We start from the raw sequence: 72,089 nt of genomic DNA on the forward strand, positions 1-72,089 counted from the left end.
ATAGAAGGGAAAAATGACCAGCATGTCATAAAACATAAGAAAATAGGATAAAGTTTAATTTCCAAACCTTGGGGAAAAAGTGCAAATATGCAAAAGTTTAGGGGTCAAAATGAAAATTTTCAAAAATATGATTTTTGGACCCGTATGAATAGTGTGACTAATTATTAGGCTAAATGTGATATTATAGATGAAGGAAATCGAGATTCGGGCTTAAATCGGGAAAATACAAGGTTATAGACTAAAATGGTAAATTACTATTTCTGGATCGAGGTAAGTTCGTGTGTTAATAATAATGCAATACCATGCATGAATTGTAATTCTCTATTAATATGGCATAAATTGTATGATTTAATATGTTTAAGAGAAGTTGATGGATGGTATGTATGATATGGAAAAAAAAATATATGAAATGCCAGTTGTATCATGTGAAATTGAATGGAAAATTTTTGTTATGTGAATTGAGTGTTAAATTACTATTATCTTGGGTTGTATGAATTGCTGCACGGTTGTACCTGATGAGATTTCGACAAGTTTGTACGTAAATAATTTTTCGATTCTTTTTATTTTATTATATTAAGTTATCATATGAAATGAGGTTACCTATAGATTGACTATTTGTTGTAAATTAAAAATTGAAAAAAAAAGACTATGAATAAATTTGTAACATATTGGAAAGTGAGGAATTTCCTGGTTGAGCCTTCGGAATAAAAACGATATGAATGACCTATTGTGAGGTCGCATGTGTAGTACTATGTGCAGGCTACTATGCGTACCTGATAACTTCGATCACGTGTGTAGTACTAAGTGCAGGCTACTACGTGTATCAGATGGTTAGGTCACGTGTGTAGTACTAAGTTCAGGCTACTACATGTACCGGATAATTGGTCGCATGTATAGTACTATGTGCAGGCTACTATGCGTACCAGATAGCTTTGGCTACAAGTGTGAAAATATGTGCAGGCAATTGAGTATCAATTATTATTCCGAAGAGTTCAACGGGAAAATTGGTTAAGTAAAAATACATATGAACATGATTATATGACGAATAAGTGCAGGTATATGTTTATGAAAATTATGAGCAATGTGCTCGATAGTTGGGTGAACTCCGATAAGACAAAACGGATTAAGTGGAATTATGTAAGGATGAATTTTAGTAGTAAAATAGTGTTGGACAACAGTAGTTGCGTGACTTTGAGAATTCACTAAAAATTGTGAAAATTGAATAAAAATGCAAATGATACATGAAAATAAATCTTAATGAGTCTATTTTCACATGAAAGAAACAGGGGAATCAAAAGAATTCTATATTGTGTGATATTTTATTTCTTGTGAAACAGGGTTTGAATGATTTCGAGATCCCCTATTCTGACTTTAGAAATTCGCCATAAATTGTGAAAAAATTATTAAGAGTCATACCTTACATTCATGGATTTCTTATTGAGTCTATTTTTAAGGGAAACAAACATCATGGTCGTTGGAATTCTGTACAGGGATAAATTTGGTTCGTAGTGCACAGAGGTCAGAGTAGTCGTACTCTGAAACAGGGGAGACTTTAACTAATAAACTGTTCTAATTGGCCCAACAAAAAATTCTGGAAATTTTATGGGAGAAAGATATATGAATCTAGTTTCAGGAAAAATTAATGAAACTAAATTTGGATTTTTTTAGCTTCAGATATGAATGATTTAGTAACTGTAACTCGATAACACAACTTAATCTGAACATGTGTAATTGTACAATTATAGTGTTTATCTTAAAAAGCGTGGTAGTAATTGCTTATTATTTTCATATGAACTTACTAAGCGTAAAGCTTACCTATCCTCTCCATTTCTTTAGTATTGGCAGGTCTGCTCGGGGTTGGAGATCTCGGAGGCAAAATCACACTAGCAAACTATCATTTTTGGGAGAATTAATTCAAATATTAGAAATGTCAAGTGAGTGGCATGTATAGGAAGTTGGTTTGTAATATGTATTTTTATTATGACTTTGACCATACGTATCAGTCTGCATTGAGTTATCGTATAAAATCATGAGATGTGGTCCTTATCCATTATGGTTTATAAGTTTAATTAATCGTGCCATGTCCTATGTTTTGATGTGATGATATAGTTAGCTTTGTTTGTTATGCATGTGTTCGAAAAGTTTTGAATTAAATGAAATTTTATGGCCCGATTTTCGTCTATGTGTATTGTTAAGTCTGGTAATGCCTTGTACTCTGTTCCGACCTTGGATACGGGTAAGGGGTGTTACATTTAGTGGTATCAGAGCTATGGCTTAGTCGGTTATCGGACTAACCTAGCATGTGTAAAAGTCCAGCTATGCATGCCACTGATCCGTGATAGTGTGATGTCTCCCGATGCGTATGAGTACCGTCTTGCTTAGACAGAGGTACTCTCCAACTGAGCAGCACTGACCATGTTCAATGTGATGCGAAGGTGTTTGAATAAAATTACGATTATGATGAGTCTCAATTTAGAAAAGTATGAATAAAAGTTTATGATATATATATATATATATATATATATATATATATAAGTGATAATACTTGAGATGAAAGGTCATGTTGTGATAAATATCCATACTTGCTTGATGCTCATATGATGTAGTGCACTTGGCTTACTTGATAAGATGAACGGGATAAATAGAAATTCGTAGAGGTATGAGTAAAAGTTCCTAATATCATGATATGAATGAAAATGTCATTGCCTTGATTGAACGTTGAATGTTGATGAATGTCAATGATATTTTTTATGAGATAAATGATTATAATGAAATGAATTTATCTATGTTAAATTGTTTGGACTGAATTATGTGATTGTAATTATATGTATATGATGATGCACGAAACGAAAGTTGTGATTGTGATAAAAATATCTATGTTTGTTTAACCCTTATATGATGTCATGAGTATGATTTGTTCGAGTAGATGAATGGATAAGTCAAGCTATCCAGAAAACATAGGATGCATGCATAATTATACTTGACTAAATGAGATAACTGGAAAGTGAGCATTAAATCAATATGAATGTTAGTTACTCGAAATGAATAACATGATTGAGATATGATTGCTATGAAGAAAAGCGTGTTACATGTATATGTATATGAGAGTTGAATCGAGGCCCTACGGCCCTTTCCCTTACCTAAGTGGTGTTTTATAATGGAATTTCATGAGATTTATCTTGAATAAGTTTCGGTGAGAAACCAAAGAGTTCATGCTAGAATAATTATAAATATGATTAGAGATTGAAGAATGAATTGATAAGTAAAGTCAAAGCTAGAAAAGTATCAGATTGGCATAAGGATTATTGGAGTTATGCCTTTGTTCGATTAGAGAAGAAATTTATTTTGATAAATCGAATTACTAAGGTACAAGGTTGAGAAAAGTGAAAATAAAATTTATTCGAACTAGTCTTCTTTAGTGAAAAGTAATATGAAATTTGTGATGGCGTAAATAGTTGGGGAAATGATATCCAAATGTGTAATATCTGAGTGTGACAGTTACGGTTGGACGGATTTTAGCAGTTTCTTCTAAGATGTTCTATGTGTTTATCCGTTCCCAGAAATATTTCTATGGTTGTTGATCTTTTGAAGAAATTCTTGTTATATGGGGATGTTTTCTAATCCTGATGTTAAACGAAAGCATTGGTAGCCTGACTGGTTTATAATTTATATTGCTTTATTCCTTCGGGCATTCTATTATATTCTGCCTGATAAAAAAAAATTGATGAGAGAATATGTATGATACTATGATTCTGTTTCTTCTACTTGATGCTCTATTTGATATGTATATATATGGGAAGATACATTGTTCTTGTTGCATTTGATTCCAGTGAGACTAAATGATGTTTTCTACTGGATTTCTTTTCTCTGAGGAATTATCGGGATCTTCTATATTTTCCTATGAGTTTGGTTTTCAATTCTCCGGCATAGTATCGTATCTTGGGTTTCTTTATTCTGGATTTCTTTATTCTGGGTTTTTCTATCTTGGATTTCTTTATTCGGTTTTCTTGTTATCTTTATTCCGTAATTTGTCAACTATGACTCACGTTCGGAGTGCATTCTTCAGCTCGTGATAATCATGTCAAGTATGGCTATACTTCTGATTTGATTTGGGTGATGTGGTGATTTCAGATTGGGATTTTTCTAATTTTCGTAAGGTTTGACAACGAAGAAAGGTATAAGTGATAAAAGTGCGAGTTTCAATTGGTATGGTGGATTACTTCTCTCAAGTAAGTCAATTATAGTTAATGTCTTCAATTGAGATATTTTGGTACTTGAGCTAATGCAATTGGGACGGTTTTGATTAACGTAATGAATGAATAGTAAAGGATGGCATGATGAATTGTTTTGTAACTAGAAGAAAGGATTATATTCGAGGTTATATCAGAATTATTTCCGTAGCGGCAAGAGGAAAATGTGATAGTGAGTAGAAAACTAAAAGAGTACAGTGAGGATCGACTTCTGATAATGAATTTCAGAATATATGAGAAATTAAAGAGATATATTGGAGGCACCGCCTAAGTGAAAGTTCTTCAGCATTGAATATGAAATTGAGGAATCTAAGTGAAAACCACTTTTCTGGTAAGATTTTCGGGGACGAAAATCCCTAAAGGGGGGAGAATTGTAATATCCCAAATTAGGGCCTAATCAGAATAGTGGTTTCGTGACCACAAATTCGAGATAGAAATAATTATTTTATGATTATTTTGAGGTCTATGATATGATTTCATGATTCTGTGAAAATTTCGTGAAGAAATTCTATGCATAAAGTGCTTAATTTGAAGTTAGGGACTAAATTGAATAAGTTGCAAAACTTACATTCTAGAAGTTTCTAGTATGAAATTGCTTTGAAATATTAATTATAAGGTCTTAAATAGAAATTTGACCAATTTCAAAGTTTATGGACAAATATTGGACATGGATGGAATTTTTTAAAAGTTTAGTAGTAAGGGCATTTTGGTCATTTAGGGTTAAAATGAATTAAAATACAAAAATAAAAGCCAATTTTGCTCATCTTCTTCACCATGGACGTGTATACCAAGGGATACTCCATGGCTAGGGTTTTCAAGCTTCCAATCTCGATTGTAAGTCCGTTCTAGCCTCGTTTTTAATGATTTTTACGTTTTTGGAGTCCTAGTAACTTGATTTAGCTTATGCTAGCAATAATTTAACCTAGGGTTCATATTTGGAAAAATACCCATAGGTGAAATTTGTGTATTTTGGTGTTTTATGATAGAATATGAGGTTTTAAACTATGTTAGACAACTTGTGCTACTCGATTTTAAGTGAAAACGAGCAAAATGGCTTAATCGGTAAAAATACCTAATAGTCATAAGTACATGTTAGAGTGAGAATTTGATGTTTCCATAGAAGGGAAAAATGATCAGCATGTCATAAAACATAAGAAAATAGGATGAATTTTAATTTCCGAACCTTGGGGCAAAAGTGAAAATATGCAAAAGTTTAGGGGTCAAAATGAAAATTTTTAAAAATATGATTTTTGGACCCGTATGAATAGTGTGACTAATTATTAGGCTAAATGTGATATTATAGATGAAGGAAATCGAGATTCGGGCTTAAATCGGGAAAATACAAGGTTATGGACTAAAATGGTAAATTACTGTTTCTGGATCGAGGTAAGTTCGTGTGTTAATAATAATGCAATACCATGCATGAATTGTAATTCTCTATTAATATGGCATAAATTGTATGATTTAATATTTTTAAGAGAAGTTGATGGATGGTATGTATGATATGGAAAAAAAAAATATATGTAATACTAGTTGTATCATGTGAAATTGAATGGAAAATTTTTGCTATGTGAATTGAGTGTTAAATTACTATTACCTTGGGTTGTATGAATTGCTGCACGGTTGTACCTGATGAGATTTCGACAAGTTTGTATGTAAATAATTTATCGATTCTTTTTATTTTATTATATTATGTTATCATATGAAATGAGGTTACCTATAGATTGACTATTTGTTGTAAATTGAAAATTGAAAAAAAAAAGACTATGAATAAATTTGTAACATGTTGGAAAGTGAGGAATTTCTCGGTTGAGCCTTCGGAATAAAAACGATACGAATGACCTATTGTGAGGTCGCATGTGTAGGATTATGTGCAGGCTACTATGCGTACCCGATAACTTCGATCACGTGTGTAGTACTAAGTGCAGGCTACTACGTGTATCAGTTGGTTAGGTCACGTGTGTAGTACTAAGTGCAGGCTACTACATGTACCGGATAATTGGTCGCATGTGTAGTACTATGTATAGGCTACTATGCGTACTAGATAGCTTTGGCTACAAGTGTGAAAATATGTGCAGGCAATTGAGTATCAGTTATTATTCCGAAGAGTTCAACGGGAAAATTGGTTAAGTAAAAATACATATGAACATGATTATATGACGAATAAGTGCAGGTATATGTTTATGAAAATTATGAGCAATGTGCTCAATAGTTGGGTGAACTCCGATAAGACAAAACGGATTAAGTGGAATTATGTAAGGATGAATTTTAGTAGTAAAACAGTGTTGGACAGTAGCAGTTGCGTAACTTTGAAAATTCACTAAAGATTGTGGAAGTTGAATAAAAATTCAAATGATACATGAAAATAAATCTTAATGAGTCTATTTTCACATGAAAGAAACAGGGGAATCAAAAGAATTCTATATTGTGTGATATTTTATTTCTTGTGAAACAGGGTCTGAATGATTTCGAGATCCCCTGTTTTGAATTTATAAATTCACCATAAATTGTACAAAAACTATTAAGAGTCATACCTTACATTCATGGATTCCTTATTGAGTCTATTTTTAATGGAAACAAACAACATGGTCGTTGGAATTCTGTACAGGGAGAAATTTGGTTCATAGTGCACAGAGGTCAGAGTAGTCATACTCTGAAATAGGGGAGACTTTAACTAATAAATTGTACTAATTGGACCAACAAAAAATTTTGGAAATTTTATGGGAGAAAGATATATGAATCTAGTTTTAGGGAAAATTAATGAAACTAAATTTTAATTTTTTTAGCTTCATATATGAATGATTTAGTAACTATAACTCGATAAGACAGCTTAATCTGAACATGTGTAATTGTACAATTATAGTGTTTATTTTAAAAAGCGTGGTAGTAATTGCTTATTATTTTCATATGAACTTACTAAGCGTAAAGCTTACCTATCCTCTCCATTTCTTTAGTATTGGCAGTGTCGCTTTCGGGTTGGAGATCGTCGGAGGCAAAATCACACTATCAAACTATCATTTTGGGAGAATTAATTCAAATATTAGAAATATCAAGTGAGTGGCATGTATAGGAAGTTGGTTTGTAATATGTATTTTATTATGATTTTGACCATACGATCGATCGCATTAAGTTATTGTATAAAATCATGAGATGTGGTCCTTATCCATTATGGTTTATAAGTTTAATTAATCGTGCCATGTCCTATGTTTTGATGTGATGATATAGTTAGCTTTGTTTGTTATGCATGTGTTCGAAAAGTTTTGAATTAAATGAAATTTTATGGCCCGGTTTTCGTCTATGTGTATTGTTAAGTCTGGTAATGCCTCGTACTCTGTTCCGGCCTTGGATACGGGTAAGGGGTGTTACAATCAATTGTTACTCAATCCCTCTTTTGATGGTGAGGGAGATGATTTCCAAGAGTGCTCAAATTATTTAGAAAGAGGAATCTGCTAAAGGCCCCACATTGTCTCTACATGTGTTGGATTTGGTACTCTAAATGTAATATTTTTGTCTCAATACACTTGTAATTTTTCTAATAAATTGGTTAATAAAATTATTCATGAATTACATTAATACTGTGTATATTGTCCTTACATATTTTTTGCACGCAAAGCAAATGGAAGCAAATGTTTCTCACTGGTTGCCTAATGTTTAACTAATGTTAAGCGGTATTATGTGGGTGAATTGTAATACAGAAAGACAACTTATATTAGCAGATGAACCTAAACATGTCCTTAGTCTAATCAGAAATGAACAAACTGATTGAAAAACTAATATGTCATCTATGAAGTCCGGTTGGGGAGATGTTTTGTCTTGAGCATCGGAGCGAGTGACTCCAGAAGATAGAGACATAAATGTGACTGGCTGGGCTGACAGTACATTAAACTTGACCTAAGAAAATTAGATTTTGAATCCGTTTATGGACTTATTCACTTGTAATGTTTGTAGTGTCGCATACCTAAATCTTGAGTGGATGGCAAGATATGTATGCTTGACTCGTACACTTTGATGTAAGTAAAAACCTGAGTTTGAATAGATAAATAACTGAAAGCTAGTGAATTGGGTGTACGACTTTTGCAGTATGTAGCGTCATTCACAATAGTATAATTCGTAGTCTGAGACATAGGTAAATGATATCCTCTCATTGGAATTACATGGTTGATGAAAAGTAAATGTAGCCATAGGTTGTTCGTCTTTGTGATGGATGACTTTATTACTATTTGATAGTAATTGACTTTTCATGAAGGAAGATGTAATGGTTACCATGAGATAAAATAGGATCATATTGGGCGAACAGATATTATCCTAAAAACATTAAGGATATCCTATGAGGGTAACACAATTATGAAAAAGTCATTAGACGAGTAGTAATCGAGTTGCTTTCGAAATGGTAAACCGTTGGGGAGAGCTCAGTCACGATACTATAGTGGAATGACTTCATGACTAAATGAGTTTATAACTAATAGGCGAAAAGTTAAAACTTAATTATGAATCATTTGAGCCTCAATTGCATACGTCCAATCAGTCTCTCCACTAGCTTGCTGAAACTAGAAATGAATTGTGCGTTTGAATCAAAATGAACAGAATGAATAGAAATGGAGAAATGGAAAACATTTAGAAATGGTTATGATTTTTTTCAATGGAGAAATGGAATCATTCATAAATAAATGTGGTTTTCTCAAAATGGAAATGGAAATAGAAATAGAAATGAAAATGAGAAATGATTCATCTACAAATGCAAATGAATTACTTATAAATGATCGAGAGAATGAGAGTTTTTGAGCTATTTTAAAGCTTGAAAATGAAAATAAACCATTCAATCACAGTGAACAAGTTGAATTGTGAAAAATTAAATATATTTTTTTAGAAATTTTACCAAAGGCAAAATCGTCATAATTTTTCTAAGGTAAAATCGAGATGAGAAAACTATTTAATATAAATATATTGAAGTTTATTTTTGGAAATAGAAAAACAGAATCAGGTTGGATCATATTACAAAATACTAGGTCGAAAAGTCCAACAATTACTCATAATTAGACCCGATGTGAGAGAGGGCCAAAAACCCTTCATGGAATATGAAGAGGGAGACAACTGTAGTAGGAATAATAGGGGATGCAATCCACCCTACTCCTACTCTAAGTAGGAAGTTGTTTTTATAGTTGAAATAAGTCTTTACAATTCAACAAAGGTTCTACTTTCTCTTCCTATAAATAGATGGCACCGGTAGAGCTATTAACACACAACTTTAAGATATTGTTACTCTTCCAAAAAATAGAGAGAATTTATTCTCAACTATTAAATATATTTTTCTGGAATAACAATTCTGTCAGATTCTATTTTAGAAGAGAATTTTTCTTTCCCACATAAAAGAAAAAAGTTTCTAGTTTTGTATTTTGATTCAATTAATTCGAGCCCATACTCAAAGTAGTTCATGGTACAAGAATGGTAGAGAAGATCACTTGGTTGAAAGTCAGGAAAGAAAAGGATCCGTCTAAGATAATCACCAGCCATAAACCTTACCTTTAATCAAAGACATGACGCATCTAAGATAATCACCAAGGAAACAAGCCATATAATCGAAAATTCCCTAGATATTTTTTAACCAGTACCCAGCCCCACTCGAATCATAACCTGTTTTACCACTAAATCCTTCAACACCATATTTTCTAATTATTAATTGAAAGCCATCGAACTATTCTAGTTGGTTGAGGACTTAGGGGTGTGATAAGAAGCATATCAAGGAGTAGAGGTTGTGGAGTCACTGAATTGACTCGCACCAGCTCTGTGAACCAATGATTCAATAAATCAACAAGACATTCTGATTTCACTATCAGACATTTACGAAACCAATAAACTATGACTTACTTCTTGTTCAGAAGTCAGGACTTTACTATTAGGCATTTGTAGAACTGGTAAACTATAATTTACTTCTTTAGAAGTCGAGTTATTACCTTTTTCTTTATCAAGGTCAGTATGATCAAATTCTATTAACATTCATTAATTTGTAAGAAAAATATGGGTTAGATCGGATTAATCCTGTAACATCCCGAATTAGGGCCTAGTCAGAACAGTGATTTCGGGACCACAAATTCGACGTAAGAAAACTTATTTTTATTATATTTTTATGGTCTACAATTTCACGAGATGATTTTGTAAAAATTTCGTTAAACAATTATGACGTTTGGGTACTCAATTTGGTCAAAAGGACTAAATTGTAAAAAGTCCAAAACTTGAGTTTTAGAAGCTAGAGGTGTCTAATTTCTATGAAATTTTAAATTGGAAGTTTTTAAATGGTAATTAGACCATTGGTTAATTGTTTGGGCAAAAATGGACATGAAATAGGTGAAATAGAATATTTTTAAGTTAGGGGCATTTTGATCATTTAGTAATTAAAATGAATTAAAAACAAAATTAAAAACCAATTTTTGTCCATCTTTTACCCCATGGCTGAAACTTGCATGGAGAAGACATAAATAGGATTTTTCAAGCTTCCAAGCTCGACTGTAAGTCCGTTCTAGCCCGTTTTTAATAATTTTTACGTTTTTGAAATCCTCGTAACAAGATCTATATATTTCTACCATTATTTTGAGCTAGGGTTCATGTTTAAAAATTTACCCATGAGTGAAATACATGTGTTTTGATGTCTAATGGTAGAAAATGAATGTTGGGTGTTAAATAAATGACTTTTGCTAAGTGATTTTCAGTGAAAATGCTTAAAAGGACTAGATTGTAAAAGTTATAAAATTTGTTATAAAAGTGTGTTTTAGTGGAAATTGGGGACTGTTATAGTTATGAAAATGATTTAGATAGGCTTAAAGTACAAATAAATTGAATGAAAATAATTTTACGAGCATTGGGGCAAAAGTGCAAATATGTGAAAGTTTAGGGGTCAAAATAAAAATTTGTAAAAATATGATTTTTGGAACCATATGAATAATGTGACTAATTAGTAAGCTAAATGTGATATTATAGATCTAGGAATATGAGATTCGGGCATAGATTGGAAATGAATGAGATTATGGACTAAATCGGAATAAATAGCCGTGCTCGCTTTCGAGGTAAGTTCGTATGTCAATAATAATGCAATAATATCATTATTTATGCTTGAACTTAAATTTATGTGTTAATATCATGTGATGAATATTTATATAGTTGATATGATGATTGTATTATGTGACAAATGTCTAAATGTTATTATGAGCAATGCCATGTTTATTTCATGAATACGAGAATGGTGAATTGGTAAGCATGAATGATATTATGGTCGTTGTTCATGAAATGACAAGCAAGTACGATAAGGATGCTATGTGCAAGTGTGGAAAATCCTGTTTGAACCTTAGGAATAGTTTAAGATACAAGTGACATGTCACTAGGAATTAAGAAATCCGAGCTCGTTGAGCGGTCCGAGTTCGTGATATATGTGAGAATCCGAACTTGTTGAGTGGTGCAAGTTCATGATATATGTAACGTCTAATGGATGCGATACATGTAGCATCCGAGCTCATTGAGAGGTCCGAGTTCATTATGGATGTGTTACATGTTATAAGATAGCTTTGGCTACGTATGTTTATGTGGCACTTGTGTGCAAGTTTCCATGTATCCAATAGTATTCCAAGTGTTTAACGGGTATTATAATGAATAATCCGATGAAAGTCCGGAGATGGGCATGGTAATGAAGGTAAAGTTATTAGATATACCACAGATACATACAGGTACGTATGTTATACTCATGAGTAACGCTTTGTTACAGGATGATATATGACAAAAATGTAAATTCATGTATATGTATATGAATATTTGATTAATGAGATAAAATGCTTGAATGAATAATAATCTTGGTGATTATGTTATTATGCCACCACATGATAGTTATCATGATATTGCACAAAACAGTTTTGAACATCAGTAGTTGTGTGATTTTGAAAATCCACCAAAAATTGTGGAAATTGAATTAGAGACTGAATAAGATATGAAATTAAAGACTATTGAATCTAGTTTTACATAGAAGAAACAGTGTAAGTAAAAGAGTTTCATATTATGAGATATTTGAACTTTTGTGAGACAGAGTCAGAGTGATTTCGGGATCCCTTGTCTCAACTTTGGGAAATCACTAAAAATTTTTAAAAAATGATTATGGGTTAGAATTTAATGAATAAATACTTAATGAGTCTATTTTCAAGAGAAATAGACGAGAACATTAATTGAATCCCGTACTAAAAGATAATTGATTTTTAGTAAAGAAGGGTCGAAGCTGTCAAACACCAGAACATGGGTGATGGCTTATCCAAAAATTCTGAAAATTTTATGATAAGAAGGTATGTGAGTCTAGTTTTAGGAAAAATTAGCTATGACTCGAGAAAACAACATAACCAGATTATAAGTAAAAGTATAATTATGGTTATATTACCATAGAATCATGTTGATAATTTGCTTATTATTTTCATATGGACTTACTAAGCTTTAAGCTTACTGCCTCCTCTCTATTTATTTAGTGTTGTTAGGTTGGCTCGGGGTTGGAGACCGTCAGAGGCAGCATCACACTATCAAGCTATTACTGTTGGGGTATTGATAAACCTTAAGTGTATTTGTGTGAGTGGCATGTATAGAGACTTAGTTATTATGATGTGTAATCTTTTGATTTGGCCAAGATGTTGGCTTAAAACTAATTCATTGTGTTTAGCCATGAGACGTGGCTTATATGGGTTATGGCTTGTAAGCCTATTTATCCAAGCTATTTATTGATGCCTTATGATGTGGTCATATGATTATATTTGTTCGATATGAATAGTTAGTATTACGGTATGTATGCTTGATGAATGTCTTATGACTAAACGAAGTGGTCATAATCAGAGAATAAAAGTGTGAAATGGCAATAAGTCAATGATGCTTGAACATGAAATTAGTGTGGAATGACTTAGGCAAGCATGGTAAAAATGTATAAGTAATAATCAAAATGACATGTTCAATTGATTGTGAATTGGTGTGTTTAGACTTGGTATAAAATGAGTAAGCAAAACACATGTATGATGATATATGAATATTACAATTGAGTCTTAATGGAGGATGTTTAATCATTTACTTGATGCTACATTGTATGTGTCTATAATGTATTTAAGTAGTGAGGTATTAATGGTAACAAAAAGGCTTGGAAAATAGCCCAAGTGCTAGCTACACGGGCAGAGACACGGCCATGTGTCTCAACCGTGTGGAGGACACGGTCTAGTACACGGGCGTGTGGCCTGGCCGTGTGGTTCAATCTGTTTTGCTGACGTCATAAACAGAGAATTACATGGCCTGAGGACACGTGCGTGTTGGAGACACACGGGCATGTCCCTGTGTCCACACGGGCGTGTGAACCTATTTCATGAAAATTTTTATAAGTTTCCCAAAACTTTCTAAAGTTCTCGGTTTAGTCCTGAACCACCCCAATGTATGTTTTAGGCCTCGAAGGCCCGTATAAGGGACGATATACATGTATTTGGAAATTTTTAATTTTGGGCAAAATTTTGTGACTCGATTTTGCATGTTTGTGAATGTTTAAGTCCGGTAACGCCTAGAACCCCGTCCCGACATTGGATACGGGTAAGGGGTGTTACAAATCCATATCACACTATCTTAGGTTTATATGGCATTTAATTTCTAGACTTCAAACACGCTATGTTCAGTCTGGGAATAGACTAAACTATAGCGCTAATACCACTAAATGTAACACCTATAAACGCTTTCATCACCGGATTAGGGTTACAGGATATTACCGTGCAATTAAGATTAATCAATAAAAGATAGCACCATATTTACCAAATTAATTAACATAAATTCACAAATAATTATGATTAAAATAACTCATATGTTTATGGGCCTTAAATCGAGTCCATGAGGCCGTAAAATTAATTTAGAAACAATCAGGGACTAACTTGAAACAAAATAGGGGATTTTAGACAGAAATGAAAATTTTCAAAATAAAAATCACAAGGCCATGTGGCCAGGCCGTATAGCATTCGAGAATACCCTTGCACGGCCGTGTCCCAGGCCGTGTGGTAGACTGTGATGTTGGGTCACACGGCCGTGTTATAGGTCATGTGCCAGATCATGCTCGAAACTATTTTGAGACACAAAGCCATGTTGCAAGCCATGTCTCAGGCTGTGTGTGCTTAAAATGACACAAAATATGCTCAATTTTAGCCCAAATGCTTAGGTACCTAAACCAATTTATAACACATGATCACAAGATTTTAAACACATTCAAGAAAAACCAAAGCTTACTAAATCATTCAACCAAGACTTAAACTAATGTGTCAACAAAAACACCCCAAGTCCAACACCATAGTTTCAATACCTTAGCAAAAAGACACAAACCACAAACATAATCATATGACTCACATTCAATCACTACTTACCATATCTAATTCATGCCAACTTACATTTCCATATTCATCCATTATGCTATAGTTTAGGGCTGAACATATATACCATATTAGTTACTTATTCCACAAAATCAAAGCACAACACAAACACATTGCAAAATACTTATGAACCATTACAAACACGACCAAATAATCCTATTACATGCCATATAAGTCAAGTTAATTTCAAAATCTACCAAAATGATTCTCGGATAGTATGGTTCTTCGAGTTGATCCAATATCCTGATTTCCACAAAACGTAACCTACAAAGAAAAGACAAAGACATGAGTAAGCTTACATAAAACTTAATAAGTTTTTCGATTAAATATAAATATTCAAATAACAAGATAAATGAACAGAGTTCCTATCAACAAGGTTATTATCAGAATTCCTGTGAACCACAGCTCCCAATAGGTAAGTAATGCTCAAATATTAGTTCAAATCAATTTTTCATATTTCAATAACATTAGTATTTCTTACTACCATAATGCATAATCTCTTTAACATATAGTAATACAACAGTTATCATTTTTACACATATATACTATTACAAACCGCTTACCATTTTACGCATCATATTTTGATCCTCATTTGTTTTCATCCAATGAATATTATAAAGACAAGTGAAATCTCGGTACACGTTTCATATTGTGCCATAGTCCAACTATGGTCTTACATGTGCATTGCCATGGCCCTGGCATGGTCTTACGTTTATAGTGCCATAACCCGGTTATGGTCTTACCACCAGAATGCCATAGCCTAACTATGGTCTTATATATATACACTGCCATGGTCTTACGTTCATACTGCCATAACTCGGTTATGGTATTACCATTAGAATGCCATATCCCAACTATGGTCTTATATATATACACTGCCATGGTCCAACCATGGTCTTATGTTCATAGTGCCATAACCCGGTTATGGTGTTAACATTAGAACGCCATAGCCTAGCTATGGTCTTGTATATATACATTGCCATGGTCCAACAATGATCTTATGTTCATAATGTCATAACTCAGTTATGGTCTTACCATCAAAATGCCATAGCCCAACTATGTTATTATATATATATATATACAATACAATAGTCCAACCATGGTCTTATGCTCATAGTGCCATAACCCGATTATGGTCTTACCATCAGAATGCCATAGCCCAGCTATGGTAATATATATATATATATACACTTCCATGGTCTAACCATGGTCTTACGTCTGAATGGTTGTCATAGCCTCGCTATAGTCTTACGTACAAATGCAACCTGCCTCCATTGATATTAGGAATTATCGTTTTCATACCTTTTTACAATTCTGGTTCTATCAACAAATCAATTTAATATTAGTAATTTCATATCATTTAAGCTGTAACATTCATAAACAATTGAAAATAAAATTTTCAAATTAAATGTGTAACAACCTTAACCCGTATCCATCGTCGGACTAGGGTTAAGAGGCATTACCGGACATATCAGAACATTTCGCAATCAATTCAAAATAAAAAGTCATACATTATCATATCAAAGTTAGATATCAACATAAGGTCCCTTTCTTAGGTCAACAAGACCTAAAACATGCTTTAGGAAGGGTCGGGACTAAACCAAGCACATATAAAATTTTTCCAAAACTTAACAAAATTTTCTAAGTTACAAAGGTCACACGCCCGTGTGAATAGGCCGTGTGCTTCACACGGCATTAAACACGCCTATGTGTCTAGGCTATGGCGAAACAGGGCATACATACTGACTTGTACCACACAGCCGGAGACATGCCCGTGTGCCTTGGCCTTGATCGAAATTGACTTGGGTCACACAGCTAACCACAAGTCCGTGTGTCTAGGCCGTGCTCGAGACTGACTTTAAGTTGTAGGACCACCCTAAGGGACACACGACCGTGTAACATAATCGTGTATCGCACACGGCTGAGACACATGTCCGTGTCTCTACCCTTGTGAATAAGCATAGGCCACTTGAAAAGCCATTTTGCCACCTTATATACATAAGCTTTTAAGACCACATTTCATAACACAATTTGAAACCAAAACATTTCCAAAACAAGCATCACTCATACTTCAATATCATTAATCATTTCCAAACATAATTCCAACTCAAACACACTAATTCTGTGTAATTAATTCATACCATGAACACATGATTCATATCACATTTATAACCATTTCAACCACAAAACTAACTTACCAAAAAGACCATTTCATTAGGCCATATATATACACAAAATTACCATTTTTTCATCACATATCATATACCAAAACCGAACCATAAGTTCAACCATAATCAAGCCATATCTCATGGCATGATATACCTATCTCAAATCATACCACATTAATCCTAGCCTATACATGCCATACTTTGATATATACATTTTCAAAAGATAACAAAATAGTATTTGATAGTGTGGTGATGATCCTCGACGATCCCGAGGTTTCAGTAGCTTCGATAATCTATAAAACAAAGTAATCTTTCAAAAACTTAGTAAGCCATATACAAATAAACTTATCATTTTAAGCATATAAGAATCATAAAATACATATACTACATAGCCAAATACTATCACAAACCACATAGTTCATGTACATTTCACATATTCCCAATTTATTTGCAGATATAGCATAATTTCTCATACTTATATCACATATCATCACTTACACATGTATTTACTTCTCATTAACAAATGTTAAACACATCTCCACGTACCTGAATCAGTTATTCATTCATTCAAACACGTATTTCTTAGAATTCCCATTGAACCATTCAGAATCGTTAAGGATACTCGGATAGCTCGGAAAGCTCGTACAATACCAACATCCTAAATGTGGTCTTACATGTAATCAAATATCGATGCCACTATCCCAGACAGGGTCTTACACGAAATCAAATACGATGCCGATGTCCCAGACATGGCCTTACATGTAAATCTCAAATCGATTCCAACGTCCCAGAAGTGGTCTTACACAAAATCACATATCAAAAATGCTATGTCATGACATATGTATCCTAACTATTCCTATGGTTCGTATAGGGATTTCAGACGTTGTCTCATTGTATAAACTTTCTCACTTTCACATATTCAACTTCTATAACCATTCATCACAATTCAATATCATATAAACATAAATAAATCAATTCAAACACATTTATTTGTATATAGACTTACCTCGTACGAAAATGAACGGAAACGGATGGCTATTCAACGATTTTTGACTTTCCCCGATCTAATTTTGTTTTCTTTGGTTCTTGATCCATAAAAATTCAAAACTCTTTTATTCAAAAAATCATTCAACTCAATCCATATACACATATTTAGGGCATTTTACAGATTAGCCATCACATTTTCACATTTTAATACTTTAGTCCCGATTTTATAAAATCACAAAATATGCATAATTTCCTTTCACACATGCCTAGCCGAATCTTCCTTTAGCTCATATAAGCCCACATATTTCATTTATTTCACATTTTAGCCCCTCAATTTCTCATTTTCATAATTTAGTCCAAAATACTTAATTTCATAAAAAATCCCAATACAAAACATAGTAATCTAACACATAACTTTCATTTTCTATCATCAAACTTCATAAAAATAAAATTATAAACAATGGCACATCTTAAAATCATAATCAAATTTAGAAATTGGGGCATGGGCTTGAAAGATTACTAAGCAACGATCACAAAAACGTAGAAATTATCAAAAACGGATCAAAAACCATACCTTAATCAAAAACAATGAGAGCCGAACCCTAAAATGCTTGAATAGCTTTCTTTTCTCTTGATTTTCAGTATGAAGGAGATGATAATGGACTAATTTTGGCTTTAGTTTTATTTAATACAACATTAATAATCTATTTACCATATTAACCTTATTTATAACCATTTAAAATCATTCATTTAATGGTTATTTTTGTCAAATTCCACTATCAATGGTCTAATAACATAATAAGGACCTCACATTTAATAAGCCAAAGCAATTTGACCCTTTAGCAAATAGAACACATCTTTTTCATTTTCCGCAATTAGGTCCTTTTATCAAATTAAACACACAATCGATAAAATTTTCATATGAAACTTTCACACATATCAAATATCATATTGTAAACACTGAAAATAATATTAAAATATTTTTTTGACTCGAATTTATGCTCTCGAAACCATTGTTCCTACTAGGGTTAAACTGAACTATTACAAAATGAACTTACCTGATAAAAAACGAAGTCAAAATTGAGACAAAGATCAATCAGTTACTTTAGCATTTTCACAATTCGAGCCTGATCGATTTATTTCTTGATAAAAAAATAATAATTCCATTTAATTATCAACTTCCAGTAACATAATTAACTACTTTTATACAATTAAGTCCTTTTGTACATTTTTACAAAACTACACCAACATTTTACCTTTTATGCAATTTATTCCCTAATTCCAAAACTTACAATTTAACCATTTTCAATCAAATTCAAGCTTAACCAACATTTTTGGGACCCTATTACAGCCCCTATTTACTGATATTTCACATCAGGTCCTCATAATTTTATCACTTTAACATTTTAGTCTTTAAACATTAAAATTACCAAAAATTACTTTACAAAATAGTCCCATTTAACAACCAAGCTTAATAATTTACCTTAAAAATTCAAGAATATCCAAAACTCATTAATGTCATAATTCATAATCTTTAACCATTTCGAAAACAGAGATACGAGTTCGCTGGACCAAGTTGCAACGATCTCAAAAATATAAAAATTACAAGAAACCGATTAAAATCAACTTACCAAATTGAAGGATAAGCTTGGCCGAAGCTTCCCAAGCCTTAACAATAGTGGTTCGACCTTTTTTTCTCTAAAGATTCACGAATATGATGATTTTAACCTTTGTTATCATTTATTTATTTACTTAATTTTGCAATTTACTAATTTACTAATTTAACCTTTTAATCTTACTTATATAATGAGTAATTCATGTCCATAAGTGTCCAATATTTATGAATATGGTATAATTACCATATAAAGAAGGTTTAATTACATAATTGGTCCTTCAATTGTTTTAAAATTTTAACTAAACAAGCTTAATTTCAATTTAATCCTAAACTAATAAGGACTTTGTGACACCCCGAATGTGACCCTAGTCGGAGAGTGGTTTCGGGACCACGAAACCGAGTCACAAGAATAATTAAGTGTTATATTCCGTACTTATTGTATGTGGAATTGGTATGCGTAAATATTTCGTGTCTCGATTTTTATTAATTAGGTGCTAAATTATAAGAAAGGACTTAGTAGTGAACTTTGAAAGTACGATAGGAAAATAGGTGATGACTAATTAAAGCATGCATGCAAAATAATGGACTTGCATGTCAAATTCCCCTTTTACAAGTAATGGCCGCCATGACAAAGAATATGGGTCAAACATGTCATGAAACATGTTTTGTTGGGCATTAGGGAGAAATAGTAAACAAATAAGCATGGGTAAGAAAAGAAAAAAAAAAATGTGTGTGAGAGAGTGGCATACCCCATTGCCGTGAGTTGTAGAGAAGGAAAGAAAAAATTTTGTTCATCCTTTCTTTGAGCCAAAACTAAGGAAGAAGGAGGATTTTGCTTCATGCTTGGTTTGGAAGAGATCTAGAAGGAGATTTGGCTAAGTTTGCATCAAGATTAAGGTATGTATGAGGTTGTGTTGGGAGTTTCATGCATGTTTTGGTTGCTAACTTGATGTGCATGTTAGCCATGGCTCAAATCTTTGGTATGCCATGGAAATGGTATTTGGCCAAAGTTGTTATAGTGATAAAGCCATTGCATGCTAAGTGTGAAGCTTGATGATGATGCATGCAATGATGGATTTTCTACTCATGAGTAAGATTTTGAGTTTTCTTTGTTTTATCATGATTAAAGTTGAAAAGGAGCATGATTGTCATACTTGGCCATGATGCATTCTTGAGCATGATTCATGCTTCTTGCATGTTAGTTAAAAGTTTGTGTTTTGGATGGCTATGGACACTTTGAAAATTCGCCATGCTCATATATGCATATATATGATTGCACATTTTGTTTGGTTATGAACTAAGTGATGAATATATTGATTTAAAGAAGAAAATGTGGAAGAATGCTTGTGAAATTGCAAGCACAATTCGCCTAGCACACATATAAGTGCTTGATGCTATATTATAAGTTTTGGGCCACAATGTGCAAGCATTAATTAGTAGATTGCATGCTGTTTTTGTGAGGTATTAAGTGCAAATTTTGACCTCAACAAGTACATGAATATTCGCCTTGGGTAGCCCATTGAAGGCCTTAGCATTTCCTTGATGTTCAAACAAATTGTATTGAATTGCTTGATGTAGTATAAAATGTGCATGACCATTGTGTATTCAAGCTAAAGAGTGGCCATATGACCATCTAAAATCCTTGTCATATTCGGCCATAAGCAAGCACAATGAGGTTTTAATAAATTGAATTTGTTTGAATTAGCTCAAGAGCCAAGAGGGCCACAATTGGACAAGGGAAGGAAAAGGTGATCGAATAGCCGAAAAAGCCGCTCGACAACATCCGAGGTAAGTCCTCAAGAAGTGACCTTACTTGAATTATGTGAGATGAAGTATGGATGTGTATGATTATTGATTATGTGTGTATGAGTATTTGAATTCCACCCGGCTAAGTCCCAAGGCTAATGTGCTAATGATATTAATTGTGTTTGAGCCTTAGTAACGAAAATGAAATATGTATGTCCAATGATTATTGATGTATGTGTGCATGAGAAATTGAATGATATCCGGCTAAGCCCAAGACAATTATGCTGAAATTATATCCGGTTAAGACCAAGGCAATTGTGCTAGTGGTTATATCCGGGCTAAGGCCCAAGGCATTCGTATGAAGTTATTCTATCCGGCTAAGACCAAGGCATTTGTGCACGTGATTATATCCGGTTATATTCAAGAATCTTGGGCTGGAGGTGAGTGTTGGTTGCTGAAATGAATTTAATTAGTACACTCGGACAGCCCAAAGGATAAGGTACGTTATATGTGCATTGGAAAGTCGACGTGTTTGAGCAACATTCGCTCAATCGACTAATGAATTTCAGTTATTGAATTGATTGATGCTTTGCGAACTTATACAATGATGAAGTATGAAGTAAGAATGTGTATTAATGAAATGATGCATTTGGCTATGTGAATGTATTGCTGTAAATTATAGTTCATTATATTCCTTGAGACTTACTAAGCATAAAAAATGCTTACCCGTTGCTTTGGCTCTTAGTTTTCTAGATTTCGCCGAGGCAATCGGATTTGGGATCGTTGAAGTCAAGTCATCCACACTATCAAGCCTCCATTTTGGTATAAATTTTGTTTGAACTTGAGATGGCATGTATAGGACTACCCTTGTTTGTTAAATATGTTGTAATGTAAGTATGTACGGCCGCATGTAAAATGGCTCGAAAAGGGAAGTATGAACTTAGACTAATTGTGGGTTGTATGTATATATTTTGTGTCATGATGTGGCTATGGCTTGAAATGAGAATGTTGGTCATATGATCTGCCATTGGCACGGTTAAAATGATCATATATGAACCTATGTATGGTAAGGCTAGTTGAATCATGGAGACCACCAAATAGGTGAGTCCTATCTTAAAACAGATGCTGCCAGCTGCAGTGGCGTGAATGTGAAAAATCACCAAAATTCATAGGAATGGAATTAGATAGTGAATAAGCTATGTAAATGAACCTTGATGAGTCTATTTTCATATGGAAGAAATGAAACGGTCATAGGAGTTACAGGTTAAGAGATATTAAAGCTATTGTGAGACAGGGCCAGAATGGTTTCTGGGTTCCCTGTCGCAACTTTAAAAATTCACTATAAATTATCCAAAAGAATTAGGAGATATATCTTATATGTACAGATTCCATTTTGAGTCTAGTTTCATTAGAAACAAACGACACCAGAATTAAAGCCCTGTACAGAGAGATATTCAAGTTATACCGCGCGAAGGTCGGAGCAGTCGATCCCTGTAACAGGGTAACTTTAACTAATAAACTGTACCAATTGGCCCGACCAAAATCCTAGAAATAAATCCATGGATGGATATATGAGTCTAAATTCAGGAAAATTTACGAAACCAGTTTCCGAGTTTTGAAACTCGAGATATGATTTTTAAGGCGACAGTGACGCAGTTTTCCAGCCTGACTGGAAATGTCAAATTGGTGGGCAAAAACATGTGAACTTGGTTTGTTAACCCTCGGGTCCGATAACGGCGATGGTCTCGGGTTTTGGGGTGTTACAATTTTATTGGTATCGAGCCACGGTTTAGTCGATTCTAGGACTACCGTGATGTGTTTGGGGTCTAGCTATACATGCCATTAAATGATGAATCGATAGTGTGATGAATTCGACAATTTGACTTCATGATTGTTTATAGCAATGGATCCCGATCCCAACCGAAGCGATAGCTGATGATGTGGAGAGTGTGGCGCCTGCCCGCGCAAGGGACAGCGCCGGACTCTCAACCTATGGCCATAATCCTAATGATGAGGCTAGGCAAGCCTTTTATAGTGTGATGAACGAATGGTTCAATCAATACATTCGAACCAACACTATTGTTCCACCACCTCCATTCCCGATTTAATGCAACCCCGACCTACAATACCTCCGTGATCGACCCAATAGGTCGGGTAAGCCCCATCGATAGGATTCAAAACATGGGGCCACTGAATTTAAGGCTACGGATGATGATGATGCCGAAGCGAGCTGAATTATGGTTAGATAACACTATCCGGTGCTTGATGAGCTATCCTGTACACCCGATGAGTGCTTAAAGTGTACCATCTCCTTGCTACGCGAGTCCGCCTACTATTGGTGGAGTACTCGACTTGTGGTGCCTAGAGAGCAAGTGACTTGGGAATTCTTTCTAACCGAAGTTCAAAAAAGTATATCATCGAGATTCATCGACCAAAAGCGGAGGGAGTTCCTTGATCTTAAGCAAGGTTCTATGTCCGCTACCGACTACGAACGAAAGTTTGTGAGGCTTAGCCGACGCTGCGAGAATGCATTTCGTCCGAAGCTATTATGTGCAAACGCTTCGAGGATGGGCTGAATGATGATATAAGGATGTTTGTTGGCATTCTCGAGATACGAGAGTTCGTAGTACTTGTTGAGCGAGCTTGTAAAGTCAAGAGCTTAGAAAGGAGAAACAAAAAGCTGATGTGGGATTGGAGAATTCGAAGAGGTCCTCGGAAAGTCTCTTCAACAAGCATCAAGAGATTTCGAGATGATGCGAGCCGGTCTAGAGGCGTTTGGGATTTTCTAGACGAGGACGCGATCGACCCCGTGACCACACGAGTCACCTCGATTGCCGGTGGCGGAAATGATCGCCGAGAGAGGACGGAGTGTCCACATTGTGGCAAATGGCATTCGGGAGCTGTTGGTTTCGTGATCGCTCTCGCTATAAGTGTGGATCGGCCGACCATTTTATGAAGGATTGCCCGAGGATGCATGAGCAGAATGCAAGTCGAGTGCAAACCCGGTGCTACCATCGCCGAGGTAGGCCACCTAGAAATATGGGCAATGTCGTGGCGGTCGAGAGGATCTAGAGATGCTACCATCGATCCGAGGCTCGTGCTCTGCTAGGACTTATGCCATACGCGCACGCCGAGGATCTTGCCTCTCAGATGTTATTACCGGTACTTTCACTCTTTTCAATACAAATGTAATTGCTTTGATTGACCCGGTTCTACTCATTCTTATATATGTGAAACCTTAGCATCCAAAGAAGACTTTGCCCATTGAGTCTCATCGAGTTTGTAATTCGGTGTCAAACCCTTGGGTCATTACGTGCTTGTTAACAAAGTGTGCAAGAAAAGTCCCCTAGTGTTCCGAGGTTCTTGTTTTCCGCGGACTTAATGCTTTTGCCATTCGATGAGTTCGATGTTATTCTTGGTTTGGATTGGTTGACCATGCACGATGCGGTTGTAAATTGCAAGAGCAAGACTATCGATTTGAGGTGCGCGAATAATGAAATAATTCGGGTTGAGTCCACGGACTTAAAGGGTTGCCAATTGTAATATCGCGATGTTGGCCCGTAAATATGTAAGAAAAGGTGCGAAGCGTACCTTGCGACGCACTCGATGACAAGGAATCGAGAAGAAACCCGAATCTGTGTCCGTGGTTTGTGAATACCGGATGTTTTCCCAAGAATTGCCGGGTTTACCATTGCTCGAGAAATAGAATTTGGCATCGAATTGGTACCGGTACCACCCCAATTTCGATAGCTCCGTATCGTATGGCACCAACGGAATTGAAGGAGTTGAAAACTCGGTTGCAAGAATTGGTGGATAGAGGTTTTGCTCGCCCGAAGTTTTTCGCCTTGGGGTGCGCCTGGTGTTGTTCGTGAAGAAGAAGGATGGAACCATGCGACTATGCATCGACTATCGTCAGCTTAACAAAGCGACGATAAAGAACAAATATCCGTTGCCACGTATTGATGACTTGTTCGATCAACTGAAGGGAGCCTCGGTGTTCTCGAAAATAGATTTGAGATCGGGCTACTATCAATTGCGAATCCGAGATTGAGACGTGCCCAAGAGGCGCCTTGAGCGAGATATGGTCACTATGAGTTCCTGGTGATGCCGTTTGGGCTCACTAATGCCCCTGCGGTATTTATGGATTTAATGAATCGAATCTTTAGACCATATTTGGATCGATTCGTAGTCGTGTTCATTGATGACATCTTGGTCTATTCAAGAAATGAGACCGAACATCTTTGAACACTGCGGTTAGTGCTGCAAATTTTACGGGACAAGCAATTATATGCTAAGTTCAGCAAGTGTGAGTTCTGGTTAAGAGAGGTAAGCTTCTTGGGTCATGTGGTATCTGCATCGGGTATTCGAGTCGACCCGAATAAAATTTCAGCCATACTAAATTGGAAGCCTCCGAGAAATATTACTGAGGTTCGAAGCTTTTTGGGGCTTGCCGGTTACTACCGACGATTTGTAAAAGGCTTCTCAACGATAGCCACGCCGATGACGAAGCTACTCCAAAAGGATGTTAAGTTCGAATGGACGGAGAAATGCCAAAAAGCTTCGATCAATGAAAACTTATTTGATGAAGCCCCAATTCTAGTGCAACCCGAGTCCGCAAGGAGTTTGTCATCTATAGCGACGCCTCTCTACTTGGGTTAGGTTGCGTATTAATGCAAGAAGGTCGAGTTGTGGCCTATGCGTCGAGGCAATTAAAGCCACATGAGAAAAATTATCCGACTCATGATCTCGAATTGGCCGCCATCGTATTCGCCTTAAAGATTTGGCGACATTACTTATTCGGTGAAAGGTGCCATGTATACCGGATCACAAAAGTCTCAGTATTTGATGACCCAACGAGACTTAAATCTGCGACAAAGACGTTGGCTCGAGTGTTAAAGGATTATGAGTGATCATTGACTATCACGGGAAAGGCGAATGTAGTTGCGGATGCCTTGAGTCGTAAATCGTTATTCACTTTACGAGCGATGAATGTGCACTTGTCTATCCGATCCGACGGTGTGTTAGTGGCTGAAATGAAAGCCAAACCATTATTGACACACCAAATTCGAGAAGCTCGAAAGTCGATGACGAGTTGGTTGCAAAACGGGCGCGTGTGTTCGAACAAGGACTCGGAGTTTCAAATCGACGATGACGATTGTTTGAGGTTCAAAAGTCGTCTGTGTGTCCCAAAGAATTCGAACTCATTTCGATAATTCGAATGAAGCCCATTGTAGCCGAATGGCAATCCACCCGGAGTACGAAGATGTACAATGATTTGAAACGTCGATTTTGGTGGCATGGTATGAAGCGAGACATCTCCGACTTTGTTTCAAGATGTTTAATATGTCAACAAGTGAAAGCGGAACATCGGTGCCTTCAGATTACTTCACCAATCACGATACCCGAGTGGAAATGGGATCGAGTCACAATGGACTTTGTATCCGGACCGCCATTGTCGCAAGTAAGAAGGATGCGGTTTGGGTCGTGGTAGATCGATTGACTAAGTCGGCCCACTTTGTCCCCGTGACGCACGGATTTTTCAATGGACAAATTAGCGGAATTGTACGTTTCTCGATTGTGAAATTACACGGGTGCCTATTTCTATCGTGTCGGATAGAGATCCGAGATTTACCTCGCGGTTTTGGAAAAAGTTGCAAGAAGCTTTGGGTACCAAGTTGCATTTCAAGACCGCCTTCCACCCCCAAACCGATGGTCAATCCGAAGCGGGTAATTCGAGATACTTGAGGATATGTTAAGATGTTGCGTCCTCGAGTTTAGTGGTTCATGGGAACGGTATTTGCCGTTGATTGAATTCGCTTACAACAAACTTTCAATCGAGTATTAAGATGGCACCTACGAGGCTTTGTACGGGCGTAAATGCCGTACACCATTGTTTTGACCGAGCTTGGTGAAAGCAAGATTTTGGTGGATTTGATTAGGGATGCCGAATGAAAGTGAAAGTAATCCGTGAAAGTTTGAAGATAGCCTTCGATCGTCGTAAGTCGACGCGGATATGAAGCGTAAGGATATCGAGTATCGTGGGTGATAAAGTGTTCCTCAAGGTATCGCCTTGGAAAAAATACTCGTGTTCGTAGTAAGGGCAAGTTGAGCCCGAGGTTCATTGGGCCATATGAGATATCGAGCGAGTCGGTCCGGTGGCATATCGTTTGATTTTGCCCCGAACTCAAAAGGTTCACGATGTCTTCCACGCTTCGATGCTTCGACGTTATAGATCCGATCCATCGCACGTGATTAGTCCATCGAAATTGAAATTCAAGCTAATATGAGTTATGAGGAAGAACCAATTCGTATCCTATCACGAGAAGTGAAAGAGTTATAAACAAGCGGGTTCCGCTAGTGAAAGTGTTATGGCTCAAGCACGGGATAGAAGAAGCTACTTGGGAGACCGAGAACTCAATGAGAGAGCGATATCCGAACCTATTTACCGGTAAGCTTTTCGGGACGAAAATCTCTTGAGTGGGGAGAGTTGTGACACCCGAATGTGACCCTAGTCGGAGAGTGGTTTGGGACCACGAAACCGAGTCACAAGAATAATTAAGTGTTATATTCCGTACTTATTGTATGTGGAATTGGTATGCGTAAATATTTCGTGTCTCGATTTTTATTAATTAGGTGCTAAATTATAAGAAAGGACTTAGTAGTGAACTTTGAAAGTACGATAGGAAAATAGGTGATGACTAATTAAAGCATGCATGCAAAATAATGGACTTGCATGTCAAATTCCCCTTTTACAAGTAATGGCCGGCCATGACAAAGAATATGGGTCAAACATGTCATGAAACATGTTTTGTTGGGCATTAGGGAGAAATAGTAAACAAATAAGCATGGGTAAGAAAAAAAAAAAAAAAATGTGTGAGAGAGTGGCATACCCCATTGCCGTGAGTTGTAGAGAAGGAAAGAAAAAATTTTGTTCATCCTTTCTTTGAGCCAAAACTAAGGAAGAAGGAGGATTTTTGCTTCATGCTTGGTTTGGAAGAGATCTAGAAGGAGATTTGGCTAAGTTTGCATCAAGATTAAGGTATGTATGAGGTTGTGTTGGGAGTTTCATGCATGTTTTGGTTGCTAACTTGATGTGCATGTTAGCCATGGCTCAAATCTTTGGTATGCCATGGAAATGGTATTTGGCCAAAGTTGTTATAGTGATAAAGCCATTGCATGCTAAGTGTGAAGCTTGATGATGATGCATGCAATGATGGATTTTCTACTCATGAGTAAGATTTTGAGTTTTCTCTTTGTTTTATCATGATTAAAGTTGAAAAGGAGCATGATTGTCATACTTGGCCATGATGCATTCTTGAGCATGATTCATGCTTCTTGCATGTTAGTTAAAAGTTTGTGTTTTGGATGGCTATGGACACTTTGAAAATTCGGCCATGCTCATATATGCATATATATGATTGCACATTTTGTTTGGTTATGAACTAAGTGATGAATATATTGATTTAAAGAAGAAAATGTGGAAGAATGCTTGTGAAATTGCAAGCACAATTCGCCTAGCACACATATAAGTGCTTGATGCTATATTATAAGTTTTGGGCCACAATGTGCAAGCATTAATTAGTAGATTGCATGCTGTTTTGTGAGGTATTAAGTGCAAATTTTGACCTCAACAAGTACATGAATATTCGGCCTTGGGTAGCCCATTGAAGGCCTTAGCATTTCCTTGATGTTCAAACAAATTGTATTGAATTGCTTGATGTAGTATAAAATGTGCATGACCATTGTGTATTCAAGCTAAAGAGTGGCCATATGACCATCTAAAATCCTTGTCATATTCGCCATAAGCAAGCACAATGAGGTTTTAATAAATTGAATTTGTTTGAATTAGCTCAAGAGCCAAGAGGGCCACAATTGGACAAGGGGAAGGAAAAGGTGATCGAATAGCCGAAAAAGCCGTTCGACAACATCCGAGGTAAGTCCTCAAGAAGTGACCTTACTTGAATTATGTGAGATGAAGTATGGATGTGTATGATTATTGATTATGTGTGTATGAGTATTTGAATTCCACCCGGGCTAAGTCCCGAAGGCGAATGTGCTAATGATATTAATTGTGTTTGAGCCTTAGTAACGAAAATGAAATATGTATGTCCAATGATTATTGATGTATGTGTGCATGAGAAATTGAATGATATCCGGCTAAGCCCAAGACAATTATGTTGAAATTATATCCGGTTAAGACCAAGGCAATTGTGCTAGTGGTTATATCCGGGCTAAGGCCCAAGGCATTCGTGCGAAGTTATTCTATCCGGCTAAGACCAAGGCATTTGTGCACGTGATTATATCCGGTTATATTCAAGAATCTTGGGCTGGAGGTGAGTGTTGGTTGCTGAAATGAATTTAATTAGTACACTCGGACAGCCCAAAGGATAAGGTACGTTATATGTGCATTGGAAAGTCGACGTGTTTGAGCAACATTCGCTCAATCGACTAATGAATTTCAGTTATTGAATTGATTGATGCTTTGCGAACTTATACAATGATGAAGTATGAAGTAAGAATGTGTATTAATGAAATGATGCATTTGGCTATGTGAATGTATTGCTGTAAATTATAGTTCATTATATTCCTTGAGACTTACTAAGCATAAAAAATGCTTACCCCGTTGCTTTGGCTCTTAGTTTTCTAGATTTCGCTCGAGGCAATCGGATTTGGGATCGTTGAAGTCGAAGTCATCCACACTATCAAGCCTCCATTTTGGTATAAATTTTGTTTGAACTTGAGATGGCATGTATAGGACTACCCTTGTTTGTTAAATATGTTGTAATGTAAGTATGTACGGCCGTGCGAAAATGGCTCGAAAAGGAAGTATGAACTTAGACTAATTGTGGGTTGTATGTATATATTTTGTGTCATGATGTGGCTATGGCTTGAAATGAGAATGTTGGTCATATGATCTGCCATTGGCACGGTTAAAATGATCATATATGAACCTATGTATGGTAAGGCTAGTTGAATCATGGAGACCACCAAATAGGTGAGTCCTATCTTAAAACAGATGCTGCCAGCTGCAGTGGCGTGAATGTGAAAAATCACCAAAATTCATAGGAATGGAATTAGATAGTGAATAAGCTATGTAAATGAACCTTGATGAGTCTATTTTCATATGGAAGAAATGAAACGGTCATAGGAGTTACAGGTTAAGAGATATTAAAGCTATTGTGAGACAGGGCCAGAATGGTTTCTGGGTTCCCTGTCGCAACTTTAAAAATTCACTATAAATTATCCAAAAAGAATTAGGAGATATATCTTATATGTACAGATTCCATTTTGAGTCTAGTTTCATTAGAAACAAACGACACCAGAATTAAAGCCCTGTACAGAGAGATATTCAAGTTATACCGCGCGAAGGTCGGAGCAGTCGATCCCTGTAACAGGGGTAACTTTAACTAATAAACTGTACCAATTGGCCCGACCAAAATCCTAGAAATAAATCCATGGATGGATATATGAGTCTAAATTCAGGGAAAATTTACGAAACCAGTTTCCGAGTTTTGAAACTCGAGATATGATTTTTAAGGCGACAGTGACGCAGTTTTCCAGCCTGACTGGAAATGTCAAATTGGTGGGCAAAAACATGTGAACTTGGTTTGTTAACCCTCGGGTCCGACACCGGCGATGGTCTCGGGTTTTGGGGTGTTACAGACTTAATAGGTAAATAGCTCAAAAGTTATTAAATCAATCATGTCCACCACTGCTTGGACTTTTTTACTATGGTTTAATCACCATTTTGGTCCCTACTATTTTAAATCTATAGCAATTAACTTTTACTTCTTTTACCTTAATTAACTATCAAATTACTAAAATTTTTGGATCGAACTTTAATACTCCTATAATACGACTCTATAAATATTTAATAAAAAATTTACGACCTTAAATTACAGAGACAATGTTCTAATACCTCATTTTCAAAAACCACTTGACTTTTGAGATAACCACTTATACTAACCATTAATTCAATTAATTAAAATTCATCAAATCAAAATTCAATATACAATTATTATTGAATCTTTTAATATAAATACTAATTATACAAACTTACTAGTCAAATTTGTGGTTCTGAAACTATTATTTTCGACAATATTGAAAAATAGGATGTTACAATAATATTTATCAAGATAAATATTAGATTAAACTTAGTATTAAATCTTAGTAAATTAATAGAATTTTTATCTACAACATAAACAATAAATTAAATTAAATATTAAGATAATCACTTTAATATTAAATTAATAAAATACTATTAAGATAAGTATTAAATTTAATTTAATTTTAAATATATTAAAGTAATATTTTCTTTCAAAGAGTTATTATGAAATCAAATTCTCTGGTAGAGTCCCAATAGAAGTGTAATTCTTCCACTGCTCAACAATCGAATACCCATCACCGCCGATCATTTTTCGGCCACTGGAATGCTGTTGTTGCAGCCACTGACAGCCTGAGCTATTTCGATTTCTACCAGTTCGGTCCAAGCTAATGATGGCCTGACCGGTCCAGTCTAGCCACTAGTTGGACTGTTGGCTCGGTTTCACATACTAGACCCGTTTCAACCAGTTTTTTGGTCTTTGTCTTGATTTTGGGCTCCTAGCCCCAATTTACGATCTCAAGTCCAATTTTCAAGTTCAATTACCCATTAGGCCAATTGTTTGACTTGAAAATTAATTTCCAAAAATATTATATTAATTTTACTTGATTAAAATTAATTTTCCTAAAAATCGCTAAGATTTTTCATATTAATTTTCAAGAAAATTCTTCAATCAAATTCTCTAGTTGAACAATTCTTATGATCATCCAATTTAGTTCTACATCGAATAAATCAACTCAATTAAATTATTTCCAAAGTCATAGAATTTAGTTCTAATTCAAATGCAGTCCGATCAAGCTTTTGTTGAGCTAGTGGAAGGACCAATCAGACATATACAATTAGGCTTTAGTGATTGCAATTATGTCTAGAAGCATCATTCCGATAATTCACAATTACTTAATCTTAGAGTCAATCTACAAGAAGTACCATGATTGAAAACTAATTATCATATACTCTTTACAAAAGCAAATCATCCAACTGCTTTGTCCAATGACCTCGTCATGTGTGTGTTACCTTTATATGATATCCTTGATTCCTTTGAGTTAAATCCGTTCACTCAATACAATCCTATTTTATCTTATTGTCATTATTGTATCTTCTTAATGATTAATATGATCACTGTCAACAAATGGAAGTGATAAATTTCTCGTTCAAGAACAAGCGACTGATGACCACGTTCCATATTTATCAATCCACACAATACCAGTGAGAGGATATCATTAACTCTTTAATTAAGCTATGAATTCCACTATTGTTAGTAAATCTATGCCATACACAAGTCACGTACCCAACATATCGACTATCGACTCTATCATCTTTAGAGTATAAGCCTCCACTTATATCAAAGTACATGAGTTACATACGCATGGTCAATGACTAACTCAGGATTTAGGTAAATCACACCATGAATATCACAAGTGAATTTATTCACAAATGGATTCAGAATTAATTTATCTTGGGTCCAGTTCAATGTATCATTCTGCTAATGAATACATCTATGTTTCTACCCGTGGAGTCAACTGCTCCAATAGCCAAGACTAGTCATCTCTTCAATTGGAATTGTAGGCAACATAATAATCCTTCTCAGTATTTGAATCAAACGCTCAATTTGATTCTTTTATTTGATTATAGACTCATTTAGATTATCTACTGAAGTAAGTTATCTTTCTTGCAATGTAAATATTCTTATAATGCTATTTATCATCAGTTTGAACTTAGACAATCAATGAACTAATATTTTCTTGTCACAATTCTGCTATGCATGCAAAATATGAAAGATAGAAATACAAAAAACATAACAGTGAAATGTGAAATTTATTTATTCATCATTCAAATACATAAAAAAAATTACATGTTTACTATAATAAGGACATATTTCTCAACACGATCATGGTATACCATTAAAGGATAAAGCAGTAGTAGTTCAAGTCAAATAATACATACATCCCAATGTTCAAAAAAATGAGATTGAAAGAATAATTAGGGATATCTTGCAAGCTGGTATTATAATGTATTGTAGCAGCTCCTTTGCCTTCCTTATAGTGATGATAAAAAGGAAATATGGCAGTTGGAGGAGGTGTGTTGATTATAGGCAACTAAATCAGCGAACCATAAAAGAGAAGTTCTCCATCCTCATTATAGAGGAGATCCTTGATAAACTTGGGCAAGCAGTTTACTTCTCTAATGTAACACCTCTAACCCATATCCATCATCAAAATAGGGTTAAAGGCGTTACCAGACAAATCGACACATTTAGCATTCATTTCTCAATCATCATAACATCATAAGTCATACATCATTACAAAGTCCCTTATATTAGGTCAACTAGACCTCAAACATGCTTTAGAAAGGGGTCGAGACTAAACCGAGCTCATACAAAATTTTTTGAAACTTAAACATTTTTCAAAGTTATAAAGGTCACACGCCCGTGTGAATAGGCCGTGTGCCTCACATGGCATTAGACACATCTATGTGTCTAGGCTGTGGCAAAATAGGGCATACATACTGACTTGTCCACACAGCCAAAAGACACGACCATGTGCCTTGGCCTTGGTCGAAACTAACTTGGGTCACACGCCAATGTGTCCAGCCCGTGTACCCTTCAAAACGACCACAAACACCCATGTATCAAGGCTATGTGCCTCACATGGCCACCAGACAAGACCGTGTGTCTAGGCCGCGCTCGAGACTGACTTAAATAGCTAAATTACAACAGATACACGGTCGAGACACAAGCCCATGTGCTCAACCGTGTGGGTGAAATAAAGCTTGGTTTAAGCCACATTTTCCCACCTATCTCAAACATACCAAATCCACAACATTTTAGCATCATTTGCATACGTTCATAAGCAACCAAATCAATCAATTTGTATATATTTCATGCCATTCAAATAACATCCAATTCACTACTCAATTTCACATTCAAAGTATACCAAAATCATAATAGATTACATAAATTTCAAGTGCATAAACTCATTATCTTATCACCCATTTCATATCACAAAATTTACCATTTCAACATTTCATAACTAATCCATCTCATAAGCAATATATGCATCATATAACTTATTTATCAAACAAACCATTTATGCCAAATTAAGAGGCCATACAAAACAACATTTACAAGCCAAGTTTTATGGCTATAATCACAACACAAAACATACCAAAATAACTTTAGCTTATACATGTCATATACCATATATACAACTCTCAAAATAGTACCAAAATAGATGTCCGATAGTGTGATAGATGTCGCTGACAATCCCCAGATCCGAGCTAGCTTTGTAACACTGTAAAACAGAGAACATTTTACACAGTAAGCTTTAAAGCTTAGTAAGTTCGTACCATAAATAATCAATAATTTATAATATACGAAACATCAACTAATAAACACTTGGTAATTCTCAATTCATCCATCAATTCTATTATATCTCACTTAATATGTTCATACGAATTCATCAAGCTTCATACACATAGTATCATCTACCACATAGGTATCAAACATACCTGAACTTTCCCATATTTATTCATTTCATTCACACCTCTCATTCAATTACATTAATTCATTCGGAAGTCTTTCCATGCTTTAAAAATTCACACACTTAGTGCATAAGTGATTTGCCGAAGCCGTAACAATCTCTCACACTTAATGCCATTTCAATAAACCGAAGCTATCTCGATATCACACACTTAGTGCCTCATATAGCCGAAGCTATTCCAACTCGCACACTTAGTGTCATTTGTAGCCAAAGCTATTTCGAACCGCACACTTAGTGCTGAACATAGTCGATTATCATCATGCTCAAACCGTAATCAAATATCTATACAATTTATGCATTATCAAAGCATTAAAACATAACTAACATCATTTATCATGTACGAACTTACCTCGTACTCGGAATTGACGATTCGGATCGTTTACTTGATAATCTTAAATTTTCCTCGATCTAAATTTGAATTCCACTTTTCTTGATCTATATGTATTCAAAATTAACCCTTTTAATCACCAACACATTCAATTTAATACACAAACACATCTTTGGGCATTTTTGCACTTTAGCCCCTAAAATTATACATTTTGACGTTTTAGTCCTTATTACATAAAACACCAAATATATAAAATTCATCAAAACCATGCCTTAGCCGAATTTTTCTATGGTCCCTCTCAGCCCATATTTATCATTTATTTTACATTTTAGTTCCTTAATTTTTCATTTTCATAATTTAGTCCAAAATACTCAAATTCATCAAAAATCCCAATACAAAACATAGTAATCTAACACATATCTTCCATTTACTATCATCTCACATTATCAACAATGGCTCAACTTAAAATCATAAAAAATTTCCAAAATTCATACATGGGCATGATAGTATATAGAGCAACGATTACAAAAACATAGAAATTATCAAAAATCGAGTCAAAACCATACCTTAATTAAGCTTGAACCATGGTCGAATAAACAAAGCTTTCCAAACCTTATTTTCTTAATTTCAGTTAGAAAAGATGAATTAGTGGCTACATTTTGGTTTTATTTTAATTATATTAACATTGATACATAATTTACCAAAATAACCTTATTATTATCACTTGAAATTCCATTAACTAATGTCCATCAATGTCAGTTAATACATTCCATGGTCAAATATCAACATAAGAACCTTTAATAAGCCATAACAATTAGGCACCCTTAACATATAGCATGAACTTTTACACTTTATGCGATTAGGTCTTTTTATCAAATTAAACACACAAACGATTAAATTTTCATACGAAACTTTCACACATGTCAATTCACATGTTATAAACATGAAAAATAATATTAAAATATTTTTGACTCGAATTTGTGGTCTCAAAACCACTATTTCGACTAGGGTCTAAACCGAACTGTTACAACTCTCCCCTCTTAGGGATTTTCGTCCCCGAAAATCTTACCAGTGAATAGTTTTGGATATTGCTTTCTCATAGCATCCTCGAGTTCCCACGTGGCTTCTTCAACCCCGTGCCAATGCCACAACACTTTCACTAATGCTATTCTTTTATTTCTCAGCTCTTTGATCTCACGAGCTAAAATCTGTATTGATTTTTCTTCATAAGACATATCAGGATGAATTTCAACCTCAGTAGGGGAAATAACATGCGAAGGATCTAATCTATATCTTTGTAGCATCGATACATAGAATACATTGTGAATCCTTTCCAATACTGGTGGCAATAACAATCTATAGGCAACTGGCCCGACACGCTCGATAAGCTCATACAGCCAGATAAACCTCGGACTCAATTTGCCTTTTTTGTCCAATCGAATACTTTCTTCCACGGTGAGAATTTTAAAAACACTTTATCACCAATCTCAAGTTCAATATCTTTTCGTTTCAAATCTGCATAAGATTTCTGACGATTGAAAGTTGCTTTCAGACTTTTTGAATCACTTTTACTTTTTGTTTTCAGTCTCTTTTATCAAGTCAACCCCGTGAATCTTATTCTCACTGAGCTTAGTCCAATACAAAGGTGTACGAGATCTGTGAACATAAAGGCTTCGTATGGTGCCATTTTGATGCTCGATTGAAAACTGTTATTATAAGCGAATTCAATCAAAGGCAAATATTGTTCCAACGTACCTTCAAACTAAAAAATGCAACATCTCAACATATCCTCGAGAATTTGAATAATTCGCTCAAATTGACCATCCATTTACAGGCGAAAAGCAGTACTGAAGTGCAATTTCATACCCAAAGCATCTTGTAATTTCTTCCAAAATCGTGATGTGAATCTCGGATCTCTGTTTGACACAATAGATAATGGCACACCATGCAAACTACAATATCAAAAATATATAACTTAGCTAACTAATCAAGTGAGTAATCAGATCATACCGGAATAAAATGGGCTAATTTCATCAATCGATCAACTACAACTGAGATTGCATCTTTCTTTCTCAGAGATTGAGAAAAAAAGATAGGGGCAAACCTAAAATAAAATTCATTGTCACTCTATCCCATTTCCACTCCGGAATCATAATCGGTTGTAACAAACCAGATGACACCTGATGTTCAGCCTTAACTTGTTGATAAATTAAGCATTTCGAAGGAAATTCTGAGATATCTCATTTCATACCATGCCACCAATAAAGTTGTTTCAGATCATTATACATTTTAGTACTACCCAAATGAACAAATAATCGAATGCTATGAGCTTCATTTAAAATCATCTGAATCAACTCTGAATTTCTTGGAACACATACTCGGTCCCTGAATCTCAAACAACCTTCAGCATCAACTCAAAATTCTAAATCAGTATTCAAATCACATTGAGCCCGTTTTGCTAACAATTCATTATCAACCTTCTGAGATTCGTAAATCTACTGAATAAATAACATATTTGCTTTCAACTCAGCTAGAATCAAATAATAATCAGACAAATTTAACTAAGTATTCATCACACGTAATGCAAACAATGATTTTTTACTCAGAGCATCAGCAACAACATTGGCCTTTTCTGGATGATAATCAATGACAAGCTCGTAGTTTTTTAGCAATTCTAGGCATCTTTTTTGTCGCAGATTCAGATCTTTCTGAGTCATCAAATATTTCAAACTGTTATGATCAGAATATATGTGACATTTCTCACCAAACAGATAGTGGCGCCAAATTTTCAAAGCAAACACAATCGCAACTAATTCTAGATCGTGTGTTAGATAGTTCTTTTCGTACGGCTTTAATTGTCACGAAGCATAAGAAATGACTTTGCCTTCCTACATAAAAATGTAGCCCAAACCGTTCAATGAAGCATCACTGTAAATCACAAATTCTTTACCTGATTCTGGCTGTACTAACACCGAAGCTTTAGTCAATAGGGTTTTCAACTGATCAAAACATCTCTGACACTTTTCAGACCAATCAAATTTCCTATCCTTCTGAAGTAGTTTCGCCAACAGAGTCGCGATCATTGAAAAGCCTTTTACAGAACATTGATAATAACCAGTAAGTCCTAGAAAACTACGGACTTCAGAAACATTTCTCGGAGGCTTCCAATCCAAAATAGCCGAAATCTTATTCGGATCAACTCAGATACCAGATGCTGACACAACATGTCCCAGAAAACTGACTTCTCGAAACCAAAATTCACATTTGTAAACTTCGCATATAACTGCTTATCTCGCAAAGTATGTAGCACTATTCTCAGATGTTCAACATGCTCAGTTTCATCACGTGAATAAATCAAAATGTCATCAATGAATACAACGACAAATCAATCTAAATACGGTCTAAAAATTCTGTTCATCAAATCCATAAAAATAGCATGTGTGTTTGTTAATCTGAAAGGCATAACCAAAAACTCATAATGTCCGTACCTTGTTCGGAACATAGTTTTTGGAATGTCTGAATCTTTTACTCGCAATTGATAGTATCCTGATCTTAGATCTATCATTGAAAACACAATATCTCCTTTCAACTGATCAAACAAATCATCTATCCGCGGTAAAGGATATTTGTTCTTGATCGTCACTTTATTGAGCTGTCAATAATCGATGCACATTCTCATAGTTCCGTCTTTCTGTTTCACAAATAAAATCGATACACATCAGAGAGAATAACTCAGTCGTGCGAAGCCTCCATCTGTCGATTCTTGCAATTGAGCTTTCAACTCTTTTAATTCAGTCAGTGCCATTCTGTATGGAGCTATCGATATCAGAGTAGTTCCCGTCATTAATTCGATACCAAACTCAACTTTCTAGATTGGAGGTAAACCTAGTAACTCATCAGGAAACACATCTGAATATTCACAACCAACTGGCACTGATTCAATCTTCTTTTCAGTCACTTTCGTGTCGAGTACATAAGCTAAATAAGCTTCGCAATCTTTTCTCACATATTTCTAAGATAACATCATTGAAATCACAGCTGGCAATCCATTCAAAACATCTAATTCAATTCGAATAATTTCATTACTCTGACATCTCAAATCAATCATCTTTCGTTTGCAATTTACAACAGCATCATGCAACGTTAACCAGTCCATACCCAGGGTAACAACATCAAATCGACCGAAAAGCAATTACCCCGAATTATCAATGGACAATTCTTGCATACTTTATCAACCAAAACACACTTGCCTAAGGGGTTCAATACTCTAACTACAAATTCAGTAGACTCTACAGGTAAAGTCTTACTGGATACTAAATACATGCATATATACGAAAGAGTAGACCCTGGATCTATCAATGCAATAACTTTAGTATCATAGAGAGTAAAAGTACCGGTAATAACATCTGGAGACGAGGCTTCCTCACGAGCTCGGATGGCTTAGGCTCTAGAAGGTGCACAAGCCTCAGATCGAACAACTATATCTTTAGTCCTTCTTTGACTACACTATAACACCCCATACCTGTAACCCATTCCAGAGCAGAATACGAGGCATTACCTAACTCGATCCCATACACACAAACGTTCCCCAAGTCACCAAGACTTGGTCCCATTTTAGAAAATTTTTAATTTCTACTTTAAACTTCTTATTATGGGCCTACGAGCCCCAAATCGACCATTGAAAACTATCAGAATCAGCCTGGGTCCTTAAGCCATCTATAGAAAATTTGACTTTGAAACAGGGCACATGCTCGTGTATAAGGGCAACAAGTCTGTGTGGAATAAATTCTAAATGCACACCTATAGGGGTTTTCACACGGCCTGGCACATGCCCGTGTCCTTCACACCACCATGACACACTAGTGTCCTAGCCCGTGTGCAAAAACATGGACATTCTGTTTCTGACATCAGCATACAAGGCCAAGGCATACGCCCGTGTGCTAGGTCATGTCCTTCACACGACTGAGACATACAGCCATGTCTCTGCTCGTGTGCTTACTACCATGCACACTGACTTGAAAATTTTACGTACAGGGGACACACGGCTGGACCACACGCCCAAATGGCAGACCATGTGTCACATACGGTCTAGATACACGCCCGTGTGTCAACCCGTATGGACAATATAAGGCTATTTATCAAGCCTCTTTGCCACCCTTACTTACACTACCTACACAAAAGCAACCAAAACCATTATAAGACTATCTCATACAACCAAATCAGCCACAATAGACAACATTCCATTTGTGCATTTCACTCATCTATGAAAATAACATCTTTGTATATAAATCAAAATGAATGTTAGCCATTATTCAAGGCTTAATACAAAATGAGGGATTTATCCCAAGTCAACACATTTGGAAAATAGAAAAGGAGAGGGTTGCACATAAATAAATATACAACATAGTTTTACCATTCATCATCAAGCATCCGAATACACAAATGGGCATGAGCAAAACTTACTCATTAATATTCACTACACGTCATATAGCATATATTGAGCTTACATTTCCTACATACCAAATAGGTACCTGTACCACTCACAACACTGTTATATTTTTCTCATTAACTTTAAATCACAGCTTTCACTGTTGAACCATTTGGAACATTATCAGATATTCTATAAGAATCAAGCATGGGGTAAGTTGCCAATGCCATGTCCCAGACATGGTCTTACACTAACACATTTCATAACTGATGCATGTCCCAGACATGTCTTACACTGGCTTACATCTCGAGGCGATGCATGTCCCAGACATGTCCTACACTAGCGCTCGTCTCAATGCCGATGCCATGTCCCAGACATGGTCTTACACTGGCTCTCATAATGTGGTCGATGCATGTCCTAGACATGTCTTACACTAGCTCACACAAGTGACTCAAACATGATGGCATGAATATCCGATTTATTTCCTAAGGTTCATTCGGGAATTCTACTATCTCTATTCTCATCACATTCTCTCATCTCCACAATCAAGCAATTCGTGATATAATAATTTCAATACAATTCAAACACATATATTATCAATGTAGTTGTATTATTTACATACAATTTACCTCGGATTATAAAAATGTGGCGACTAGTCTATTTAGTCGATTTGCCCGGCTTTCCCTCGATCTAGGTTCGATTCAGTATTTCTTGATCTATAATAACAAAATACACTTATTTAGTCACTTTATCAATCTAGGCACTCTACAATTCATAATTGGGCAAAATGACCAATTTGCCCTTAGACTTTCGCAAAATAACCATTTTACCCCTAAGCCCAAAAATTGATTTTTATCAAATTTATTCACATCTTAAGCTCCAATCCTAGACATGCCCACAACCATAGCCACACTTTGTTATATCGAGTTTAAATTTGTTTAAGTGGACGTCTTTGATAAATCGATTAATCGTGGTGTTGAGATATTTTGAAAACAAGTATCATTTTGAAAACACGTCCTAAGTCTAGCCCATTTGAATAATTATTAACCAATTTTTTTAAAGTTATTAAAATTAAAATAATTCCGAAAAGAAATAAAAGGAAAGTTAAAATTGGCCTTATTACAACCCAAAAATAAATAATAATTAAAGGAAATTAAATGAAAACCAATACTTATTTAAAAGCCCAAAGATGATCACCGTGGCCACTCTGAATCCTCTCCGGCCCAAGTCCCCACATCAAGGCTCACCGCAAGGTTAAGAAAATGGGGGTGAGTTTGGAAACTCATGTGCAACAAGCCCTTTCGAGCCCAAAACAATAATGACTGTTGGGTCTAAGCCCAAATCCAATCTCAACATATATTGGGCCATAGCCCTTTTCATGTTTCATATTCCATAACACCGGGTCAAGCCTTTTCATATTTCATATTCTTGGGTCAAGCCTTTATCAGAAACGGTATGGCCCTTAGGCCCATTTCAATGTCACATATAATTTCAATGAAAGAATGCAACCCATTTGGGAGACTACTCAACCCACCATCCGCTACTCTCCACCGCACGAACCAACACACCATGTGGGATTAACTAGACCCACCCCGCCAAACTCTCCTTCGGCAAAGATAATGCTTTATCATATAACTTGGAGGCCTAGCCTCTTTTTAATAATCGGGCAAAAGCCCTTTCAATAATCGGGCATAAGCCCTTTTATAATCGGGCATAAGCCCTTTTGATAAGCGGGGCATAAGCCCTTTTGATAATCAGGGCATAAGCCCTTTTCACTTCCTCCATCCATATAAAACCCAACCCAATGTAGTTATGATTACATCATGTGCATATCATACATATCATGTGCATATCATACATATCATGTGCATATCATACATGTCATGTGCATCTCATACATACCATATTTATCAAAATCCCATGTATTAAAATCATACATAAACCCTAGGGGTATAATGGTCATTTTTACCTAGGGGCAAAACGGTCATTTTCATGGTATAAGGGTAATCTCATAATTTTACCAAAAATTAGGATTTCCATGTTCATTAACGATTACTAACAATCCATGGGTGCAAACAGTGATTCTGGCCCATTTTTAGCAAAATCGAGTTATTGGGCCTAAAACCCCTAATGGGCCCTACTTAGCAAATTTCATCATCTAGGCCCATTTAGCCTATATTCCATAACGGTTTTAACAGTCTTATCATGCCATATAACAGATTTTCGTTTTCTACCAATTTTTTTCCCAAATGGGCCCGAAAGCCCAATGGGCCCCACTTCGGCCCCTCGAGGCCCAACTTACCAAGAACGCCAAAAATCACATTCTTACCGTTTCCATCGTTCTCGATCACCGTCTCATCGATTCTAACTAACTAGTGAGCGTTCACTTGCTCACAAGTCCTCGAAATGCCAGAATTTCGGCATTTCGGCTTTTCGGCATTTTATCGCTTTAAGCTATGAAAGGGTTCGTTACACACCTGATTTGTGATATTCCTCAACGAGATCTCCTACACGATTTCTCCTATAATCATTTGTTAAATAGATCAGCTCGCAATAATTGAACCAAATCAAGAGCTATCCAATATTAACACTTACACATTCGGCCACCATCCATAATGGCCTTAGGCACCTTACCTTTGTCGCGATTGATGACTAGGTCTAACTACTCCGGTGATCCAAGCTACTCCAAGTCGACACTACACCTTGCTGCTCCTTCACTAAATAAACCACAAAAATGTTAAAAGAAGACCCCATAAGGCCTATACCCACATTCGGCCATCTCCCTAAATTAGAGAGGTTTCGGCTTTTCTTAAACTCCCTAATATTGAATTGATTAAAGCTACGAGCACTTACCAAGGTTCACTTACCCAAACGGTTTCAATCCCGTGTTAACTCCGATTCAACGTAGTCGCAGCTCTAATACACTAGCAGAACCCGTACCACAAGGATCCTACGAATCGCCACCAAGTCACCCAAGGGTCTTTGTGCTTTTGGCTTTTGGGTCACTGAAGAAAAAGTGGTTATGAACCAAAAAGGGTGTTGACAAAAGAGTTGAAAGGCTTTTTAAAATAACAAGAATCGGCTAAAAAGAAAAAGAACAAGTGTATACCTTTATAAAGCAATCGACTTCCTTTGACTCATTCGGGATTTGGCTTGTTGATATTCGGTTAGCAATGAAAAGAATGATCGGTTCAGCTTTTACTATAAATGAAAGAGAGGAAGAATGAGAGGTAGAGAGTTTGTGGAAGAAATAACGAAAGAGAAAATAGAGGGATTAGCTTAAGAACAATTGGCAAGAGGAGAAAGAAAAGAAAAGAGGGGAATAGATGAGAGAAGGAAGAAAATAATTAAAAAATGAGAAAATTGTTCACTTTTGGGAAAAATAGAAAAGAATAAGAGCAAAAAGAAATAAGATTAAGATTAGAATAAAATAAAATCCTTTTCCAATTTTAATTCCTTCCTTATCTCCTTAATTCATGGCCATAATCAAAGTTTGAATTTAATTCAAACTCCCACCGCTAAGCAGTAGCCCCCACTCACTCCTCCCGCACTGGTACTGTTTCAATTCCATACGGTCCTTCCCACGCACATTCAAGAAAAAGAATCACCCTTTAAGATAGCGCTGATCGAACCTAGGACCCTAGGTTGCCCAAAGATCTTCGCCCTTGGACGGGCATTTGTTTTCAATAATATACCGTCACCTTTTATCTTAAAGGTTACTGCTGAAGTCCTGTTCATTTTAAAAATATAACATTAAAACATACCTTCGCTGGACTCGAACCCTGGACCTCCGTCCGCCTAGCGCCCACGCCCATGTCTTTGCGCCACTGCACTGCTTCCTTCCTTGCTAATATATGGTCACAATAAATTATAAACCTTACTTGCTTCAGTTCGCCCACTTTAAAAATAAAACAGATTCGCTCACGCACGGAATCGAACTGCGACCTCTTTAACACACACATACGTTGCTTGTCACTACACCAGGCTCTCTTTGTGTCAAACTTCATTCAGAACTTCCTTTAAGGCCTATTCCAACCGCAACCTGTATACTAAAAAACCCAATTTATGACGCTGGTATCGAACCTCGTTCCTTTCTCACGCCCAACACTCCTAACCATCGGGCCGACTCCTCCTTATGTCTAATTTTAGCCTAACTTATTAATAAACCTTAATGTCCAGATCCCTAAAGAAGCAAAAATAATAATTTTTTGCTAGAGTCTTGGTCCTAATTTTTCCCACACTTTAAATACTTCTAAATTTATTTAAAAACTAAAATAATAATAATAATAATAACCATAATAATGAAGATTTCAAATACGATAATATATATAAATTTTTTCCTAATAATAATAATTATAATTTCCATAAATCAATGAAAATAGATACAAGAAAATTTTTTGATAATATGTTAATTTAAACACTAAATTAACAACAATAATTGTATAAATATATTTGTATCTAATAATTATAATGATAATAATTTTCATAAAAATTAAAATATTAGTACTAACATAAATATTTTATCAATATATATATTTAAACACTAGTAATATTCAAAACTTCTCAATATTCAGGTTTTCTTCTATCCGAATCCCAGACTCAAAGCCCAACTCTTCTAGGCCCAATTTTTGGGGCGTTACATCTTAAGCCTAGCCGAACCCTTTCTACTCTTATAGCAACTCCAAATTCCCACTATTCCACACACTTCTCATCTATTTTATAACTAATGCAAAATAGTCCTTTTAGGTGTTTTCATGCTAACACCTTTCACAAAAGTTGTTTATAAGACACCCAAGACTCATTTTCTTCCATAAAAACTCAACAAACATTACAATTCTTTTCATGGAAAAACCCTAAACTCTTAATCATTTTGCCAAATAGTACCCTCATTTGAAAACTCATGCTTCAAGGGTCTCAAAAATGCAAAAATCATCAACAAAGGGTATAGAAATCACTTACTTTTGAGTCAACTAAGTAGCTGAAATTTCAAGATCCCAAAACGCTATTTTTTGCTGGTAAAATCGGTGAAGAATGAGAGGTGAAAGAGATGATATCATCCTTTGATTATTTTATTTCTACTTTAGTCAAAAAGTCAAAAAACAATTACCTAACATTGAAAATTTTCAATTCATTTTCCCCTATGGTCGACCACCCTATTTATAAGGGTCTAATTGCCCTTTAAAGGCCCCTAATGTAACGACCCAAATTTTACGGTTATCGAAAAAATGTATTTTTGCTTCTCCATTTTTTAAAAATGGATTCGTAAATATTTATTAAAAATATTGACGAAGTTAATCGAGTGGTTAATTAGAGTTTAATTAAGTGAATTAGCTTAAATTAAGGATAATTGAATATAAGGATTAAATTGAATAAAGTGTGAAAGTTGAATTATAGATTAATAAAAGTAAAGGACCAAAATGGCAAATATGCCATTTATCATAGGTGAGGCGGTAATGGAAAGAAAAAAATCTGAGATTTTTCTTTAGAATTTATATATTATATATAATTATTATTATTAATTATTATTATGGTTTCATATTAATTGTTAATAAATTAAAATAAAGACAAATGTGTGGTAATAAAAATATACATGTGTAACAAATATTATACATACAATTGTAATACATGTAAGTATTTACTTATTATTTAAGTAAATATTAATGTTTTTATTATTATTATTATTATTATTATTATTATTATTATTATTATTATTATTATTATTATTATTATTATTATTATTATTATTATTATTATTATAAGATATTTATATGATAAATGAATTAAACAAAGATAAGTGTATGGTAATAATTTGATAATTTGATACAAGTGTATTAATAAAAATACATACATTTGTAATACTTATATTTAATTATTAATAGATATTTATTATTTATAAAATATAATTATTAATTAAGTAATTATATTATAAGATTTTATGTAATAAATATATTAAATCATAACAATTGTATGGTTACAAATGGATACATACGTACTAATAATATACATATATAATAAATAAGTATTACTTATTTAAGTATAAATAATATATATATATATATAATAATAATAATAATTTAATGAACATAAATGAAAGAAAAAGGATGAGAATAAAAGAAATAAAGCAAACGAAATAGAGAAGAACAGGCGAGAAATAAAGAAAGAAAGAAAAGAGAAAATTAGGATTTGAAAGTTTGGAAGTCTAACAGGTAAGTCAATTTAGCCTATTTACTTAATTTTGATGTTTTAGAAGCTTTGGAATAAGGTTTTGATGAAATTAAGTTGATATTTTGAAAGTTACTAGATTTTTAAATATGGTTCATGTTGAATAAAATGATGAATTAGGGATTAAATTGATAGAAATTCAAGTTAGAAGTGAAATAAGAATTAAATTGTAAAGTAATTCATAAGTTTTATGCTTAAAGGACTAAATTGAAAGAAATTCAAAATTAGGGATTTATGGGAAATTAGAGAGTTTAAATTTGATTTTAAGAGATAGCTGAGTGAAAAATAGAGAATAAATTGTAAAGAAAACAAGTTAGTTTGAATTGGGATTCAATTAGAAGTTATGTAAATATTGAGTTGAAATTGGAATAAATAAAATGAAATTGTACATTTATGAATTTTTAATTGTTTTAATTTCCGAAGCTAACATTGTGCCGAAAATTTCGGTTAAGTAAGAAAAAGGCAAACTCGACAAGGGTTAGCTCAGAAATTACGATTTGTATTTCCACAATCCGACCTTAATATTTAATTATTGAACTTATTACTTAATATGTATAGAAAGTGCTTTGAGATGAATATTTGAATTAGAATGGATATCGGTTAGAATTGAAAAGTGAAATTATTTATTGTTGAATTTTGATTGAATATTATGATAGTAATTGAGGTGAGAATTATTGTGTTATATTGAAATGGATTGATTAGGTATGTGATAAATTAATTGAATTTATACGGATATATGTGATTATTGTAAAAATTGAATATTTGTTATTGAAAAGTGAAATGAATTATATCGAATTATAAATATGTATGATTGTTGATATGTGAAATGATTGGAAATTGGAAAATGAATTAGAAACCCTATTAACAGTAACGGGCTAAGTCGGATATAGTTGGCATGCCAAAGGATTGGAAGTGTTCAGGGATATTCCGAATTTGTGTCGATGAGACACTATAAGTGTTGCTTTACTGTTACTATTTTGGATTTGTTCTGAAGAGGTACTCCGTACCTTACTGTTAGTGTTCCGAATTTGTTCCGATGAGGTACCCTGTGTACCGCTACTGTTACTGTTACTGTTACCGTTACGGTGTATTTCGACTCCGGCCGATGAAACACTCTATGTTATCCCGGTGTGTAGGTTGGATCTGTGTATCCATTCGAGTCCGAGTAATGTTAATAGGGGTAATTAAAGATACTGAATAATTAACTGCTTCTAAATAATCGATATTATCAGATAATCGATCGCTATTTGCGTAAAAAATTTGTTACTGAATAATTGATTTTTACTGAATAATTTATCGTTACTGAATAACTGACTGTTAAAGAGTGACTAAATATTATTGAACAACTAATTGTTATTGAATGATTGAATGTTACTGAATGAAACTGAAAAATTGATCGATACTGAAAATTATTTACTGATATTGAATAGTGAATAGAAGTATAAATGAGACATATGAATAGAAAACATTATTATTTAAACGATTGTGAATTTATTTTCGAAAGCTAATTGGGTTAATAAATGATAAAAAAAATTGAATGAGTTATAAATGATTTATCTTTGAATTGAATAATTATACAATTGTATATTACATATGATTTTTAAGTGTTTGTTATATTTTCATTTTATTAAGTGTTCAGATTATAGAAATACCACTGAGTTCATACTCAGCGTACGGTTGTTCCCTTGTGCAGGTTGAGTTAAAGCTAGATCGTTAAATCAGCATCCTAGGCCGATCCCGAATTCAATGAGGTAAAGCGTGTTAATAGTTGGTAATGGCATGTACCTAGGATGTTTTATGTATGTGTTGTTTTGGATTGTTAATGTATTGATGAAATAAGTAGAATTAAGCTTGGTAATGGTATATAATAGGACTTGATTAATTTAGTATGAATTTGAATCATATTGATAATATATGATAAGTGATTAGAATTGAGTATTGGATAATATATAAAATGTCTAAATTTAGCAAGTTTTGAGCATATTTAAATGTGTTTAGATGGGTTGAACATAGGTATTTTACGTAAATTGTCTGATAGGTCCGGTATTGCTCCATAACCCTGTTCCGACGATGGTTTGGGGTTAGGGGTATTACATTTAGTGGTACCAAAGCTATTCAGGTTTAGTCGATTCTCAGACTAAATCGACCTCGAAATGGAGTCCAGAGGTACATGCCATAAGTTGAGTCGAAATTGAGTCGGTATCGGATGTTGATATATTTGTTTGTTTATGTTTGATAATTGAAAATGTTAGATGAACATATCGATGATATTGATTACGAAATGTATACTAGAGATGAATAGTCTCATGAATTAGATGGAAACAGAATCGATAATAATGAGTATTAACTTAATGAGTAATTAATTACTGAATGTTGACTGATGGAATAATAGAGAAAGGGATAAAATATAATTATTTAGAACTCTGACTAATGCTCTTCAGTGAGTAGAAGAAACTGTATCTATTACGATATTTATCCCTCCTGTTTCTCAATCGGTTCCTGAAGTGCTTCAAGGTACAGAACTTGTCTGAACGGGTAAGTTATCTGTTGTTAATAATCTATACATATAGTGTAGAAGAATTGAAAAATTACAGCTGGAAATCATATTGAAAGAACTGGAATCTGGTTAGAGAATATTATCAAGGTTGTAAATGAATTTTTTTCTTCTCCGATTAAATGTTAGAAATGTATGATAATTCTGTTAAAAGATTCAACTTGCCAGTGATGAAAAATATTGATTTATGCTGTGATTATGAAAGGGGTTATTTGGAAATTTTCTGAAATGAGTCCTGAAAGAAATATATATATCAGTCAAGGATTTCTTGATCAGAAATGCAAAGGAATTCTTGAAGTTTAATAGAGTTATATGACTGTAATTGTGTGTGAAGGGAATTTTTTTGATTGAACAAGTATATCAGAGGGAGTATTTTGATAGAAATTGTAATGTATAAGTGGTTTGAAGATGGTTTAAATGAAGACATAAAGTTGAAGAATGTAGAACAAAGAGTGGAATATATGAGTTGGATATGATTTTTCTGATGATTATCTTAGTGATTGTTCGAAAAAAGTGAACAAGACATTATTCAAACTTCAAGACTGAGTAACACAATCATTAGAGGTAGATCACCCTGTAACTCGGAAATGTGAGTTATAGTCGAGGTGTGACAAAGGACTTCACTATAAAATCTAGAGAATGAATATCAGCCAGGGTATATATTAATCGTGTAGAAGAGGATATTTCTCTACCGGATGTCATTCCAGGTACTTTCTTCTTTATCGATATTGATATGATTATTTTAAATTGATTTTGGTTTGATTATTCCTATGATTGCATGAGTTCAGTATTTACTAAAGATTTGTTTGTTGAGTTCGCTGAATTTTTGGTTAAAGTATCAAATTTTTAGGATCAATATTTATTGGTTGATAAAATCTGCAAGAACTGTCTGATAATGATATTAGGGTACTATTTTCTGATCAGTTTGATGTGATTTTGAGAATGGAACGGTTAATTTTGCACGATGCTATGGTAAATTACAAGTAAAAGTATATTATATTGCAAAGTTAGGATGATGAAATGTTTTGTTATGAATCAGAGAAGAATGAATGATTTGTCTATTGTGATATTAATCATGTCAACTCAGAAATGTGCCGGAAAGGGTTATGGTACTTACTTTGCTTATGTATTGGATATTAAAATATCTGAGTTAAAGTTTAAATGAGTGGCAATTCTGATATATTTCTAGAAGAGTTACTTGAATTATTGTTGGTTAGAGAACCTAAATTGGATATAGATCTTGTGCTTGAAATGATACTGAAAATATATATCTGAAATTTGAGATTTTCTGAGACTAGTCAGTTATTACCAAAAATTTGAGAAAGGATTTTTGGATGATATGGTATATTATTACAGAAAGATGTGGAATTGGAACGGTATGATAAATGTCAGCAATGTTTTGATTAGTTGAAGCTCGGTTAACTGAAGCACTAGTTCTGGTTTAGTCTAAAATTTAGTAAAGAAACTTGTGATTTACAGGGATAACAGTGTTTTGATGCAAGAAAGTGAACTAATGGTGTAACAACCCGATTTAAACCCTAATCAAAACGGTGGTTTCGGGACCACGAATCCGAGTAAAAAAATATTTTAAAATTATTTTATGTGTTTATTTTGTGTGAATTTATATCTATAAAATTTTCGTGATTTAATTTTATCGTTTAAGTGTCCGATTTAATAAAAGGACTTAATCGCATAAATTAAAAATTGGGTAGTTTAATGTATAAAGGGCCAAAATGCCATTGGCTTTTAAAATGGGAGCCTCTATGTTGCAATTAGCCCATTAATTTATTAAGTGGGCGGAAATAGGTTTATATTATAATGTTTTGATATAAATATATTAAGGGATATAAATATATTAAGGGATATAAATATATTAAGGTTACTTTAGTAAACTAATATTATAAACCATTATAATATAACATATATCATAAAAAAATAAGCCATGATTCATTTTATATTCTTTTGACCGAAACCAAAATAAGAAAGAAAAAGAGAAAAGAAAACCTAGTTCGACCTTAAACAAGCTTGATTGAGGTATGTGTTTAGCTCAGTTTTTGATAATTTCTACGTTTTTTAGATCGTTGCTTCGAGTACTACAAAACCCATACTTGAATTTTTTGATTTTGATGAATATTTTGAGTTATGCCATTGTTAAGAGATTGTGATTTTTGTTGTTTGATGATGAAATATGAAAGATATGTTTTAGATTAACATGTTTTGTATTGGAGTTTTTGATGATTTTGAGCAATTAGGACTAAATTAAAAAAAATAATAATTTGAGGGATTAAAATGTGAAATAAATGAAATATATGGATTTTTTTTAGAGTGGGTAAAATTCAGCTTATCATGGGTATGCTGAAATTTTGTGTATTTTGTGTTTTGTGTAATAGGGACTAAATTGTAAAAATTGTAAATGTCGGGGGAAAACGAAAGTTGTCGACTAAAAGCCCTGTCCCGTTTTATAACGTCCAAGGTAAGCTTATAAGAAAATAGACTTGTTTAATTGTAGTCAAATGCGAGATATATATGCTGTTATGAAATGTATGAATTTTTATTTGTTATGGTCAAATATAAAAAGGCTTGACTATTACATTTTCGAATTCGTTTCGACCGAGTTACGACGTTCGAAAGCCCCGTATGGACCTTAGGAATAGCTAGGATACATATGTCATGACATAGGATTTTGATATATGTGTTTGAGTAAGACCATGGCTTCGATATGTGATTTTGATATATGTGTACGAGTAAGACCCTGTCTGGGACAGTGGCATCGATATGTGACTACATGTAAGACCATGTTTGGGATGTTGACATTGTACGATTTATGTGATTATCTGAGTGTCATACCCAATTCTGAATGGTTCATCAGGCAAAGGTAAATTGAGTTCGAATGTGTAAAACGAGCTATATGCCAGGTATGAACTAACTTGTTACTTACTTGAGGTAAGTTAAGAAAACACCTTGGTTATTTGTTACAAATCTTGTAATATGCAAAAAAATAAAAAAAAAATGTGTATGTGATATGTGTATTTGGTTTATTGAATGAGTAATTTGTATGTCATGAATAACCCTTATATATGTGTATATATGATGAGGTATATTCGGTTATATAATTAATATATGTATACGAAATATTATTTCGATACTTGAGTTTATGTACTTGAGAGAATATGTACTAAGTTTTAATATGTCTATTTGGCTTTGCAAGTTGATTATTAATATGTTAAAGTGGCTATATGAGTATTCGGCCCAGACGTTAAGGCCGAATCCGACATGCCACTTTGAAGTCAAAAACCGGTGTTCCTTTTAGCGTTTTAAAAAGTGAATTTTGTCAAACTAACCAAGTGAATGGAAGTCGGGCACCGGTAGGTATCCATAACAGAGGAGGTGAGCCATGAAGGTCGCTTAAGTACCAAGCTCTCCGATTGGATCCAATCCTAAACATGTCCACATCCATTGCCACACTTGGTTATAACAAGTTGAAATTTCTTTGAGCGGTTATCTTTGGTAAATTGAATATTCGTGTCATCGTGTTATTTAAAAAATATCGTTTTGAAATCGTGCCTAAGTCTAGCCCATTTGAATTATTATTATCCATCAATTTAAAGTTGTTTAAAATAATATAATCTCAGAAAATCAAAGAAGAAAATAAAGTTAAAATGGCATTATTACAACCCAAAACTTAAATAGTAATTAAAATAACTTAAGAAAACCAGTTTTTTTTCAAACCCAAAAGTGTTCACAATGGCCACTCTGAATCCCTCCGCTCCAAGTCACCCACATCAAGACTCACCTGCAAGGTTAAAGAAGGGTGAGTTTGGGGAAACTCAGTGTAAGGAAAACCCATTCAAAGCCCAAGTCACTCAAGCCCATTGGGCCTAAGCCCATTCAAGTAATAGTGGTCTTGGCCGAGCCCTTTTCAGATTACAATAAACCGGGCCTTAGCCCTTATTCAGATAATAAAGATGGCCCATAGGCCCATTTCAAAATACATGCAACATCAGTAAACATATGCAAGCCCATTTGGGAGACTACTCAACCCACCAACCACTACACTCCACCCGTACCAGCCATACACTCCATGTGGGGAATAGCTTAACCCACCCAAATTTAACACTCCACAGCTTAAACTTTTTGCTCAGATTATCAAAGAATTGAGGCAAAGCCTCCAAGACGTGGACAAGCCACTTTTAGTACTTCCTCCGTCAATATCCCAGTCCCATGCATCGATAATAACAACATGGCATGCAATAAATAACAACAAATCAAACATGCATTTAGGTCAATTTAACCCTAGGGGTATTTGGTAATTTATCTCCTAGGGTAAAATTGTAAATTTTCCACTTTTAAAGGTATTTCAATAATTTATCTATTTTAAGGTTTTTCATGCATATTCCTACCTTTCACGTACTAATGTAATCACTACTGAGGGTTCTTACCGAATTGGGCCTGATTGGCCCATCATTCCAATTTTGGCCCATTAAGCCCAAAAATATCGAGGGCACGTAAATCATGCACTTTGCGGTCAAACATTGCAGCTTACCAAAAACATTAATCGATTTACCTCATAGGCATTTGCACACTCAAAATCTACAAAATACCGATTTTCGGCATTTCGCTTTTCGCTTTTGTCGATCTAGACTAAGAAAGAGGGTGTTAGTTACACACCTGTTTGCGACGATATGTTGACGAGATCCACACACGAACCGCCTACAATTGGATTACTAACACGTTAATCTAACTATTCAAATACAAACTATATATTAACCCCTTACAATATTCGGCCAACCACACCTACAAATCATAGTGAGCTTATAAGAAATTAATAAGCAACTCATTAACAAATTTTTGTCAATGTTTACCACATAATCATAATTTCACTGCAAGCTGTCTTCCTGATCAACAGTCACTAAATCATTTATAACTGGAGATACGAAACTCCAAATCAAGTGCCGTTAATTTTCCTTGAAAATAGACTCATATATTTTCTATCCATAAAATTTTCAGAATTTTTGGTTTAGCCAATAAATACCAGATTTTTCTCAAAATTTCCCATGTTTCACTGTTTGACTAATCTGACCACTCTTCATTACGAATCAAATTTCTCATTGTACAGAATTCAAAATATGTTCTAGTTTATTTCATTTGAAACTAGACTCATTAAGCTTTAATTACATAATTTATTCAGCTTCTAATTCATCTCCCACAATTTATGGTGATTTTCCAAAGTCACATTACTGCTGCTGTCCCAAGCAGATTTATTACCAAATCACTCTTTCACACCTAACTTGCATGCTTGTTATTTAAACATGTATATCACCAATCAATCATCACATATCTATGATTTTACTTAAGTATAATCTCCATTTCATCATTTTAAAGCACAACATGTTAGCCGATTTTTCCCTTTAGCATCTAAGGCACATGCATGCTCATTTGTTTGGCTCAACTTCACCTATCTTCCATTTTTCATCAAAAGAACATGAAACAACAACCAAAAACTAAAATATGCTTCATGAGTTAGGGTAGAATCAAGAAGAACTCATGAACATCAAGATAGAAGCAAAGTACTAAGAACTTACCTTCAATTTTTCCTCCTCCTAGTGACCGAATATTCAAGGGTTTCCTCCCCTATTTGCTCTCTCTCAAATTCAGCTATGGAGAATAAAGAATGAACAACAACCTTCCTTTACTTCCTTTTGTTATTCTTATCACTCAACATTTTATGACACATAAATGATATACTAATATTTGTGCCATACTCATGCCATAATTCCAATAAAAATATGCCCATAATGCTTATCATGCCCATCATCCATTAACTATTAAAATGCTAATGCCCATCATTCATTAACTATTAAAATGCTAATGCCCATCATCCATTAACTATTAAAATGCTAAAATGCATACATTATCAACTATCCATCACCTTGGCTGGCCACTACATTAAAAGTGGGGAATTTGACATGCAAATCCTCCTATTTTGCACTCCTATTTATTTGGCCACTACAAATTAGCCTATAGCATTTTCAAACATTTTCACATAGGTCCTATTTCATAATTTCACTCCCTTTTTCTTATGGAACAAAAATTAACTAAAATTACCGGGTTCTATCTTAAGCTTGGGCCTTCTAGAGGCCCACTAACATAATTAAACCTATGCCAACATTCACAGAATTCCGAAAATTGGGCGTTATAACTCTACCCCCTTAAAGAAATTTCGCCTCGAAATTTACCGATCCAAATAGTTGAGGGTCTTGTTGACGATAGTCTCTTTCGATTCCCAAGTAGCTTCTTCCTCCCATGATTACGCCCACAGTACTTTTACCAATGGAACCGACTTCCTTCTTAGAACTTTAACCTCTCGATCTAAAATTTGTATGGGTTATTCCTCAAAGGTCAAATCAGTCCTTACTTCAATCTCCTCCACCGGCACAACATGTGAGGGATCCGATCGATATCGTCTTAACATAGACACATGAAAAACGTCATGGATTACGTCTAACTCGTGGTAACTCTAAGCGATACGCCATCTGGCCCTACCCGCTTAAGAACTCGATAAGGCCCTATAAACCGCGGACTCAATTTGCCTTTCTTGCCGAATCTCAAGATCTTCTTCCAAGGTGAAACCTTTAAGAAAACCATATCCCCAACCGCGAACTCTATCTCTTTGCGCTTTAGGTCCGCATACGACTTCGCTCATCGATGCCTCTTTAATCGATCTCTTATCAACTTAACCTTACTTTCAAGATCTACCACCAACTCGGTCCAAGCACTTGTCGTTCACCCAACTCTATCCAACACGTAGGCATACGACATATCCGCCCATAAAGTGCCTCATATGGAGCCATCTGAATACTTGCTTGGTAGTTGTTATTGTATGCAAACTCCGCCAATGGCAAGTAGTCCTCCCAACTCCCACGAAAATCGATGATACAACCCCTTAACATATCCTCCAAAATCTGAATAACCCTCTCCGACTGTCCATCATGCGTGGGTGAAAGCGCGATGAAATCCAAACGTGTACCCAATGCCTCCTGCAACTTCTTCCAGAACCGAGATGTAAACCTAGGGTCTCGGTCGAAAATAATCGACACTGGCACTCCATGTAGTCGTACTATCTCTGCCACATACAACCTAGCCAACTTTTGCGAGGAGTAATCAAGACTGAACCGGTATGAAATGGGCGATTTTGTTAACCTATCCACCACTACCCACACAGAATCTTTCTTGGTGGGTGTCAAAGGTAGCCCACTCACAAAGTCCATAGTGACTCTCTCTCACTTCCACAATGGAATTTTCACCGGTTGCAGTAATCCAGAAGGAAATTGATGTTCAGCTTTCACTTGCGGCATGTCGACATTTCCCACGAACTCACGTTACTTCTCGTTTAAGCCAGGCCACCAAGCAGTTCTCGCAAGTCGTGATACAACTTATTCCCTCCAGGATGCATGGCACAAAGTCCCCACGAGCTTCCTTCAATATTGACTCTCAAGTCGAGTCCTTGAACACAAATTCTTCCTCGGAAGCATAAAACTCCTTCAGTATTCAGTCCAAAATCCTCATTCTCACCCTTCTCAACTTGCTGAAACCGAAGAACCAACGAGTTATCCTTCAACTGTTTTTTTTTAATCTGTTAAGTCCAAATAGGCCTCACTTGCAATTCTGCTAACAGACTTCCATCATCAAACAAACTCAAACGTGCAAACAAGGCTCTCAAATCAGAAACAACCCTTCGACTCAACGCATCAGCCACCACGTTAGCCTTACCTGGGTGGTACTCAATCGAACAGTCATAATCCTTAAGCAACTCTACCCATCTTCGTTGCCTAAGGTTTAACTCCTTCTGAGTTAACAGATACTTTAGGCTCTTATGGTCCGTGTATAGGATACACTTTTCTCCATATAAGTAATGTCTCCAGATTTTCAACGCGAAGATCACTGCTGCTAGCTCTAAGTCGTGCGTAGGGTAGTTCGCTTCATGAGACTTAAGCTGTCGGGAAGCATAAGCGACCACCTTACCCTCTTGCATCAGTACACATCCTAACCCCACATGTGACGCATCACTGTACACAGTGAAGTCCTTCCTAGACTCCGGTTGAATCAACACTGGTGCTTCAGTCAATACCTTTTTCAAATGGTCAAAAGCTTTTTGCTGACTCTCAGTCCAGACAAATGCTACCCCTTTCCTTAACAGCCGTCAATGGTGCAAAGAATCGAGAAAATCCTTCTACGAACCTTCGGTAATAGCCCGCCAAACCCGAAAACTCAATTTCCGACATCGATTTTGGTGGCTTCCATCCCGAATCGCCTCAATTTTTCGAGGATCCACTCTAATTCCTTCAGTAGAAACCACATGACCTAGAAAAGCCACTTCTCGCAACCAAAATTCACACTTACTAAACTTTGCATACAATTCCTTCTCTCTCAGCACTTGCAGCACAATACGTAGATGCTCCTCATGTTTCTCCTCGGTTTTCGAGTATACCAGAATATCATTGATGAAAACTACCACGAATCGGTCCAAGTAAGGTTGGAACACTCGATTCATTAGATCCATGAAAGTGGCAGGTGCGTTCGTCAACCCAAACGGCATAACCAGGAAATCGTAATGACCATATCGAGTCCTGAATGCTGTCTTATGAATATCCACTTCCTTTACCCTTAACTGATGGTATCCAGATCGAAGGTCAATCTTGGAAAATACCGAAGCTCCTCTAAGTTGGTCAAATAAATCATCAATCCTTGGCAGAGGGTATTTGTTCTTTATCGTCAGTTTGTTCAACTGGCGGTAATCGATGCACATGCGCATTGTCCCGTCCTTTTTCTTCACAAATAGCACCGGTGCTCCCCATGGAGACACGCTTGGCCTAATGAAGCCCCTATCCAACAACTCTTGAATTTGAGCCTTTAACTCCACTAACTCTTTCGGTGCCATCCTATACGGTGCGATGGACATAGGCGCCGTTCCAGGCAACAAATCTATTCCAAACTCAACTTCTCGGTTCGGAGGCAATCCTGGAAGCTTCTCCAGAAAAACATCTTGGAACTCCTTTATGGTCCTAACCTTATCCACTGTCGGTCCCTCCTCTTCTGACTGACTTACAAATGCCAAATAGACTTCACAACCTTTTCGAATCCACTTTTCAGCTCTTAATGCCGACACCACATTGGACAAATAATCCCTTCGCTCACCTATCACCATAACCTCCTCATCCTTTGTGGCCCTTAACACCATTCATTTAGCAGCACAATCCAGAGTCGCTTTATACTTAACAAGCCAGTCCATTCCCAAAATGAGATCAAACTCTCCGAATGATAACTCCATCAGATCTCCAGGGAAAATCTTACCTTGAGTTTCTAAGGGTACATCCCTATACAGTTTGTCTACCCTAACCGAGTGACCCAAAGGACTTAGTACAGATACCCCACTCACAATCTCCTCAGAGTGCACACCCAACGACCCAGATATGGCACATGCAACATAGGAATGGGTAGATCCAACATCCACCAAGGCAGTATACGGCATGCTAAAAATAAAAAACGTACCAATTATGACGTTAGGTGCGTCACCCTTCTCCCGGCGACGAGCAGCATATACCAAAGCTGGCTGACGAGCCTCAGTGTTAATAGTACCCTTGCCAGGTGCCCCACGTCCATGGCCATTGCCACCGCGACCTCGGCCATGACCTCTCAACGGCGACAGTCCACCTCGCTATTGTTTGCACAAAGTTGCCTGACCCTTTGTTCAACCACTTGAGCTGGTGGCCTCTTAGGACAATCCCTGATCTTATGTTCCTTTGATCCACAATGAAGACAAGCCCCAGAATGTTTCCAACATTCCCCCAGATGCATTCTACCACAATCTCCACAAGCTTGTGGTCTAACAGTATTCACCGGAACCGCTCGAACTGGTTCTTCTATCCTAGCTCTCTTAACATTTCGGTTTGCAGCACCAGTTAGTCCAGCATCTCTCCTGAATCGATTTCGATCCCTGTCACGGTTCCCTCGTTCAGCTTGCTTCACCTCTTCGGCTATCTTAGCCTTTTCTATCAGTGCAGCAAAATTGCGCTCTCTTTGTGGAGCTATGAGCACCCTTAGCTCATCCCTGAAGCCATCCTCAAAGCGAACACTGCGCTCGTATTCGGTAGAGACAATACCATTAGCATCCGGCTCAATCGCGAAACTCGCCTCATATTCAAGAACGGTCTTACCACCACGAGTCGAGTTCAGAATTCCTTCCTTCACAAGCATCCACATAGCTAGCTCGACATACCGCCTTGAAGGACTGCTAAACAACTCCCAAGTTACCCTCTCAGCTGGGGTACCCTCTCTCACAGTGATCCACCACTGATACGCCTCATCCCGTAGTTAGGATACTACTCCTTTTAACTTTTGCTCTACTGAGCAGTCCAAGTCATCCATAATCCGCTCCGTGGCTTCCAGCCAGTACTCAGCCACATTTGGGGCTACTCCAGATACACCCCTAAAAACTTCCGCTCCGTCGGCCCGGAGTCGCTCAGAAATGGACCCCCTATTCATGGGCCCGATATTAGCTCCAGCCACCCTTTCCAAAACTCTTAACATGGCCTGGGACAGAGCGTCATCCCCCGCGGCCCGATCATAGGGCCCATTCTCATCCACCGGAGGTGGTCGTGCTATTCTAGCGGGTATGTGTTCAGAAGACGAAGATCCGGCTTGAGTACTACCTCGGCCTCGACCACGGCCTCGACCACGGCCTCGACCATGGCCTCTTCCCCGAGTAGCTCTCGTACTCATATCGATTTATCTGATTACGAATTTTATGCGCTTAGTTTATTGCTTCCTTTGCTTATTACGAATATCTTATGAGCAGATAAGGTTTGAGGTTGTTCTCGCGTAACCATAATTTAGCTCTGTCTCGGTTTCCTAGGGCTTAGTTTACCCTACGGTCTCGGCCAGTAGCCTTTACGCTATATTATCTATAGTACTATCTCTAAGGTTTAGTACTAACTACAGTACAGTTCAGTATATAAAACAGAATAGTACTTACAGCCTTGGTGCCGGGGATTCAGTGTGCCACCTCATCAGTTTTCAGATAAACTCAAAAGATTTAGACTTTTTGAAATCCATTTTCCAAACATTTGTGTTAAAAAAATTAAGTTCGGAGATTATCTCCTTTAAACAGAAAATTTTATTTTCAAAAGTCAGGTTTTTCCAAAAATACCCTCTATTTTTTTTTTGGCATAAAGTTTTGAAAACCCTTTTTGGACCCGATCCACAGCCGAGTTGTTGCAACCTAGGCTCTGATACCACTAAATGTAGCTCCCCAAACCCGGCCCAGACGTTAAGGACGAATCCGACATGCCACTTTGAAGTCAAAAATCGGTGTTCCCTTTTTAGTGTTTTAAAAAAAGCTGAATTTTGTCAAACTAACCAAGTGAATGGAAGCTGGGCACCAGGTAGGTATACATAACAGAGGAGGTGAGCCATGAAGGCTGCTTAAGTACCAAGCTCTCCGATTGGATCCAATCCTAGACATGTCCACATCCATTGCCACACTTGGTTATAACAAGTTAAAATTTCTTTGAGTGGTTATCTTTGGTAAATTGAATATTCGTGTCATCGTGTTATTTAAAAAAATATCGCTTTGAAATCGTGCCCTAAGTCTAGCCCATTTGAATTATTATTATCCATCAATTTAAAGTTGTTTAAGATAACATAATCTCAGAAAATCAAAGAAGAAAATAAAGTTAAAATGGCATTATTACAACCCAAAACTTAAATAGTAATTAAAAATAACTTAAGAAAACCAGTCTCTTTTTCAAACCCAAAGTGTTCACAATGGCCACTCAATCCCTCCGCTCCAAGTCACCCACATCAAGACTCACCGCAAGGTTAAAGAAGGGTGAGTTTGGGAAACTCAGTGTGTAAGGAAAACCCATTCAAAGCCCAAGTCGGCTCAAGCCCACTTGGGCCTAAGCCCATTCAAGTAACAGTGGTCTTGGGCGAGCCCTTTTCAGATTACAATAAAGCTGGGTCTTAGCCCTTATTCAGATAACAAGATGGCCCATAGGCCCATTTCAAAATACATGCAACATCAGTAAACATATGCAAGCCCATTTGGGAGACTACTCAACCCACCAACCACTACACTCCACCAGACGAGCCATACACTCCATGTGGGAATAGCTCAACCCACCCACCCAACACTCCACAGATTTGACCTTTTTTCGCTCGATTAACGATAAATTGAGGCAAAGCCTCCAGTACGTGGACAAGCCACTTTCAGTACTTCCTCCGTCAATATCCCAGTCCCATGCATCAGATAATAACAACATGGCATGCAGTAAATAACAACAGTCAAACATGCATTTAGGTCAATTTAACCCTAGGGGTATTTCGGTAATTTATCTTCTAGGGGTAAAATTGTAAATTTTCCACTTTTAAAGGTATTTCAATAATTTATCTATTTTAGGGTTTTTCATGCATATTCCTACCTTTCACGTACTAACAGAATCACTACCGAGGGTTCTTACCGAATTGGGCCCGTTGGCCCATCATTCCAATTTTGGCCCATTAAGCCCAAAAATATCGAGGGCACAGAAATCATGCACTTTGCAGTCCAAACATTGCAGCTTACCAAAAACATTAATCGATTTACCTCACAGGCATTTGCACACTCGCAAATCTACAAAATACCGATTTTCGGCATTTCGGCTTTTCGACTTTTGCCGATCTAGACTAAGAAAGAGGGTGTTAGTTACACACCTGTTTGCGACGATATGTTGACGAGATCCACACACGAACCGCCTACAATTGGATTACTAACACGTTAATCTAACTATTCAAATACAAACTACATATTAACCCCTTACAACATTCGGCCAACCACACCTACAGATCATAGTGAGCTTATAAGAAATTAATACGCAACTCATTAACAAATTTTTGTCAATGTTTACCACATAATCATAATTTCACTACAAGCTGTCTTCCTGAGCAACAGTCACTAAATCATTTATAACTGGAGATACGAAACTCCAAATCAAGTGCCATTAATTTTCCCTGAAAATAGACTCATATATCTTCTATCCAAAAAATTTTCAGAATTTTTGGTTTAGCCAATAAATACCAGATTTTTCTCAAAATTTCCCATGTTTCACTGTTTGACTAATCTGACCACTCTTCATTACGAATCAAATTTCTCATTGTACAGAATTCAAAATATGTTCTAGTTTATTTCATTTGAAACTAGACTCATTAAGCTTTAATTACATAATTTATTCAGCTTCTAATTCATCTCCCACAATTTATGGTGATTTTCCAAAGTCACGTTACTGCTGCTGTCCCAAGCAGATTTATTACCAAATCACTCTTTCACACCTAACTTGCATGCTTGTTATTTAAACATGTATATCACCAATCAATCATCACATATCTATGATTTTACTTAAGTATAATATCCATTTCATCATTTTAAAGCACAACATGTTAGCCGATTTTTCCCTTTAGCATCTAAGGCACATGCATGCTCATTTGTTTGGCTCAACTTCACCTATCTTCCATTTTCATCAAAAGAACATGAAACAACAACCAAAAACTAAAATATGCTTCATGAGTTAGGGTAGAATCAAGAAGAACTCATGAACATCAAGATAGAAGCAAAGTACTAAGAACTTACCTTCAATTTTTCCTCCTCCTAGTGACCGAATATTCAAGGGTTTCCTCCCCTATTTGCTCTCTCTCAAATTCAGCTATGGAGAACAAAGAATGAACAACAACCTTCCTTTACTTCCTGTTGTTATTCTTATCACTCAACATTTTATGACACATAAATGATATACTAATATTTGTGCCATACTCATGCCATAATTCCAATAAAAATATGCCCATAATGCTTATCATGCCCATCATCCATTAACTATTAAAATGCTAATGCCCATCATTTATTAACTATTAAAATGCTAATGCCCATCATCCATTAACTATTAAAATGCTAAAATGCATACATTATCAACTATCCATCACCTTGGCTGGCCACTACATTAAAAGTGGGGAATTTGACATGCAAATCCTCCTATTTTGCACTCCTATTTATTTGGCCACTACAAATTAGCCTATAGCATTTTCAAACATTTTCACATAGGTCCTATTTCATAATTTCACTCCCTTTTTCTTATGGAACAAAAATTAACTAAAATTACCGGGTTCTATCTTAAGCTTGGGCCTTCTAGAGGCCCACTAACATAATTAAACCTATGCCAACATTCACAGAATTCCCGAAAATTGGGGCGTTACACTTATGGCTTACTAAGCTAAGATACCTTACTCTGTGTATTTATGTTTACTCTGTTTTATAGATTTGGAGTCAAGCTACGAGCTCGGGGACTGTCAGCAAAGTTCATTACACTATCAGCTATTTTGGTATCCTTATAAGTTAAACTTAAATTATGGCATGTATAGGCTAGAATGTGATTTGAAAATTAGAATTTTGGTTTGTATAATCTAAGCCATGCGAAAATGGCTAATCTTTTATGTTGAGTTCAGTTAGGCTTGGTTGTGGCTTAAATTTATTTTGGTTATGATGTTGAGTGTTATAATGGAATGATGTTTGTGATAGGTGGTTTTATGATTTGAAAATGGTTAATGATTTGGATGAATACATGGTTGTTTTTGTTAAGGTATACATAGAAAAAAAAATATATGCGAATATGTAGTATTATTTAAATAATGTATAATGTGTAATTGATGTCTGAGTTTTTAGCTAAGTTCGAACATAATATAAGCTTGTTAAAATATGGTTATTACATGGCATGATATACTCAAGGTTTAATTGTATGCCTAATTATGGCTAATGTCTTATTATTGTGATGTATAATTAGTAATATGAGTTGGTCTGGAAATTATATAGTAATGTATTATAAATTAGTTCATAAGATAAAAGCATGTGAGTTGGTTATACCTAACTTGTGATTCGACAAATGCTTTTATAAATATTTATGCATATGAGAAATTGACCTAATATGTATTTTATCTTAAGGTATATATAAATCGATGATGATATATTATATGTTTGACTATGTATTGATAGGGAGCATATATTGTGTTATAACAAGTTATGTATTAATAAATTACATGCATGTTATTTATAGGAGAAGAATTTATAGTAAGTTGACGAAATATGTTGTAATGAGCTGAATATGACATGGTGAAATTGGAATGTTTTGGTGTATTTGATTTTATGAGTTCTACTTATGAATAAATTTTCAGATTGTAATAGAGGTATAATGCTGATTTTATATTTTGTATAATCTATAAGTTGAATCCATGTTACATTCGGTTATGTGATGTTAATGAATAAATTGACTATTCCTACCAATAATAAATTACTTAAAAATTTGTTTAAGTATATTCTTGTAATTATTTGAATCTGTGACTTGACTAGTAATACCTGATAACCCCAGTCCGGCAATGGATACGGGTTAGGGGTGTTACAAACAGTTTATGTTATGGAATGTTAGAATCACCTGAAAAGAATTATCTGATACATGATTTGGAAGTGGTAGCTATTGTCCTTACATTAAAAGATCAAGATATGATAATTGATTATCATCCGAGAAAGATAAATGAAGTTATGTATAGTCCGATTGAGAGTTTTGTTTGTGTTACAAGCTGAGAATGTAATGCCTCAATTTTCAGGAATTCTGTGAATGTTGGCATAGGTTTAATTATGTTAGTGGGCCTCTAGAAGGCCCAAGCTTAAGATAAAACCCGGCAATTTTAGTTAATTTTTGTTCCATAAGAAAAAGGGGGTGAAATTATGAAATAGAACCTATGTGAAAATGTTTGAAAATGCTATAGGCTAAATTGAAGTGGCCAAATAAATAGGAGTGCAAAATAGGAGGATTTGCATGACAAACCTCCCATTTTACATGAAGTGGCCAGCCATCATGTTGTTGTAGACAATATGAGCACTTGATATCCATAATTCATGGTACAAATTGATAATGGGTTAGGTAAATGTTCCATGATAATGGATTAGGTAAATATTCCATGATAATGGGTTAGGTAAATGTTCCATGATAATGGTTTAGGTAAATATTCCAAGATGGGAATTCCATGTCTTTTGTATTAAAGAATTAAATGGATGAAATATGAAATTTTATTAAAAAAAAGGGTGAAAAGAAAAAAGTTTTGTCCATCTTTGTTCATCATAGCCTAAAGTTAGAGAAGAGAAAGGAGAGGAGAAAGCTCTTGAATGTTCGGTCACTTGGGGAAGAAAAATTGAAGGTATGTTCATGGTAGTTTGCTTTTATTTTGAGGTTCATGAGTTCTTCTTGATTCTACCTTAACTCTTGAAGCATATTTTGGTTTTTAACTGTGCTGTGAGCATTTGGTCATGAATTAAAATGAAGGAAATGTTTGTTGTTTCATGTTCTTTTGATGAAAAATGGAAGATAGGTGAAGTTGAGCCAAACAAATGAACATGCATGTGCCTTAGATGCTAAAGGGAAAAATCGGCTAACATGTTGTGCTTTAAAATGATGAAAAGGAGATTATACTTAAGTAAAATCATAGATATATGATGATTGATTGGTGATATACATGTTTAAATAACATGCATGCAAGTTATGTGTGAAAGAGTGAATTTGGTAATAAATCTGCTTGGGACAGCAGCAATAACGTGACTTTGGAAAATCACCATAAATTGTGGGAGATGAATTAGTAGCTGAATAAATTATGTAATTAAATCTTGTTGAGTCTAGTTTCAAATGAAATAAACGAGAACATATTTTGAATTCTGTACATTTAAGCTTGAAGGAAGCTAACTTTCCAAAGACAACTTTTAGAACTCATGAGGGTCATATGAGTTCTTGGTCATGCCTTTTGGGCTTACCAGTTGTCACATCTCGAAAATCGAGTTAGTAGATTTAGACATTAGATTTAGGGTTTAAGAGAAAAATCAGATTTTATGTCATAGGAATTAAAATAGGATAAAATAAATAATTAGTTAATAATAGTAAAAATAATAATTAAATTAAATAATTATGGTATTAATAATCAGAACATTAGTTAAAATAAATAATAATAATAATAATAGAGACTAATTTGGAATAGTGGTTAAAGTAGAGGTTAAATGTGTAAATTAAGGCTAGTAGTTAAAAATAGAGCTATTAGAAGAAGGGAGAAATAGGAGAAGACTTAAAGGGAAAATAGCCCAATTTTTTTAAAAAATTGGTTGCCTGTAAAAGTCGCTTGCCGCCCAAGCTCTCTCCATCTTTTTTTTTTCATTTTTAAATTTTGTTAAATCTAGATTAGAAAATTTTATCTCAAAAATTTCTGCATCCTTTATATTTTCTAAGCATCCAAACACTCCCTATTCCTTCAATTTTGTAAGAAAATCACACTTTCTTGTTCAATTCTCACCTAAAATTAGCTCGTTTTTGCTCAATTGGTGCAAATTTATGGAGGTTTTGGAATTAAAGGTAAATCTATTATTTTCTTATGTATTAAATTTTCATAGATCTAAGTAAGAAAATTAAAGATCCATGGTTTTAAAGCTATCTTTTGCATAAAAAAATAGTGAATGAAGGAATAAAGAGCTAAGAGGTGTTTTGAAAATAATTTTTAGTATATTTTGACGAGATTTAGTGGTTTACAAATTCTATTTAATAAAATCTTTAAGTAATTGAATGAATTAAATGGTTGTCTTTTGAGAATGAGGATGAACGGTGGTTTTTGAGAAAATCAGTGTCTAGTAAAATTGAGTTTAATTATCGGCCTAGATCTATAATTAGGCACAAGTTAGTAGGTTAGGAGGTAGAAATTAAGAATTTCATTAAACTAAAAAAAAAGAGAAGAAATTAAGCAAATAGATTGTACAAAATAAGTCGAATAAGTATGTGTGAGTAGAGAGTCGTTGTATGAACACAAAGAGACAAGTTAGATTTTTTTTGAATGCTTAGTCATATGTATATTTTTGTGCGAAGTTGAAACGTTGGTGGAGCCTCAACAAACTAGGATAAGGGCAAGCAAAAAGTTGTCTAGTTTGACGAACTGTGGTGATCTACAGGTGAGTGCATTTGTATGCCATGTTTTAGTATGAATTGCGAAATCTAGAGAGTTGAAGTGTGTCTTGCGAGCTCTTCCTTGTATCCTTACAATTTTGGTTGAATCATTGAATATATACACTATGCAATTTTAATAGTCCAAAATGCATAAACCTATAAAATATATACATTGGCTTTATTTTATATATAATATATATTAATGGATTTTGTGTTATATTTATAATGCTATACATAAATATTATTATATGCGTGGATCTTACTATGTACATATATGCATGGGTCTTATTATATAATATATATAATTATGAGTATGGTTTTATCTAATATATAAATTTATGAGACTTTTAATGTATGCTAAAATTTGACGTGACAAAGATCACTAAATAAGTACGCATATATATGTAATATATATCTGTATATGTATGTAATGCTTGTGAATGAATATAAAAAAAATATTGTAAAATGGATTTTTATAACTTGTGAATTTTATTGATAGTGCACATTTATGCATGAATGAACCTGTAAGTGAATTATGATATTTATGATATTGTGAATTTTGATTAGTGCAAAATTATATTATTGTGAAATGCTAAGTGCGAGCTCAACATTAATGCGAGCCAGTGATATTGTGTAATAAAATGTGATTAAATAGATATGTTGCCAATGTGAACACTTGAGACCTTTGGAAATCATTGGCATGCCATAGGATTGTAAGTACCCACCCTTTTATTATGTGTTGGGCATTGTGGCCTGAATAGCATTGGAGAGATAAGGGAATGTCGAGCATAGCTCCATTCACTGTAGATAGTGTGGTGTGTTTGGAGAGTATGAGCATACGTGCTACACTTACATGGAGATAGCGTATGACTTTATAAGTCATGTGGTGTGTTTTAGAGATCCGTTTATCCAATGAGTATATAATTTGACTATGTTTCATATTCACGAATTACCTGTATATAGCTATGTTGTGAATGAAAATTGTGTTATATGTGAATTGCTAAAGTATGTTCAAATCCCAATCTCACCCCTTACATTACCTTGTAGATAAAAAGTTCACGGGTTAGCGAGGAGGGTGGCAAACTGATGATCCATTGCAAGACATTTTTAAAGTATGTGTGTTGAGATTTTAAAATCTGAAGTGAAGCCAGTGGGTCATTCCTAGGGTTTAGTACTAGAACTAGACTTAAACATAGACATAGACATTTTAAATAAAATTCTCAATAGGCTGTAAAGGGACATGACATACTGTTTTTTTTTTTTGCGGGATTTTTTAACGTTATAATTGCTTGCTTGATTGGATAGTTTTATTACTTGCTTAATATGATGATAATCAAATGAACTAACAATTTTTTGCAGCTAAAGAAGACTGTCAAGTATGAAGGTATTCCTTATACCTTTTGATTGTGTGAATGAAATGATTAATTTAGAAATAGCATGCACTTAGGTCTAATTTCCTATATGAAATATTCTACAAATGCGTGGTCTTCAAGGTTGGTCAGTGTGGTTCGTAAAATTTTAAATGAATAGTTACCTCAGTGGCTAACGTGATGTTTCGAATTTGGGTCGAATCGTCTCGGTCGAGTTTGGGGCATCACACCAATGCCCCCTCCACCTTCCAAGCTCTCATGAATTCTATTTTTAAACAACTACTGAAGAGGTTTGTCTTAGTTTTCTTTGATGACATCCTAATCTATTCTAAGGACTAGTCTACTCACATACTAGACTTGAAAAAATTCTTCCAGATTTTGAGATCTCATTAATTGTTTGCTAAGAGGAGCAACTGTACATTTGCAGCTACTACTGTTAAGCACTTACACCATGTGATTTCTTGAGGGACAGTCTCCATGGACCCTATTAAGGTGGAAATTGTGCTTTCCTAGCCTACTTCTAAATCGGTGAAGGAGCTTAGGGGATTTTTAGGCTTGTCAGATTATTATTGAAGATTGATTTGAAGATATGGTATGCTAGCCAAGCCCCTCATCGAACTTCATAAAAAGAATGAATAGAATTGGAACTAGCAAGTTAAGAATTCCTTCCAAGCCTTGAAGACAACTCTTAGTACAGCTTTAACTTTGTCTTTACCTGATTTGCATTTAGAGTTTTGTGTGGATATTGATGCGAGCAGCCAAGGGGTGGGAGTAGTTTCGCGACAAAAAGTTCATCCTATTACCTTCTTCAGTAAGGCATTGAGTATAAGACACCAGGCCCTTTCAACTTATGAAAAAGAAATGTTGGCAGTTTTATTGGTTGTCAAGAAACGGAATTCTTACCTTATTGGATGTAAGTTCAAAGTCAAGACAGACCACCAAAGCTTAAGATTTTTAACTGAGCAACAAGCAATAACGCCCTTTCAGCAAAGATGGGCTACCATGAGGTTTGGCTATGACTTCGAAGTTGTTTATAGAAAAGGCAGCCACAATATAGTAGCAGATGCACTATCTAGAAGGGAGCACCAGCTTCAAGTCAACTTTTTTAGATGGCTAGCAATTCTATTATTTTTCAATTGCTAGCTAGAATTCAAAAGTCTTGGAAGACAGATGCCAAGTTAAACAAGATGTGCTTTAAACTTCAGCAACAATCCCAATCTTACCCCAAGTATACATGCAATGGGAGGTTTCTCAAAAGAAAGGGAAAATTGGTGGTTGGATCAAACAAGAGATTGCAAAAGGAGTTGTTTGGATTCCTCCATAAGAGCTCCCTTGGTGAGCATTTAGGCAACCATGCTACTATGCATAGAATGGCTAGTTTGATTTACTAGTAAGGGATGGCTAGGCATATTAAGCTTTGGGTCCAAGAATTTCTCATATGTCAAAAATGTAAATATGACAATGCTGGTTCTCCAAGCCTCCTACAGCTTTGGTGGTTTCAGAACCCCATTTTTTGATAATCGAGTCAGTAAATATTATTATTTAATATTTACGAGTCAATTATAGTGTTATATTAATTTTTGGTCTAATAATTTTATTGAATGGTTAGTAATTAAGGTACAATGATTAAATCTTAAAAACCATGAAAGTTAATTGCCATTGAATTTTATCAGATAAAAAGCTTAAATAGTTAATGTGCAAGGCTTTATGTGATAATTAGAACCATTTTATTAATGGTGGTCAGTTAATGCTTGTTTAATATTAATAAAAAAAGTAAAAATTTAAGTTAAATTACATTTAAACATAATAAAATAAATTCAACAAGGTCATCTACTTCATTTTCTTCTCTTCCACTCGTTTCCACCATTGTTCAGTCAAGCTTTCAACTATGCATGGTAAGTTGTTTCAAGCCTGTTTTTCATAAATTTTATGTTTTTGAGATCTTAGGAGCTTGATTTAGCTAACCCGGGTATTAAATTGTAAAAGTGTCAAAGTTTTGAAATGTTACCATTGATAGTTCTTGAAGCTTTTGATGTTAAGTGGTTTGATTGTAAGCTTAGATGTGTTAAAGGACTAATTGTAAAGTGAAATTTGTTAGTTTTAAGTTTAGGGACTAAAATGAAAATGTTTCAAAATGGACATGAAATTTCTGTAATTATTAAATTTAGAGGGCTTAGTATTGACATTGGATGACATTATGTATTAAAATTATAAAATAAGACATGTTTTAATGAAAAATGGTAAATTTATCAAAATTAAAACAAAATTAAATGATGTAAAAGGTATTTTATTCTTCATTTTCACTTCATCTTGTCAAAAACACCATGGAAAACCTAGCTTGAAGGTTTGGCCATTGTTGTCTCTTGCATGTAAGTCTGTTTTGAGTTAATTTCTTGTAATTTTTATGTTTTTGACATCGTCGCAACTAAGTCCAGCTAGTTCGTACCTTCATTTTTGAGTCTGTTGAAAATTTTAGAAGTTTCCATTGATGAGTTTTGGATTTTTTTTGTGATAATTATTTATTTTAAGCTTTGATTGTGTTATTTTGTGATTTTGTGAAGTGATTTTTGTTAGATTTTGATTTAGGGATTAAATTGTGAAAAAGTTAAAATTTTAGGGTTTGATAGTGAATTTAATGTTTAGTAGGGATTGTTTAAGGCCTAGTGTATTCAGTTGAAATGTGGATTTGAGAAAAATGGTTAATTTGATGATTTTCAGGTTAAGGGACTAAATTGTAAAAGTTAAGGGTAATTGTGTAAAGTTAAAAATAAAAGGGTATAAAATGTAAAGTGAATTGAAAGGTGAGATGCAAGCTAATAATTGAGAAATTTTACATTTTAGATCAAGACCCTGTTGATATACGTGGAAAAGAAAATTTTGTGGATTAGTCCCTAAACTTCTACAACTACTATAATTCAGTCCAGGTCGTACAGTTTATAATTTAACATATATATGAAATGTTTGATGAAATAATGTGATATAATTGATATATTTAATTATAAATGATGTATAGTTATTTGAAAAAAGTTATTGAAATCCAATACTTGAATCGGATTAAACGCGGGATAGAGTACCATCGAGATATGGTGTGTTATGGGGGATTGGAATGAAAATTGTTGTGGAGTGATATATATATGTTTCTTGAGTAGACGAGGTTCAGCATTTATTACAAATTCTCTTGTTATACTCCTTGTTTTAATGTGTTTTCGGTTGGATTAGCTCTTCAGAGCCATTGGTGTGTTATCGGGTGGACTGGCTCGTATAAGCATCTGATGTGTTTTGGATGGATTAACTCTATGAGCATCTGGTGTGTTTTGGTTGGAATAT

Source organism: Gossypium arboreum, chromosome 3, assembly GCF_025698485.1.
Source record: "Gossypium arboreum isolate Shixiya-1 chromosome 3, ASM2569848v2, whole genome shotgun sequence".
Lineage (NCBI taxonomy): Eukaryota > Viridiplantae > Streptophyta > Magnoliopsida > Malvales > Malvaceae > Gossypium > Gossypium arboreum.